Source organism: Ursus americanus, chromosome 34 (genome assembly GCF_024610735.1).
Source record: "Ursus americanus isolate L20-20 chromosome 34, mUrsAme1.1.p, whole genome shotgun sequence".
In the NCBI taxonomy this organism is placed as follows: Eukaryota; Metazoa; Chordata; class Mammalia; order Carnivora; family Ursidae; genus Ursus; species Ursus americanus.
The window spans coordinates 28,626,633-28,698,721 of NC_142160.1; the positions used below are offsets into that span (position 1 = coordinate 28,626,633).

Here is a 72,089-nt window from a genome sequence, read left to right on the forward strand (position 1 = left end):
CCAGGACCCAGGCAGTGTGCACTTGTTTTATAGGGACCTTAGGGATGTGGGCTTCTTGATTTTTCAGTCTGCCTTCTGGGGGAGGGGCCTGCAGTGCTGATACTCAGGCAACCCTTTTGGGTAGAGTTGCCCTGTCCCCTGTGAGGGGGGATGGAGATGGGCACAATGTGAACTGGTATTTCCAGGCTTTTGTTCTCTGGCGGCTTTCCCTGGCGGTTTTCTGTGACTTTTCTGAGAGTCAGAGCAGCAGTGGCTGTATCCTAGTCTCTGTCTCAGAACAGAGAGATCGCAGTCTGTTCTCCACTGAGCTCTCTTGGTCACTTTAACTCTATTTCTGTCGGTGCTGCTAAAAACCCTGCAGCATCCTGGGTTGTGCACCCCACAGCCACTATCCCAGCCCTCGCTTCCAGGGCCGGCTCGTCTCTGTCATTTTTGGTTCTAACACCGCCAGCCATCCCCAGTTCCCGCGTGCGCTCCTGAGCTCCGTTTCAGTGTGGTTTGCGTGCGCTCCAGAGCTCCGATTTTCAGTCCGGTCGCGTGCACGCTCCTGAGCTCTTGGTTTCAATCTAGTTCGAGGGATAAAAAAAGGTTATTATGCTAAGTGAAATAAGTCAATCAGAGAAAGACAATTATCATATGATTTCACTCATGTGGAATTTAAGGAACAAAACAGGATCATAGGGGGAGGGAGAGAAAAATAAAATAAGATGAAATCAGAGATGGAGAAAAACCATAAGACTCTGAACTATAGGGAACAAACTGAGGGTTGCTGGAAGGGAAGTGGGTGGGGGGATGGGGTAACTGGGTGATGGACATTAAGGAGGGCACAAGATATAATGAGCACTGGGTGTTATATGCAACGGATGAATCACTGAACTCTTCTCTGAAACTAATGATACACTATATGTTAATTAACTGAATTTAAATAAAATTCTATAAAAGGTTATTTAAAATTATATATTAATAAAAGGTTCAATACAGCAAGAAGCTATAACAATTATAAACAATTACACATATAATGAGATCAAAATAAGAAGCAAAAATAGGCAGAATTGAAGGAGAAACAGATATTTCTATAATAACAAGATTTCAATCTCACTGTCAGTAATGGGTAGTAGAACCAGACAGAAGATAAATAAGGAAACAGACTTGTACAGCAAAATAAACCAACTAGATTTAACAAAAATTTATAGAACACCGTACTAAATAACAGAATACACATTTGTGTCACATGCACATGGGGTATTCTTCAGGAGAGACCAAACATTAGGGCACAAATTAAGTCTCAATAGATTGAAAAAGAAAGGTATTATACAAAGTCTCTTCTGTGACCATAGTAGGATGACGTTAGAAATCAATAACAGTAGGAAAACTGGAAACTTCAAATTTGTGGAAATTAAACAGCACTCTTAACAAACAATAGATCAAAGAAGAAGTCACAAGGGAAATTAGAAAATACTTAGAGACAATGAAGAAGAAAATAAAATATATCTAAATCATTGGGTTTAAGAAAAACAGTGCTGGGGGGGAGGAATACATAGTTAAATAATATAAAACATTGGAAAAATATGCCAAAGAGCAGGCTAAGCTACACTTACTTAAAAAGATTGAATTTTTTTCCCACAGAGATACAGAAGAATATGAAAAAAATTAGCAATGTGTTTGATTGTTAGAAGCATCATTCAAGCACTCCTTTCCTTGGTAAACCTCTATTAAGCAGGATGCTGTGCCCAAGCTTAACAAAGTGTACACTTAAATGTGGTCCTGAGCTAAAGTCGTACCAAATGTATCTGTAGTTGCTTTGCCCTCTTTCAGGTGCAGAGGCCACTCTTGCTCTCAAAGACCACACAGAAAAGAAGGCAAATGTGTGGTAAGTGTTGCTCAGGAGTCTCAGTGGTGCAACAAGCCAACCATCACAGCTATTATGATCCCCAGGACCCTGAAAGTGCCCAGCACCATAGCAGGCAGCAAGAAAGAAATCTCTGCTGGTATCACATGGTTACCAATCCCAGACTGTCCCCCTTCCATGAGGTCAGGCAGTACCAGAAATCACAGACATCTGGATCCTCAACAGTTCTTTACAAACATGGTCTGAGAAGTTGCTCAAAACTTGCAGCCTGTACTTCCAGAGCAGGACCGTTAGGGCTTTACAGGAAGCCCCAAAGTCCACATGGTTGGCCTGTTTGAAGACACTAAGCTCTGTGCTATCTACTCCAGAAGGCATGGGTCCTGCCAGGTCCCACAGTTGCAGTGGTACTTCTATGGGACAAGTACCTGGTCTGTGGGCGCATGATAAGAGGTTTATTCTCTTACGGGGATACAGATTTTGTACTGTTAGCGGTTTTGTTTAGGTCTATATTTCATTTTGAATTAAGTATTTAATTATGTAAACATAAAGGTATATTTAAAAACCATGAATATCCAATTATTTTATCATCATTTTTGAAAATAGTTGTCCTTCCCCACCAAATTCCACTGGAACATTTATGAAAAATCCACTGAAAACTTTCAATTTTAGCTCAGATAAGTAGAGAACAGGAGAAAGCATTGCTCCCATCCATAAAACAAAACAGCTGGGCAGACTTTAAATTAACAAGTTTTCTTGAATGTACCAGATATCTGAGATTGCAGGGGAAAAAATGAACCCAGACTCTGGAGAGCTAGGTGGCTGCAGGGAGAAGCAAGGGCCCAAGCAGTTGCTTCACTGAGCCAGAGAATGTCAAACATCGTATAAAATGACTCTAATGGAAAAACTAGACAACATGCAAGATTAGATAGGTTATTTTAGCAGAGATGGAAAGTTTAATAAAATTTAAATGCCAGATATAAAAAACACAGTATCATAAATGAAGAATGCCTTCAAAGGGCTCCTCAGCATACTTGATACTGCTGAGAAAATAATCAGTGACACTGAAGATATGTGTATGTGTGTGTATGCTTAAAGGTATGTGTTTTTTTTTCATTTTATGTATTTTAATGTTCACAAGCTTAGTATTTACTGGAGTATTTACAAGTTTACAGTCTTAAAAACATCCTTCCACGAAATATCCCCCTACCTGATTAACTGTATAATCATGTACTATTTAAATTCAATTTAATTAACAAATCTGTATTATTAGTTTCAGAGGTAAAATTTAGTGATTCACTAGTCGCATACAACACTCAGTGCTCATTACTTCAAGTGCCCTCCTTAATGCCCATCACCCAATTGCCCCATTTCCCCACCCACCTCCCTTCCAGAAACCCTGTTTGTTCCTTATAGTTAAAAGTCTCTTATGGTTTACCTCCCTTTTTGTTTTCTTATTTTTCCTTCCCTTCCCCTACATTCATCTTTATTGTTTCTTAAATTCCATGAGTGAAATCATATAGTATTTGTCTTTCTCTGATTTATTTCGCTTAGCATAATATCCTCTAGTTCCATCCATATTGTTGCAAATGGCAAGATTTCATTCTTTTGATGGCTGAGTAATATTCCAGTGTGTGTGTGTGTGTGTGTGTGTGTGTGTGTGTGTGTGTGTACCACATCTTTATCCATTCATCTGTTTATGGACAGCTAGGCTCTTTCCATATTTTGGCATATGTTTTAAATGTACTGGTGACCCTGAGATAATACAAAAATACACAGAAAACATTGTCTGGCTTCTTTGAAAAGAAACTGTTTAGTAACAATAGCCTTTCCTATATGCACATGTCAGAAAGCAGCAGGAGAAATGAAATGTAGTATGGGATTCTGACTTTTTAGATACTTCCTTTTGTAAAGGGTTTATTTGTTATTAATCTACATGTGGTAAAATGTAGCTGATGTCAGAACAGTTACTGAGCAAGGGGTACATAATTCTATTATAACGATGTTGAGTTCCAGTACACATATAAATTCCAGGTAAGTGGTATGCATATATACAACCTCACACAGATAAGAAATAGAGAACTCAGAAAATATTCACACACATTCAATGCTGTTCAGTTTATGCAATTTATTTATTCTTTTAAAGCATCTTATTCTAGTGAATGTCTACATTATCAATATTGTTATGTTTAGCTGTTTTCATAATACGTATGAAACAATAGTCTTATAGAACAATTTCTACGTAGATGCTATTACTTACCTTTCTCAAATTGATAGGTTCTCCCCCTGTAACACATTCTGAGAAAGATTAAAGTTTGATAACTTGTTGAGAACTTTCATACATTTACAATTCAATTATCAGATATTTAATGAGATATTATTTTTTGGTAAAGGATTTCCTACATATGTTGAAATGTTGAATTTCTTCCACTGATATTTACCTGATGAGGAGGAGTCGTGGATAAAAACTATGGTCATTCAGGATATTGTCAGGGGTTTCTCCTGTGTCAGGTTTCTGATATATGTTGAGTTCACATATCCACAGAAATCATATTCATAGGCTTTATTAGTTGAGGGTTGGTGAATATATGTCAGTATAAAATATGCCCAAGCCTACAGAAACTCTGTAGAGAACAAGTTTATTTCCTCGCTGCAAAAAGACCGTATACATGGAGAAAACTCCATTCCAGTGACTCTTTACCCTGTTTCCTTGCATCTTGTACTCTCCCATCTTCAGTGCATGAGTCCCATGGTTTCACTGGGAGTAATCTCCACTCCATTCTGATAAGGGACAGAAGAAAACATTTGAGAATTCGAGGAATGTATTAAATGAGACTGGTCACTGACCCCCACATCCTACTAGCCAGAGGCTATTAATATGACCCCATTTGGATGACGCTGGTGAGAAATTTAGACGAGGTGTGGCAGGAGGGAAAAGAGGAAATGGTTATTGGTGAACAATTAATAGTCATTATATGGCATATGGGGATTACTTCTGTGTAAGTCAAATTGAGGGCTGATTTATAATAGATGAATTCCCCACATCGATTACCTCATTTTTTGGTCTGGTTTGTTGTGAGGTCTCTAACCTCCATGTATTTTCTGTTGTACTGAGAAAGCTGGCTTTTGGCTAAAGGGCATCAAACTCTTATTACATTCTCAGTTTTCTCATTGTATCATTTCTTTGAATGAGTAAATTTTGATAACGGACACAAAGTTTTCACATTTTTATTACATTCCCAGACCTTTTCTGCAGTGTGAGTTTTCTGAGGATTGAGTAGGAGTATTTCTCATGTTCATTATCTTTGTAATTTCTTTGCTGGGTGAGTTCTCTGATCCATAATGAGGATTGCACTCCGGATGGAAGACTGCCCATATAAAATATATTCCAAGAATTTCTCTCCTGTGTAAGTTCTCGGATGTTTGTGAAGGCCGGTATCTTGCAGAGGAACTTGGAATTGTTTATTCTATTCATAGGTTTCTCTTTCTCTTTCATACTGTAAGATTTGATTTCTGGCTCAAAGTTTTTCCACATTCTTTACATTCATATGTTTAACTCCCTGTGTGGGCTTTCTGATGTTCTCTAAGGCTTGATTTCTGGCTGAAAGTTTTCCCACACTTATCACATTTATAGGGTTTCTCCCCAGTGTGAGTTCTCTGATGTACTCTGAGGTTTGACTTCTGGCTGAAAGCTTCCCCACAGTGATTACAGTTATAGGGTTTTTCTCCTGTGTGAGTTCTCTGATGTTTTCTTAGGACTGACTTTTCACTGAAAGCTTTTCCACATTCATTACATTCATAGGGTTTCTCCCCCGTGTGAGTTCTCTGATGTCCTCTGAGATTTGATTTCTGCCTGAAAGTTTTTCCACACTCATCACATTTATAGGGTTTCTCCCCAGTATGAGTTCTGTGATGCACTCTGAGGTTTGATTTCTGGCTGAAAGCTTCCCCACAATGATTACATTTATAGGGTTTCTCCCCTGTGTGAATTCTATGATGTCCTCTGAGTTGTGATTTCTGACCGAAAGCTTTCCCACATTGATTGCATTTATAGGGCTTCTCCCCTGTGTGAGTTCTATGATGTTTTCTTAGACCTGACTTCAGTTTGAAAGCTTTCCCACATTCATCACATTTATATGGTCTTTCCCCTGTGTGAGTTCTCCGATGATTCCTTAGGCCTGACATGTGGCTGAAAGATTTTCCACATTCATTACATTCAAAGGGTTTCTCCCCTGTGTGAGTTCTCTGATGTACTATGAGGATTGACTTATAGTTGAAAGATTTCCCACATTCATGACATTCATAGGGTTTCTCTCCTGTGTGAGTTCTCTGATGTATTCTTAGACCTGACTTTGCACTGAAAGCCTTCTCACAACCATCACATTTATAGGGTTTCTCTCCTGTGTGAGTTCTCTGATGTTTCCTTAGGCGTGACTTCTCACTGAAAGTTTTCCCACATGCATGACATTCATAGGTTTTCTCCCCTGTGTGACTTTCAAGAGGCTGAATCAGGAATGAATTCACAGAACAGGATTTTCCACATTCATTACATTCATAGGGTTTCACTGTTACATGAGTTCTCTGATGTATGTTGAAAGCTGACTGGCAACCTAATATCTCTGTACATGTGTCATAATCAGAGGATTTGTCTGTTGTGTGAGTTCTCTGATGCACTGGGAGGGCTGGATTACGGCTGAAATTCTTTCCATATTCAAAGGGTTTCACTCCTATATGAATTTTCTGATGTTCTCTAATGTGTGATTTTTGGCTGAAAGGTTTCCCTTCCGTGTCAGTTCTTTGAGTGATCCTACTGAAACTATTTCTGTTTTCAGTACATTCATATTCATTAAATTCATGACTCTTCTCCTCTGGATTATTGCTATGAGAGACTAAAAGAGTTGATTTATCACATTGTTTTCCCCCAAATTTACTGAATTTATAAGATTTCACTTTTGGGTGGGTACTCTCAGATATAATGAGGGCAGACTTTTCAAGGAAAGCTTTTCCACATTTATTGTACTCAGAAGCTTGCTGCAAAGTCTGAATTGCCTGATGCTGAATGACTTTCTCTTTATGACTGAAGGATTTCACATTTTTACTATAAACAAATGATTTCTCTCCAGTATCAGTTCTGCCCTCCTTAATACTGAGAAGCCATTTCTTACATACAGTAAGCTCATGAGCCTTCTTTCCTGAATGTTGACAGTGTGGAGCCAATGAGCTGAGACGCAGGTAAGCAGGTCCTGTAGTGTCAAACTTATAGGGCATTGTTCTTGCAGGTAAAATGTTTATGTCCATATTACATGGCTTTCCTGAAATCTCTTCCTCTGTAGTCAATGATTTGTTGGTGAATAAAACTTGCCACAAATATTTGCCTTGGTTTCCTAGGCTCTTCTCTGAGAGTTGATTAGGTTGGGAGTCTTCTAAAAGTGAGAAAATTAAAAATACTTTAAGATATTTAACACACTTCTTATGGAATGGGACTTATAGATATATGCCCTCTTATGTATTTGATGCCTCAGTTTCTGGCTCAGTTTCCCAACAATAAAGTAATTCCAAGTGTATATTCTCTTTTTGTTAAAAAAAACAAAAACAAAAAACCTTTTTGGAGTAGAAAGAGAAGAAACTAGAAATAAATATACATATGTATTTGGCACCTTAAAGTATAGTTTTCAAAATTGGTTGAAGAAGAAGAAATAAAGGAAAGGAACAATTGAGAATGGAGAATATATTCAAGAGAGTTGGATCTTGGGAACAGAAAAGACAGGAAAAAAGTAATAAATGGGATGAATTCAACAAAGATTATGGAACTAAGTAGATTAAAAGGCTTTCAATGGATTTATCGGAGATAGAATTTGCAGTAGGGAAAAATATGAGTCTAGAGTCTTGGTCAAATCTAGATTAAAATGGTAGCATAATCAGTTGGAGCTCCATTTTTTCCAGTCTACATAACGACACTAAAATTAATTTATAATAGCACCAGCTTCCTCATGGTGAAAGAAAAAAATTGTATTTGCTGTGCTTGAATTCTCTCTGTGGTATCATTCACAGAAATATAAACGTATCAGTAGAAGTAAAAAAAAAAAAATGACAGGAGTTAAAGTAATTTTCCACCTCTACAGGAGTCAGTGCTCTATCCTGGTTCTGGTACCTTGGTATTATATCAGGATTGTTCAATAGTGAATATATCTTGGTCATCAAACTTAACTTTTCTCTTTTCACCTTGCTCATCATTTCCCCCAAACTAGTTTTGTTTGTCCAATCTTTGATTCTGATTTCCGACATACCTAGGTGTTTTGTTTTGTCTGACTGTGAGAACCTTAAGGATCATGTTTCAAACTGGCCCTAAAAATGAGTATCCTTTATATTTATTTACCATGAGTTTCTTATGCATATTTGACTGTTGTTGCCCTGCTACTACCCACACTCTTAGCAAACACGTCAGGCCTATTCCAAAAAATATTTGAAAGCCTTTAATACACTGCCCAAGGCACCAAGAGATGAAAGATTTAAGTGATTCAGGGCAAATTTCACACTAACTGCATGTTCATTGTGTGTTCTTGCTACCATTCCACCAGTCCATAGTATTTTCTGCTCTAATCTTGCTATCAGTCCCCAGTGGTTATCTTCCAGCAGGAAATGTATACTCATACTCTTTCCCTAAACTGCCCTCCATTCTAGCTTTGGACTACATAGAATCCAGATGCCCTTCAGGTGCAGCAAAGCTATCTTCACCAAACTTAACAACAGAAACGCTTCTAATATCGTCTCACAAATTTAAGCGACATTTATTTTAAAATCTGAAAGAAGTATCATTCTGCCTGTATCATTCATCTTAACAAGGGAAATATAGAGAGTGCCCATATTTGTGACTCATGATTTTTAAAGCAAATTACCATAACCCAAATCAGGAGGCATCTTAAAACTGATGGCAAGTCCATAGTTAAATGGGCAGCATTTTCTCTTTCTTGGATGTACTTAAAATACTGGTTCATCTTTTAATCAACAGAACTTTACATGATATGAAATATATGATATGAAATGCAACTTTGCTCACTCTTCCAAAACGAAACACTCACTGTGATATTCTTTGCATCCTTCTGTAACATAAGTCAGTGGTCCCAGTGTGCCTCAGAATTACCTAGAGAGCTCTGCACATACAAGGGCTCAGATCGATTGCTGACCTACACCTGAGGATTCAAAAATCCTAGAAATTTGACTTGGGCATTGTATTTATGAATAGTGTCTTCTGAATGAATCAATATGAAATAGTTATCTCCACCTAGTTTTGGAATCAATCCACAATATTATTAAAAATATTTATCATATAATACATACCAAAGAAGAAGAATGAAACAGACCATTCTTTTGGGGGGATCATAATCCAGGTGAGTTAAAGCCTACGTTATTTGTGTAGTTCAAACCAATGTTACTCACCTCTGCCCTGTAGTGTGAATACATAAACAGATGGACATGGCTATGTGTTCCAATAAACGTTTCTTTACCAAAAAAGCAGCAGGCAGGATTTGACCTAGGGATAGTTTCCTGAGCCTTATTCTAGACTCCACTGAGTCTGGTATGAAATCAGAGGGGCATATTAAGGTCTACTCTCTCTAATGTATACCTACTTCTCCTTATAACTCTTGACCGTTTTTGTCCTATAAATCTTGGTAATTTATTTGGTACATTAATATTTAAAACTTTTATATGTCCTTTAAAAACTCTTTCAGCTTTATCAAAATGTCCTTTTTCTTACCTGCTTTTGACACGAACTGATTCTTAAGTATTAGTTAGATAAATCAATACTGAGTTTTATGCCTTTGGCTTAACAATTCACGACTCTATTTCAAACTTTATATATTACTTTTTAGGGATATCTCTTTGATACAATCTGATAGCATGTTATCTTAATAGGTGAATTTAATTCATTTACATTAGTTGATATGGCAGGTATGTTTACTTTACTTATGTGGTGTGTTTGCATAGCTTTTGTGCAAAACATTTAACACAGCAGGCCTGAGGCTGTTACACTTAGATGGTGGGCTTGCAAGAAGATTAGCCCTCAGCTTGCATGTGAACTTAGATTTTGAGATGGTTCCCAAGAACCTAGTCTCTAGGTAGACAACATTTCACATGTGTTGGCACATTCATTGCTGGGGGTCTTGGAAGCTTGCACCTCATTTCCTCTGGACTTTGTCCCCTTTCTCTTTGCTGATTTTGCTTTGTACCAATCATTCCACATTATAAATCTTAGCTATGAGTATGACTATATGCTGAGTAACAAAGAATCAGTGAGCGTGGTATGTGGTAGTTGTCCTGGGGACTTGCTCTCTCTTTTTTTATTTGAAGTATAGTTGACACACAATATTATTGGCAACTCTATAGAGCTTTATAAGAAACTTTTCTAGTAACAGGTCTGTTATCTTTGCTCTATCAAACATATTTAACTTCTAATAATTAGGAAGGCTGCAGTTTTCTCCAGTTATCCTTTCCAATTACATTATGTAAGTCCTTAATCATTTATATATTTAGATGACCCTAGTAACTATTAAATAATGAAAAAATTATGGTTTCTTTCTCTTTTCTAATCTGCTGATTCTCAATTTTAGTAGCTTTGTTATAATTTTTCTTAGTTTTTATCTTTTTACTGGTAAGAACATGGAATTCATTATTTAACTTTTCAGCTTCAAATGGAACACTTAGTTCTCATCTTTTAAAGCTGAGGATATCAACACGCTTACAACCCACTCCTTGTGTTAGCTGGCCCCTTCCACATTTTATTAGATCTATTATTTTTGTAATTTAAAATGTAAAGCCTCTAAAAGGACAGCGCTGAAAAACATTTTAAACGGCTTACTTCCAGCTGATAGCTTTGTTTTTGTTTTGTTTTTGTTTTTTTTTAGCTGATCACTTTGGATCTAATTTTCTTGGATGCCTTCTGCCAGCATTCAATAACTCACCTGGGGAGCTCTTTCTTAGAAATTCTTTCTTTAATAACCATGGATCTTCTCCTTGTTCCAATGTGAAGATCAGTTCTGGTTTTGTAAAGCAGTACCCTGTAAATGGGAAATAATTTAGCACTTGAGTTAGCTCCATAAGTTACACTGTTGCTGAATGTGAAGGAAAGTATAGTTTCAAAAGTGGCACATTCAAGGTGCTCACTACAACTTTTCTGGGAGAGGAGTGATCACAAAAAAATATTTTCTAATATTTTTTATTTTATATTTTATTTTTTCTAATTTTTTATAAAGGATCAATCTTTTTAAACCCCTGAATCATAAGACTAAGTAATGTTAAATTCTAAAATGCTCAATGTCTGTGTTTTAAACAAGAGATTTCAGAAGGACTTTCCAAACTGGCCATAACAGAGTAAAAAGAACTGATTTACCTCTCCATATCACACATCTAAAAGAGTGTACAGACTATATAAAATGGTTTTTAGACTTCAGACACCAGGCAGCGCAGACAGGCATACCTGACAATAGGAAAACAAATGAGGTGAGTCCTACGATCATCACATGCTGATACAAAATGAACATAAACTTTTAAAAATTTAAAAATTTTAAAGAGAAAGGAAGAGTTTTATTTGAGTTCAAGTTAGGACAACTGCCAGGGATACACCATCTTCACAAGCAAGAGAGCGCTCCAGGGAAGGAACATTTAGTGCAGGGTTTATGTAAGTTCTTTACATAAAGAGTTACAAATCATCAAGATGAAAGACATTCCAGAAAGTTACAGACTTTATCTTACATTTTTATTATATGCAAGGCTGTATAACTTTAATCTTATGGGAACCAGGGAGGGTTCTTCTGTTTTGTTTTTCTTATCTTTATGTTTGGAATGCTCCTCCCCCCCCCTTTTTTTTAATTGAAGCAGATGTACAGTGTGTGCTCAGGGCAGAAATAGAGACCATGCTTTGAGGTTTTGCCGATTCATTTTGGTCTTAGTAAATGTTAAAGTATAGCTTCTCTGGGAGCCCAGGAGCACGGCCCACAAACATTAAAAATTGAAAATTTCCCTTATCACACAGCTTACTGCCGAGAAGAGATTAAACTACAGAACAAAAGAACCAAAAAAGCCTAGCTGACTCAGTAGGTTGAAATAACATAATTGAATTTTAAGGAAGCCATGACGACTAGAATTGTTAAAGATGAAATACTAGAGAAGATAAAGCTGTACTGATACAGAGTCTTAGAGATTTGCAGAAGAGGCTCTCAAGTACTAACTTGTGCAAGTATGTAAGAAAAATACTCAGGACGCCTGAGTGGCTCAGTCGGTTAAGCGTCTGCCTTTGGCTCAGGTCATGATCCCAGGGCCTGGGATGGAGTCCCATATCTGGGCTCCTTGCTCAGCAGGGAGCCTGCTTTCCCTCTACTTGCTGCTCCCCTGCCTGCAGGTCTCCCTGCCTACGCTTGCTCTCTCTCTGATAAATCGATCAATCTTAAAAAAAAAAGAGAGAAAACAAAAGGAAAATACTCAAGGATGGGGAAAGACAAGTGAAAAAGAGTAGGCTGAAAAAATTATCAAAGCATACACAGACGCAGGAAGTTTCCATTGCCACCAGCCAGGGTAGAAAAATCTACTTCATGGCCAACTGGGAAGAAAACCAGAAAGATGTTTACTGCTTAACAGAGGAGCCAAATTAGTCCTAAAGCAAGCTCTGAATCTGACAATACAGTTTAAAGCAATCCTTGAAATAATCAAATTAATTCCAAGGAACTTAACTACATACCAGAAAAGGCCTCAAAAGATTTAAAATAATACAACAAAACTAGTAGCTAACAATATTTGTCAGAATTATCGGTACTCAATAAGATAAATGCACTTTTGATTCCCTTTATCAACTTCATCCTTCTCCTCACCCACCTCCCCTCTGGTAATCACTAGTTTGTTCTCTGCATTTAAGAGTTTGTTCTTTTTGTTTGCTCTTTTTTTTTTTTTTTTGGTCTGTTCATTTGTTTTGTTTCTTAAATTCCAATACGAGTGAAATCATATGGTATTTGTCTTTTTCTGATTGACTTATTTCACTTAACATTATACCCTAGCTCCATCCACGTAATTGCAAATGGCAAGATCTCATTCAATGAAGAGAAAATCTTAAGGAGGTAGAGAAAGGTATAATATGTATAGAGGAATAAAGAATGCCTGCTTCTTCTCAGAAATTATATAAGCCACAAGAAAATGAAGTGACAATTTTAAAGTACTGAAAGAAAAAAGTCAACCTATAGTTCTATAGTTAGCAAATACAGAATATTTTCAGACAAACAAAAGCTGAATTTATCACCAATTGGCATATATTACAGAAGAAGCTAAAAAAAATTTCTTCAGACAGGAGGAAAAATGCCATCAGGTGGAAATTTGGATTTAAGAAACACAGAGCACCACAACCTGGAAATTTGATATAAATATAAAATATACTTTTCTCATTTTTAGAAGTTTTAAAAAATGGTAAATTATCTTTAAAAATAACAGCAACAATATACTGTAAGTTTTATAACATACATGTCATATATATATACACACACATATATGTGTGTGTATGTAAAATATATGATGACAACAGTATAAAAGATGGAAGATAAAAAATGGACAATCACAAAATTCTTGTAAATGTAGTAAAATAACAATTTGAAGGTAGATTGTGTTAAGTTAAAGACGTATGCTGCAAATGCTAAGGCAACCACATTTCCACAGAAGAGAGGCACAGCCAATAAACCACTTATATAGATGTAACAAAATCATTAAAAATACACAGTTAATTCAAAGAAAGCAGCAAAGTAGAAAAATGGGGAAAAAAACAGATTGCAAAAATAGTAAACAGCCACATATAGTTCATTTAAGATTAAACATAAATGGTCTGATCATTGCAATTGAAAAGCCAGAGACTGACAGATTGGATATAAAAGCCAGATCCAAATATATGATGTCTACAAGAAATCCACATTAAAGACACAGGTAAGTTGTAAGTAAAAAGAACAAAAAAGATACCAAGCAAACACAATAAAAAGAAAGTCTGAGTGACTAATAGTAATATCAAAGTAAAATTCAAAAGAAAGGAATATTATCTGGGATAAAGAGAAATACTGCACAATGATGGAAGGGAATAATTCATCAAGAGAACAAAACAATGCTAAATATTTTTTCATCTTATGAAACTACTTCAAAATATATAAAGCACATCCTGATAAAACTGAAAGAATAACCAAATCCACAATTACAGCTGGGCAGTAACGGCACTGTCTCAATAACTGATAAAACAAGTAGATGAAAAGTAAGTAAAGACAAAGCAAAACTGAACAATATTATCAACATGACCTAATTCCCATCTATAGAAGACTGATCCATGGTTAAAAAAATATGACCCAACTATATCCTGTCCACAGTAAGTTTATTTCATAAATATTATTTAAATGGTTTTCCCTTATAAAAAGGTAAAGTTTTTCTCTTGTTGCTTTTAAGATCTTTTGTCATTAGCTTTCCATAAGTTTGAAAGTCATGGGGCGGGGGCACCTGGGTGGCTCAGTCAGTTAAACATCTGACTTGATTTCAGCTCAGGTCAGGATCTCAGAGTTGTGGGATCGAATTCCATGTTGGGATCCATGCTCAGAGTGGAGTCTGCTTGTCCCTCTCCTTCTGCCTCTCTCCCCTGTGCTCCCAACACTCTCTTCTTCTCTCTCAAATAAAATCTTAAAAAAAGAAAGAAAAAGTTCGGAGTTCATGGCAAGGATTCTTTAGGTTTTATTCTGTATGGAGTTTGCCCAGCTTCTTCAATGTAGGCTTATACCTTTTGCCAAATTTGGGAAATTTTCAGTCATTATTTCTTTAAATACTTTTCCACCTTTCCTTATGGGACTCCAAAGACAAAAATGTTAAGAGATTTTGTTGTAGATGCATAGTCCCCCGAGACTGTTCATTTTTATTATCTATTTTCTTTTCTTTTTTTATTATCTATTTTCTGTAACAATCGGCCCATTATTATTGTTCTATCATAAAGTTCGATGATTTTTTTTTTCTCTGTCCTCTCCATTTTGCCGCTGTGCATGTGGAAACCACATTACATTAAGTTATCACGTCTCCTTAGACTCCTCTAGATTATGAATGACTTGCCTTGGTTTTGATAACCTTGACATTTAGAAGGCATTGCAGAAAGTCCTTTAGTACAGCCTACTTGTCTGATGTGTTTTGGGGATAAAAATGGAGTTTGTGTTCTGGGGATAAAGACTACAGAGGCAAACAGACTGCTATTCTTATCCCATCTTATGCTATCAACATGACATCATTTTCTTTTAATTTTTTATTTAAATTCTAGTTAGTTAACATACAGTGCAATATGGTTTCAGGAGTAGAATTCAGTGGTTCATCACTTACGTACAACACCCAGTGCTCATCATAACAAGTGCCCAGCTTAATACCCATCACCCATTTAGCTCATCCTCCACACACCTCCCTCCCTCTGCTCTCAGTTTGATCTCTATCATTGAGTCTCTTATAGTTTGCTTCCCTCGTCCCCCCATACGTTCATCTGTTTTCTCAAAATTCCACATGAGTGAAATCATATGTTATTTTGTCTTTCTCTGACTGACTTATTTCACCTAGCATAATGCACTTCAGCTCCATCCACATCACCGCAAATAGGAAGATTTCTTTTCTTTTTTTTTAGTGCTGAGTAACATTCCAATGTACATATATCTCACACCTTCTTTATCCACTCATCAGTTGATAGACATCTGGACTCTCTCCATAGTTTGGTTACTGTTGGTAATGCTGCTATAAACATCAGGGTGCATGTACCCTGGTGAATCACTATTTTTTTATCCTTTGGGTAAATACATAGTAGTGCAATTGCTGAATGGTAAGTAGTTCCATTTTTAACTTAAAAAAAAAGCTTTTATTTATTTTGAGAGAGAGAGCATGAGAGAGAGGGGCAGGGGCAAAGGGAGAGAGAGAGAAGCAGATATCCTGCTAGGCAGGGATCCTGACATGGGGCTCAATCCCAGGGCTCTGAGATCATGACCTGAGCTGAAGGCAGAGGCTTAACCAAGTCACCCAGGTGCCCCTATTTTTAACTTTTTGAGGAACCGCCATACTGTTTTCCAGAGCGACTGCACCAGCTTGCATTCCCACTAACAGTGCAAGAGAGCTCCCCTTTCTCTGCATCCTCACCAACACCGGTTGTTTCTGGTGGTGTTAATTTCAGCCATTCTGACTGGTGTGAGGTGGCATCTCATCCTGGTTTTGATCTGTATTTCCCTGATGGTGAGTGATGTTGAGCATCTTTTCATGTGTCTGTTAGCCATATAGAAAACTGCCTATTCATCTCTTCTGTCCATTTCTTTTTTTTTTTTTTAAGACTTTATTTATTTGACAGAGAGAGCAAGCGAGAGCACAAGCAGGGGAGCAGCAGAGGAGCAGGCTCCCGATCCCAGGACCTGGGGATCATGACCCCAGCTGAAGGCAGACACTCAACCAACTGAACCACCCACGTGCCCTCTTCTGCCCATTTCTTAACTGGATTATTTGTTTTTTGGGTGCTAAATTTGATAAGCTCTTTATAGGCTTTGGATACCAACCCTTTATCAAATATGTTGTTTGCAAATATCTCCTCCCATTCTGTAGGCTGCCTTTTAGTTTGTTTCCTTTGCTGTGCAGAAGCTTTTTATCTTGATGAAATACCAATATTTCATTTTTGCTTTTGGTTCCCTTGGGTTTAGCAACATGTTCAGTAAGAAGTTGCTCCAGCTGAGGTCAAAGTGGTAGCTGCCTTGTGCTCTCCTCTAAGATTTTGATGGTTTCCTGTCTCACATTTAGGTCCTTCATCCATCTTGAATTTTTGAGTATGGTGTAAGAAAGTGGTCCAGGTTCATTCTTCTCCATCAACATGACTTATTAATAATAACCTGGATGACTTGGCTGAGGCAGTATATGCCAGGGCTCTCCACTGTAAAGTTACCCCTCCCCCATGCATATTGTACTCTTTAGAAGGAAGTCACTAGGCACAGCCTGCTAAAGGGATAGGGAATTATGTTCCACCTCCCTGAAGGTGGAGTAACCACATCGTTTATTAGGAATTCTTCTGCTTGAAGATTTTTCTATTCTCTCTCATTTATTTACTTATTCAATCGCTTATTCATATCAGGATGGACTCATGGGTATTTTATACTTTGGGTTATACATTAAGTTATATTATTGCTTAAACTGTGGCTGTTTTGGCTACAGGGAGTTTTTTTTTTTTTTTTTGCTCCTCTGTTTGTTGATATACCCCCATCATATGGCTTTTTGAGCATTTCCTTATGCTCCTCTGCACTTACCTTGTATGTTTCATGCCTCATCCTTAGAATCAGCCATTTCTCCAAGGAACTTTGGTTCCTTTTATTGGAGAATGGTATTAAAAACTACTAACACATCTATTTCAATCTCCAATTTCCGTATAATTTAGTTTTGGAAGATTATGTGTTTCTATGAATTTGTCCCTTTCATCAATTTGTTGGCATACAACTGTTCATAGTGTTCTCTTATAATTATTTTTATTTCTGTAAAATTGGTAGTACTGTCTCCATTTTCATTTCTAATTCTGTAATTTGAGTCCTTTTTTTTTTTTAAAGATTTTATTTATTTATTTGATGGAAAGAGAGACAGCCAGCGAGAGAGGGAACACAAGCAGGGGGAGTGGGAGAGGAAGAAGCAGGCTCCCAGCAGAGGAGACTGATGTGGGGCTCGATCCCAGGACCTGGGCTCACACCCTGAGCTTAGTTAGTTAAGCTTAATGGCTTAACTACTGAGCCACCCAGGCACCCAATCCTCTCTTTTTTTCTGAATCTAGCTGTGGCTTGGAATTCTGTTGATCTTTTCAAAGAGTCAATTTTGGTTTCATTGATTTTCTCTTCTGTTTTTCTATTCTTTATCATTTTCTGAATTTCTATTGTCTCATTCCTTCAGTTAGCTTTTAGTTTGCTCTCTTTTTCTGTAGCTCCTTATGGTGTAAAGTGAGGTTCTACTGATGTGAGCTTTTTTTCTTTTAAAGATTTTATTTATTTATTTATTTATTTATTTATTTATTTGAGAGCATGCGAGAGTACGAGCAGGGGAAGGGGCATGGGAGAGGGAGAAGCAGTCTCCGCTGAGCAGGGAGCCCAATGCAGGGCTAGATCCCAGGATCCTGAGATGAAGGCAGATGCTTAACTGACAGAGCCACACAGGTGCCCCTCTTTCTTCTTAAGGTGTATGTTCACAGCTACAAATTTCCATCTTAGTGTTACTATTACCACATCTTGTAAGTTTTCGTGTACTCTGTTTTCATGCTCATTCTGTCAAGGTATTTTCTAATTTCCCTTGTGATTTTTTTCTTTGACTCATTGGTTGTTTAAGGTACGATGTTTATTTTCCATTTACTCATGACATTCATTTTCCTTCTGTTATTGATTCTTTAGTTTCATTGTGATTGGAACAGATACTGCATATGATTTCAATCTTCTAAAATGTATTAAGATTTGTTTTAGTCTAATCTGGAGAATGAACCATGTGCATATGAAAAACATGTAGTGTACTATAGTTCACTGGAGTCTTTTATATATCTGTTAGGTTCAGTTGGCTTATGGTGTTGTTCAAGGCCCTTTTTTCCTTGGTTGTTCAATCCATTATTGGAAACGGAGTATTATTGCCATGTAACTGTGTGTTTCTCCCTTCAATTATATAATCTGGGGCTCTGATGTTAGGTGCATATATGTTCTCAGCTGTTATGCCTTCTTGGTGAATTGACACTTTTAGCAATATCTAATGTTCTTTTTCATCTCTTTTAACAGTTTCTTACTTAAAGTCTATTTTGTGTCCTATTAGTATGAACTCACCTCTTTTGGTGACTATTTGCATAGTATATCTTTTTCCGTATTTTATTTTCAATTTATTTATATCTTTAGCTCTAAACTGTCTCTTGTAGAGAGCACAGTTTGAACATTTGTAAAAAAAATTCATTCTGCCAATCTCTTACTTGTTTTTCATCTAAATACAGGTTGATGCCCATGTCCTATAGGATTTTGATGGATTCCTGTTTTGCATTTAGGTCTTTCATCCACTTTGAATTTATTTTTGTGTATGGTGTAAGAAAGTGGTCCGTTTCATTCTGCATGTATTTGTCCAGTTTTCCCAATACCATTTGTTGAAAAGACTGTCTTTTTCCCACTGGATATTCTTGCCTCCATTGTTGAACATTAACATTGTTTGACCACATAGTTACAGACTCATTTCTGGGTTCTCTGTTCTGTTCTATTGATCTATGTGTCTATTTTTTTTCTGCCTGTACCATACTGTTTTGATTACTACAGCTCTGTGTAATATAACATGAAATCCAGAATTGGATCTGTAAGGTACCCATTAGTTAAGTACACACTAATGTGGTATATCACATTAATTGATTTGTGGATGTTGAACCAATCTTGTAGCCCAGGCATAAATCCCACTTGGGCTTGGTGAATAATCCTACCGTTGGATCCCATTGGCTGGTATCTTGTGGAGAATTTTGGCATCCATGTTCATCAGGGATATTGGTCTATAATTCTTTTAGTGAGCTCTTTGGTTTGGGGATCAGGGTAATGCTGGCCTCATAGAATGAGTTTGGAAGTTTTCCTTTCATTTCTATTTTTTGGAACAGTTTCAGAAGAATAGGTATTAATTCTTCTTTAAAGGTTTGGCAGAATTCCCTGGGAAGCCATCTGGCTCTGGACACGTTTGTTGGGAGATTTTTGATTACTGCTTTAATTTCCTTGCTGGTTATGTGTCTGTTCAGGTTTTCTATTTCTTCCTGTTTCGGTTTTGGTAGTTTATAGATTTCTGGGAAACATTTCTTCCAGATTGCCTAATTTGTTGGCATATAATTGCTCATAATATTCTCCTATAATCATATTTCTCTGGTGTTGGTTGTGATCTCTCCTCTTTCATTCATGATTTCATCTATTTGGGTTCTCTCTTTTTTCTTTTTGATAAATCTGGCTAGGGGTTTATCACTTTTTATTAATTCTTTCAAAGAACCAGCTCATTTCATTAATCTGTTCTGCTTGGTTTTTTTTTTTGTTTGTTTTTTGTTTTGTTTTTTTTTACTTCTGTATCATTGATTTCTGCTCTAATCTTTATTATTTCCCTTCTCCTGCTGGATTTAGGCTTTATTTGCTGTTATTTTTCCAGCACCTTTAGGTGTAAGGTTAGGTCATGTATTTGAGACTTTTCTTGGTTTTTGAGGAAGGCCTGTATTTTTATATACTTCCCTCTTCAGACTGCTTTTGATACAACCCAGAGTTTGGACTATTGTGTTTTCATTTTCATTTGCTTCCATGTATTTTTTTAAATTCTCCTTTAATTTCCTGGTTGATCCATTCATTCTTTAGTAGGATGTTCTTTAACCTCTGTGTATTTGTGTTTTTTCCACGTTTTTTCTTGTGGTTGACCTCAAGTTTCACAGCATTGTGGTCCAAAAATATGTATGGCATGCTCTGTCTTTTTGTACCAGTTGACTCCTGACTTGGCACCCAGTATGTGATCTATTCTGGAGAATGTTCCATGTGCACTGGAAAAGAATGTGTATTCTGTTGCTTTAGGATGAAATGCTCTGAATATATCTGTTAAGTCCATCTGGTCCAGAATGTCATTTAAAGCCCTTGTTTCCCTGTTGATCTTCTGCTTAGATGATCTGTCCCTGGCTATGAGTGTACAGATTACGTTATCATCAATGAGTTTGTTTAGTTTTGTTATTAATTGATTTATATGTTTGCTCCCATATTCTGGGCACAAATATTTACAATTGTTAGATCTTGTTCAATAGACTCCTTTATTATGATACAGCGTCCTTCTTCATCCCTTATTATAGTCTTTGGTTTAAAATCTAGTGTGTCTGATATAAGGATGGCTACTCCAGCATTGTTTCCATGTCTATTAGCATGATAAATGATTCTCCAACCCCTCACTTTCAATCTGGAGGTGTCTTTCTGTCTAAAATGCTGTCTCTTGTAGACAGCATAATCAATGGGTCTTGTTTTTTCAATCCATTCTGATACCCCATGTCTCCTTTGTCTTTTGTTTGGAGCATTTAGTCCATTTACGTTCAGAGTAATTATTGAAAGATATGAATTTAGTGCCATTGGCATATAATTGCTTTCCTGTAGATTGTTTCTGTTCCTTTCTAGTCTTTGTTACTTTGGTCTCTCTGCTTAAAGAGTCCCCTTTAATATTTCTTGCAGGGCTGGTTTAGTGCTGATGAACTCCTTTAGTTTTTGTTTGTGGAAACTCTTCCTCTCTCCTTCTAGTCGTGATGACAGAACTTGCTGGATAAAGTACTCTCGGCTGCATACTTTCCCCATTTATCTGCTCAAAACTTTATTATTTCCTTCCTTCTGGGCTCAGGTCTTGTTTTTCTAGTTCCTTGAGACATAAAGTTGTTTATTTGATATTTTTTATTTTCTAACATAGGCATTATTGGATAAACTTCCCTCTTAGTACTGCTTTTGCTGCATCTTGTAACTTTCAGCATGTTGTGTTTTTACTTTTGCTTGATTCAAGATAGTTTTTATATTCCTTTTTCATTTCTTTTCTGACCCAATGTTTATTCAACTCTGTGTTGTTTAGTTTCCACATTTTGTGAACTTCTATTTTCTTGATGTTGTTGATTTATAGTTCAGAATGATTTCAGTCTTCTAAAATTTGTTAAGATTTGGTTTGCTACCCAACGTGATTTATCCTGGAGAATAATGTGTGTGCTTGAGAAAATTATGTTTGCTTCTGATGGACGGAAGGTTCTATGTCTGTTATATCCAACTGGTCTACCGTGTTATTTAAATCAGCTGTTTATTAATTTTTATGTCTAAATTTTCTTTCCATTATTTTAAGTTATTATTGAAGTCACCTACTTTTTATTGCTGTTAGTTTCTCTGTTTAGATCTATTTAGGTATAGCTCAGAGATACTGCAAATTCAGCTCTAGGCCATCACAACAAAATGAATACTGCATTAAAGCAAGACAAATCAATGTTTGGGGGGTTTCACAATGCATATCAGTTATGCTTACACTATACTGTAGTCTATTAAGTGTGAAATAGCAGTATGCTAAAAAATACAATGTACATGCTTACTTATAAAAGAACTTAGCAGCTAAAAATTTCTAACCATCACCTGAGCTTTCAGGAAGTTGTAATCACTGATAACAGATTACCTTTAACAAATACTATAATAATGAAAAAGTTTTACATCTTTTTATTCCTGTATAGTTAATACAATGTTATATTAGTTTCAGGAGTACAATTTAATGATTCATCAATCTGTCCATTGCTCAATGCTCATCAAGACGAGTGTACTCTTAATCCCCTTCACCTATTTCACCCATACCCCCACCCACCACCCCTCTCCTAACCATCAGTTTGTTCTCTATAGCTGAGAGTCTGTTCTTTAGTTTGTCTCTTATTTTGTTGTTCATTTATTTTTTTATTCAATTCCACATATTAGTGAAATCTGTATTTGTCCTTTTCTGACTTATTTCAATTAGCATTATACTCTAGTTTTATCTGTGTGTTGCAAATGGCAAGATTTCATTCTTTTTCACGGCCAAGTAGTATTCCACTGTATGTATTTACCACAACTTCTTCTATTTATGGACACTTAGGGTACTTCTATATCTTGGATTTTGTAAATAATGCTTCACTAAACATAGGGGTGCATGTATCCCTTTGAATTAGTGTTTTTGTATTTGGTGGGTAAATACCCAGTAGTTTGATTACTGGATCATAGGGTGGTTCTATTTTTAACTTTGTAAGGACCTTCCATACTATTTTCCACAGTGGTTGTACCAGTTTGCATTCCTACCAATAGCGCACAAGTATTTCTTTTTCTCCATATCCTTGCCAACACTTGTTGTATCTTGTGCTTTGGATTTTAGCCATTCTGACATCTCATTGTGGTTTTGATTTACATTCCCCTGATGATCAATCATGTTGAGCATCTTTTCATGAGTCTCTTGGGCATCGGGATGTCTTCTTTGGAGAAATGTCTGTTCATGTCTTCTGTCCATTTTTTAATTAGATTATGTGTTTTTGGGTGCTGAGTTTTATAAGTTCTTTACAGATTTTGGAGACTAACCCTTTATCAGATCTATCTTTGCAAATACCTTCTCCCATTCAGTAGGTTGCCTTTTAGTTTTGACTGTTTCCTTTGCTCTGCAGAAGCTTTTTATTTTGATGTAGTCCCAACAGTTTATTTCTGCTTTTGTTTCCCTTGTCTCAGGAGACCTATCTGGAAAGATGTTGCTACGGCCGATGTCAAAGAAATTACTGCCTATGTTCTCTTCTAGGAATGTTATGGTTTCAGGTCTCACATTTAGGTCCTTAATCCGTCTTGAGTATTATTGTGTATGGCAAAAGAAAGTGGTCCAGTTTCATTCCTTTGCACACTGCTGTCTAGTTTTCCCAGCACGATTTGTTGAAGAGACTGTCTTTTTCCCATTGCATGTTCTTGCCTTTGTTGAACATTAATTGACCATGTAGTTGTGGATTTCTGGGCCCAGTGTTCTCTTTTATTGATCTATGTGTCTATTTTTGTACCTGTACCATACTGTTTGATTACTACAGCACTGTGTAATATAACTTGAAATCTGGAATTGTGGTATCTCCAGTTTTGTTCTACTGAGTTCTCAACACTCCTTCGTCTATTTGGGGTCTTTTATGGTTCTATACAAACTTTAGGATCATTCTAGTTCTGTGAAAAATGCTAGGTGTTTTGGTTGGGGTAACATTAAATCTGTAGATTGTTTTGGGTAGTATGTATATTTAAAATTTTTCCTTTCAATCTATGAACATGGACTATCTTTGCATTTGTTTGTGTCATCATCAATTTCCTTCATAAATATTTTATAGTTTTCATAGTACAGGTCTTTCACATCCATGGTTAAGTTTATTCCTAGGTATTTTATTCTTTTTGGTGCAATTGTAAATAGGATTTTTTTCTTAATTTCTCTTTCTGCTACTTCATTATTAGGGTATAGAAATGCAATGGATTTCTGTATATTGATTTAGTATCCTACCACTTTACTGTATTCGTTTATCAGTTCTGATAGTTTTTTGGTGGAGTCTTTTGGGTTTTCTGTATATAGTCATGTAATCTGCAAATAGTGGAAGTTTTACTTCTTCCTTACCAATTTGGATGCCTCTTATTCCTTTTTCTTGCTTGATTGCTATGGCTAGGAGTTCCAGTAGTATGTTGAATAAAAGTGGTGAGAGAGGACATCCTTGTCTTGTTCCTAACCTTGGGAGAAAAGCTCTTAGTTTTTCCCCATTGAGAATGATGTTAGCTGTGGGAGTTTCATATATGGCCTTTATTATTTTGAGGTATGTTCCCTCTAAATCTACTTTGTTAAGGGTTTTTACCACAAATGGATGTCGTACTTTGTCAAATGCTTTTTCTGCATCTATTGAAATGATCCTATAGTTTTTGTCCTTTCTCTTACTGATGTGATGTATCACATTGATTGATTCATGAGTATTGAACCACCCTTGAAACCCAGGAATAAATCCCACTTGATCGTGGTGGATGAATTTTTTAATGTATTGTTTGATTTGGTTTGCTGTTTTGTTGAGGTTTTTTGCATCTATATCCTTCAGATCTTAATTTCTCCTTTTTTGTGGAGTTTTTATCTGGTTTTGGTATCAGGGCAATGCTGGCCTCTTGGAATGAACTTGGAAGTTTTCCTTCCACTTTTTTTTCTTTTTTGGATAGTTTGAGAAGAATAGGTATTAACTCTTCGTTAAATGTTTGGTAGAATTCACCTGTGAAGCCATCTGGTCCTGGAGTTTTGTTTGTTGGGAGTTTTTGATTACTGATTCAATTTCATTGCTGGTAATAGATCTGCCCAAATTTTGTGTTTCTTCCTGCTTAAGTTTTGGAGATTATATGTTTCTAGGAATTTATCCATTTCTTCTATGTTGTGTAATTTGTTGTCATATAAATTTTTTCATAATCTCTATAATCTTTTGTATTTCTGTGGTGTTGGGTGTATTTCTCCTCTTTCATGCCTGATTTTATTTGAGTTCTCTCTCTCGCTCTCTTTTGATGAGTCTGTCTAAAGATACCCCAGTCTTTAGTTCTGAAATAAGTTTTTTGTAGGCAGCATATAGATGGGTCTTGCTTTTTATGCATTCTGTCAACCTATGTCTTTGATTGGAGCATTTAGTCCATTTACATTCAGTGTAATTATTGAGAGGTATGTAGTTATTGACATTTTGTTGCTTGTTCTATGGTTGTTTTTGCTGTTCTCTGTTCCTCCTTCTCTTGCTCTCTTCTCTCACTGCTTGTCAGCTTTCTTTAGTGATATATTGGGATTCCTTGCTCTTAATTTTTTGCATATGTTATTGGTTTCTGATTTATGGTTACTATCGAGTTTGTATATAACATCCTTTGTATACAGCGGTCTATATTAAGTGATGTTTACTTACGTTTGAACCCATTCTTTACTCCCCCCCATTTTATTAATATTAATGTCTCCCTACTTGTTGTGGGCAGGGTTACTTCCTGTATATGGTGTCATACTTTACCTCTTATTTTGTGAGTTCCTTGACTGATTTTTATAGATACTCTTATTTTTACTGCTCTTGTGTTTCCTACTTTTCTTACTCCTGCTTATGGTCTTTTTTTTTTTTTTCCCACTCAAAGAGTCTCCTTTAATATCTCTTGCAGCACTGGTTATTCATCATGAATTCCTTTAACTTTTGTTTGTTTTAGAAATTCTCTATTTCTTCTACTCTGACTGATAGCCTTACTGACAGATACTCTTGGCTGCAGGTTTTTTCTTTTCAGCACTTTGAATATATCATGCCACTCCCCGTGCCCTGCAAAATTTCTGCTGAAATCCTAGTTAATAGCCTTATGGGGTTTCCTTTGTATGTAACTGTTTTCTTTACTCTTGCTGCTTTTAAAATTCTCTCTTTATTATTACTTTTTGCCATTTTAAATATTGTGTATCTTGGTGTGGACCTCCTCGGATTGCTTTTGTTCAAGGCTCTCTGTGCTTCCGAGATCTGGATTTCTATTTCCTTCCCAGATGTGGGAAGTTTTTAGCTATTATTTCTTCAAAATTTCTGCCTCCTTCTCTCTCTCTTCTTCTGGGATCCACATAATGAGAGCGTTATTAATGCTTCAAGGTGTTGCTGAATTCCCCAAATCTATTTTCATTTTGTATTTGTTTTTTTCTCTCATCTGTTCAGATTGATTGCTTTCCTCCAGGTCGCTGATCCATTCTTCTGCCTCCTCTAGTCTACTATTCATCCCATCTAGTGATTTTTAATTTCACTCATTGAGTTCTTCTTTGACTGGTTCTTTTGTATGTTTTCTATTTCTTTGTTAAGGTTGCCCTTAGGTCCTCCACTCTTTTATCAAATCCTTTGAGTAATTTTATGACCGTTACTTTAATTTCTCTATCAGGCATATTAATTGTCTTCATTTTGCTTATGTCTCTTGCTGTGATTTTGTCCTGTTCTCTCATTTAGGACATATGCCTCTGTGTCCTCATTTTGCCTAATTTTTTGTGTCTGTTTCTATGTGTTAGGAAAGTCAGCTCATTTCCTGCCCTTAAAAGTAGTTGCCTTATGAAGAAGAGATTCTGTAGTGCCCTGCAGTCAAGTGTCCCCTGGTCACCAGAACCTAGTTCTCCAGAGGTGTCTCCTATGTGTGTTGCTTGTGCTTTCTTTTGTGGCCGAGGCACTTTTTCCTTCAGTACAGTTGTCTGCAATGTCTCTTTACTTGTTGTGGGCAGGGTTTAGTTCCTATAGTGACAGTGTTCACTCTGGGCTGCCTTGGGCTTGATGAGAGTCAGACCAGGTATCTGCCAGAGATGCAGCAGTGCTGAAGTGCAGGGCACTTTCCAAAAAGTTTTCCTTGGTGGGTGGGACCTGCAGTCAGACCAGGTGTCTGCCTCCAGCCCACTGCTGGGGCCATAGTCTGACTGTAGTATGTGGTTATCTTTCCCTCTCCCTGTTGCTATCCCTTGTTGTGGCTGCTTGCACTCTGCCAGCCTTGTCACAGTGCTTTGGATGGGTTCTGGCCAAGACTGTATTGGAGGGGGTGGATCCACAGAAGCACAGAGGGTGGAGGTTGAAGGTGGGATGCACAGTGTTAGCAAGGTTTGGGCGGATCCTCTGTGGGAAGTGAGGTGGCACTGAGGCCTTGCTGGAAGGGGCATGTCCCTAGGGGAACAGGAATGAGGTGGGCACTGTTAGCAAGTTAGGTAGTGAGTATTGGCACTCTGCTGGTTCCCATAGGTAGCTATGCTGGGGGGGGGGGTGGGAGGGAAAGAAATGGTGCCTGCCAACTCCTTTATTCCTGGAGAAGTCTCCAAAGGCTCCCTGTCCTTGTAGCACGGCTCCGAGATTAGCAAACAAATCTCCATTCAATATACCCGAGGCTATTTTCAAACCGCTACTCCTATGCTATATCACTGCAGGGGTGTTTGGGTGGGGACTGTTTCCTCTTATCCCCCTGCTCTCCCAGAGGTTAGGCCACTGATTTTTAATGTTTCAGGTGTTAAGTCCCACTGATTGTAAGAACTCGGGAAATTTGGCCCCTCTGGTTTTCAAGCCAAATGTTACGGGGATTTATTTTTCCTGTGTGGCCTCCCCAGTGTGAGAGTCTGTTTCTCTCCACACCCTTGGAGAGGGCATCCTTCCCTTCCCATAGGCAGTCCCATGGGCCATTTAGCTCCCGACTGTATCTTTGGCTTTCCTACCCTCTTCGATGTGACCTCTTCTCTACCTTTAGTTGTGGAGTTTGTTCAGCCAGTCTTCAGCTTGTTTTCTGGGTTATTTACATTGATGTGAGCATTATCTCATTGTATCCATGGGATGGGGTGAGCTTAGGGTGTAGCGGTTAATGTAGAGTATGAAATCATCCATAATACCTTTCTTAGCCCAAACAGCTGCCCTGTGATCTAAGAGATGTATGCATTGTCCCCTAAAGCTATGTTAGCAGAACTTGTAGAACAAGCTGATCAGCACATTGTATCTTTCCTTTAATCAGACTCTTCTATTTTCTGTACGACCCCTTGCCACAGATCACTTGCTTGAGAAACAGAGTGATAAATATTTATGATTACCCTGAAGCACGAATAAAGGTGAGAGCAAAGAAGAGCACAGGGTCTTCGTCTCTGAGTGTTGACCCCCTTGCCTTCTCCCCTCTTTCACAGCGAAGTCTGGAGTAATCTCTCATCCATTGGTACAGAGATTGCTGGCCATTCCTGGCATTAGGGTCCCCACACTCTGCCATCCTCCCAGGGAGTCCTAACGAAAATGGTTGAAATATTTTGAGAATTACCAAAATGTGATACAGACAGAAAGTGAGCAAATGCGGCACCAAGAGACTTGCTCAGTGCGGGGTTGCCACCAGTCTTCAATTTATGCAAGAAGCAGTATCTGTAAAGTGCAATAAACCAAAGCACAATAAAATGAGATATGTCTGTACATGTGTATGTGTGTATGTATATACACACACTCTGATGTTAGGTGTGCATATAACTGTTATATTTTTCTGCAGAATTGATCCTTTTTTCATTGTATGATGACCATTGTTTCTATAGAGTTTTTTACTTAATGTCTATTTTGTTGGTGTTAAGTATAGCCACTGTGCTTTCTTTTGGTTACTACTTACACTAAATATCTTTTTCCATCCATTCACTTTCAGTCTATATGTGTCCTTATTTATTTATTTTTTAAGATTTTATTCATCTGAGAGAGAGAGCGTGTGCACAAGCAAGGGGAATAGGACAGGGAGAAGCAGGACTCAATCCCAGGACCCCGAGATCATGACCTGAGCTGAAGGCAGACACTTAACCAACTGAGCCACCCAGGCGCACAGTCTATATGTGTCTTTAAATCTAAAATAAGCTGCTTGTACACAACATATCTCTAGATCCTGTTTTTTATTTCATTCAGGTATCCTATGCTTTTTAAGTTTAATCTGCTTACATTTATTTATTTGCAGGTAAGGACTTATGCCATGCTATTAATCATTTTGTTTTGTAGTTTTTTTGTCCTTTTCTTCCTATCTTACCATCTTTATTATTTAAAGATTTTTTTGTGTTGATTTGTTTTGATTCTATCTTTGATCTATTAGTGTTTTCTTTGAAGTTACCTTGACTATTGCAGAAAATGTCTTATAGTTACAACCATCTATTTTAAGTTAATAACAGCTTAACCTTAGTTATACATAAAAATTCTATAGTTTTACTCTTTTCCTCATTATTTTATATTCTTGTAGTTCTTTTTATATTATGTTTCTATTAACAAATTATTATATTAGTTAAAAGTAATTTACATACCATTATTACAGTGTTACATTATTCTATGTTTGCCTATTTATTTTATTAATGAGATTTATGCTGTCATATACTTTTGTGTTTTCGTTTTGATTTGAAGAACTCCTCTGGTTAAGCATTTCTTGTAAGGCAGGTCTAGTGGTAATATACTCCCTTGGTTTTTGTTTGTGTGGGAAAAACTTCACCTCTTCTTCACTTGTAAAGGATAATTTTGCCAGGTATAATATTCTTGGTTGGAAGGCCTTTTCTTTTAGTGTTTTGAGTATATCATCCCACTGTCTCCTAACCTGCAAGGTCCTGCTGAGAAATCTAATAGTCTAATGTGGGTTACCTTCTAGCTGATGAGTCACTTTTTGCTTGGTGCTTTCAAAATTCTGTGACTTTTGATAATTTGATAATAATGTGCCTTGGTGTGCTCTTATTTAAGTTGATCTTATTTAAGTCCTTGGAGCTTCATGAATCTGGATGTCCATTTCCCTCCCTAGATTTAAGAATTTTTTAGCCGTGATTTCTTTAAATAAACTTTATGTTCTTTTCTCTCTTTCCCTGAGACTCTGAGAATGTGTGTGCTGGTTCTTTTGGTAGTGTCCCATAACTCCTGAGGTGTTCTTCATTCTTTATCATTGCTTTTTCTCCTCTGACTAGATAATTTCAAATGACCTACCTTCAGATTTACAGATTATTTCTTCTCGATGAAGTCTGCTGTTGACACTCTCTATTACATCCATGGTGTTCTTCAGCCCCAGAATTTGTTTTTGTTTTAGTTTTTTTTTTAATTATTTCTATCTCTTTGTTGAACTTATTTTGTTCATGAAATGTTTTCCAGGTTTCACTGAGCTGTCTGGGTTCTTTTGTAGCTTACTGATCTTCCTTAAAACAACTATTTTTAGTTCCTTACCAGCTGATTTGTAGCTCTCCATATCTTTGAGGTCAGTTACTGTAAATTTATTCCTTTCCTTTGGTAATGTCATGTTTTCACATGACATTCACTTCACATGAGCATTCACTTCTTTTAAACTTTACAGACTGGATTCAGTAAAGAAAGACCTTCACCCACCAGGTTGGGTAAGAGGGGGCTAGTTGGGTCAGGTGTGACAGCTCCAATTCTGCAGGGGGAGCATGGTGTGGACTTCAGGCAGCTCCAACAGCTGAAGTCAGCACTGGGGGTTGTTGGCAGTGAAGGCTGCAGGTGTCTATAGCAGCAGCAAAGGCTGCGGGGGTCCTTGGCAGCAAAGGCTGCTGGACTTCCCCTGGTCTCCTTTTCCCAGAGATGGATGTCAGGGCCAAGAGGTTCTCTTTTGGTGCCAGGATGAAGGCACACAGAATGGCAGCACTGAAGTCCAGGACTCAAGCATGTTCACGGTGTTGCCAGGGTGCCATGGCTCCAGCCCCAAAGGGAACACAGTAGTATCTCCTGCTCCAGTGGCCTCCAGGCAGCTCTATCAGCTAGGGTAACCATAGGCAAAGACTACAGGTGTCCTCATTAGAGAAAGTTGTAAGGTGTCTTGTGATAGTGAGGACTGTTAGATTCCTTGGTAACAAAGGCTGCAGGGGTCCTTCTGCTCTTCTTTTCCCCCAACAAAGGAATATAGCTGAGGGAATTCCTCTTAGCACCAAAGGATGCCCGGGTAAGACATGGGGTGGTACATATAAAATGTTTTAAATGTTTTCTATGCTTTTCTATGCCACCGTCCTTGGTTTTTGCAGTACGTTAGGTGGCCACAATGTATTATTTGTACTCTAGAGAGATGACCCAGGTCTACTTTCATCAGTGGATAGTTGTTAGATCATTATTGGGGAACAAGAGCTGGGACCTCCTAGTCCACCATCTTACAATGGACTCTCCTTCACTTTTTTCTATGATTACATTCTCATGACTTATTTATTTTATAAATGGAAGTTTGTACCTTTTAACTCCCATCACATTCAAGCTCCCATACCTCCTACTGGTGGCAACCACCAAATCTGTTCTCTGTATCTATGAGCTTGGTTTTTGTTTTTTAGATCCCACATATGAGTGAGATCATATGCTGTTTGTCTTTCTCTGTCTGAATTATTTTACTTAGCATAATGCCCTCAAGGTCATGTTATCACAGATGACAAGATTTCATTCTTTTTTAGGGATGAATAATACTCCATGGTACACAAGTAAATAAATACAAATAAATAAATAAATAAATAAGCATCTGGCTTCGGCTCAGGTCGCGATCCCAGGGTCCTGGGTTTGAGCCCTGCATCGGGCTCCCTGCTCGGCGGAAAGCCTGCTTCTCCCTCTCCCACTCCCCTTGCTTGTGTTCCCTCTCTCGCTGTCTCTCTCTGTCAAATAAGTAAATAAAATCTTTAAAAATAAATAAATAAATTTCCTCGACGATTAATGATGTTGAGCACCTTTTCGTGTACTTGTTGGCCATCCAAATGTCCTCTTTAGATGTTCTGCCCATATTTTAAATGAATTGTTTGGTTTTTGCTATTGAGTTATAGGGGTACTTTGTAGATATATGGTTTTCAAGTATTTTCTCCCATTCAGTAGGTTGCTTTTTGTCATTTTGTCAGTGGTTTCTTTATTGTTCAGAAGCTGATGTTTTACATAATCGTACTTGATTTTTGCTTTTGTTGCTTGTGCTTTCGATGTAGAATCCAAAAAAATCCTTACCAAGACCAATGTCAAAGAGCTTAATGCCTTTGTGTTCTACTAGGAGTTTTATGGTTTCAGATCTTACGTTGACACTTTTAATCCATGAGTTAATTTTTGTGTATGGTATAAGATAATTGTCATTTCATTCTTTTGCATGTGGCTGTCTAGTTTTTCCAACACCTATTTAAGAGACTGTCTTTTCCCTATTGTATTCTTGGCTCCTCTGTCATAAGTTAATCGACCATATATGCATGGGTTTATATCTGGATTCTGTATTTCATTGATCTGTGTGTCTGTTTTTATGCCAATACCATATTATAGTGATTACTACAGCTTTGTAACACAGTTTCAAATCAGGGAGTGTGATGCCTCCAGCTTTGTTATTTCTCAAGACTGCTTTGGCTATTTGGGGTCTTTTGTGGTTCCATACAAATTTTAGAATTGTTTCTTCTAGTTCTGTGAAATAGGTCATTGGAATTTTGATAGTGATTGCACTGAATCTGCAGACTGCTTTGGGTAGTATGGGCTATTTAACAATATTAATTCTTCCACTCCATGAGCACAGAATATCTTTCCATTTATTTCTCTTCACTTTCTTCATCAATGTCTTATTGTTGTCAGTGTACAATGTCTTTTTGTTGTCAGTATACAGTGTGTCTTTCACCTCCTTGGTTAAATTTATTCCTAGGTATTTTATTCTTGTATTATTATTATTATTATTATTTTATTGTAACTGGGATTTCTTTTTCTTCTGATATGATTTGTGTATAGAAACACAACAGATTTCTACATAGTGATTTTTATATTCTGCAGCTTTATTGAACTGATATACTAGTTTTTCCATAGAGTCTTTAGGCTTTTCTATGTGTAGTTTCATGTCATCTGCAAATAGTGACAGTTTTACTTCTTCCTTACCAATCTGGATGCCTTTTATTTCTTCTTGTTGTTGCTTAATTGCTGTGGCTAGGACTTCCAATAGGATATTAAATAAAAATGATGAGAATGGGCATCCTTGTTCCTGATCTTAGAGGAAAAACTTTCAGCTTTTCACCATTCAGTATGATGTTAGCTGTGGACTTGTCAGATGTGGCTTTCATTATGTTCAGATACACTCCCTCCATACCCATTTTGTTGAGAATTTTTATCATAAGCGGATGTTAAATTTTGTCAGATGCTTTTTCTGCATACTAATATAATCACATGCTTTTTATCCTTCATTTTGTTAATGTGGTATATCTTATTGATTGATTTGCAGATCTTGAAACATCCCCATCCTTGCATCTCTGGAATCAAGTGGAATTCACTTGATCATGCTATGTGATTTCTCAGTGTATTGTTGAATTCAGTTTGCTAACATTTTGTTGAGGACTTAGCATATATTTCAGCAAGGATATTGGCTTCTAATTTCCCTTCTCGTGGTGTTCTTGTCTGGTTTTGGCATTAGAGTAATGCTGGTCTCATAAAATGAGTTTGGAAGTGCTCCCCCCCCGCCCACCGCCGTTTCCTTCATACTGTTTATTTGCTTTTTTTTTTTTTTTTACCATTGAATTCTGTGAGTTTATAATGAGTTTGTCAAATACATGATTTGCACATTTGCATACTAATCTGTGACTTGTCTTCTCATTCTCTGCAGAGTCTAAATTTTTAATTTTGATGAAGTCCAATTTATCAGTGTTTTTGTTGTTATATCTAAGAATGCTTCATCAAGTTTTTGGTCCAAAGGTTTTCTCCAAATTTAAAAAATTATGTTATTTGACATTTACATTTAAATTAATGGTACATTTTGAGTTAATTTCTGTATAGTGAAGTTTAAGTTGAGATTTATTTATTTATTTATTGCCTGTGGATATCCATTTGCTCTGTACCATTATCTTTCTTCCATTGAATTGTCTTTTCCTTTGTCAAAAATCAGTTGGCTGTATTTTCATGGGTCAATTTCTGGGTTCTTTAATTCAGGTAGTGATGCTTCCCACATTATACCTCTAACTGTTCAACATTGTTTTATCTGTTCTAGCTACTTTGGCTTCACATAAAATTTGGAATAATGCTGTTGTGTTTTTTTAAATCTTGGTCTAACATCTACATTTAATGTATCAGTTGCCAATTTTGTTAAGAGTTAATATCTTTACTGTGTTGCAATCTATAAACTATATACACTTATTTAGAACTTTGATTTTTTTCATCAGGGTTTTGTAGTTTTCTGCATAAAAGTCCTGCCCATGTTTTGTTCAATTTATACCTTAGTATTTGATTATTTTGAGTGATGGTAAATGGCATTGTATTTTACTTTGTTTTCTCATCAGTTGCTAGTTAATAGAATATTTTCATATATTCTTTTATGCTGGGACCTTGGTGAACTTTCTTGGGAGTGGTGAGAGCAGGCGTATTTGCCTTGTTTCCAATCTTAGAGAGAAAGCATCCAGTCTTTCACCAGATATTATTTAGCAGGAGGTCTCTTATAGACATTCTTCAACAGCTTGAGGAAGCTCTCCTCTATTTCTAGTTTTCAGAGAGTACTTATGAATGGATGTTGGATTTTGTCAAAAACATTTTTTTGTATCTACTGCTGTAATTCTGTGGTTCTTCCCATTTACTCATTAATGTGGTGGACAACACTGACTGATTTTTGAACACTGAATCAGCCTTGCATACTTGGAATAAACCTTATTTGGTCATGTCACATAATCCTTTTTATTTATAGCTAAATTCCATTTGCTAATATTTTTAAAGTAGTTTTGCATCTCTATTCATTAGAGAAATTGGTCTGTAGTTTTGCGCTGTCTTTGTCTTAGTATTCACACCAGGATAATGCTGACCTCATAAAATTAGTTTGAAATTGTTCTCACCTTTTCTATTTTCTGGAAGAGATTGTGTGGAAATCATTTTTCTTTAAAATTTGGTAGAATTCTCTGGCAAAAACATCTGGTCCTGGAGATTTCTTTTTTGTGTGTTTCAATTACAAAATCAATTTCTTTAATGGTTATAGGACTATTTAAATTATCATTCTTGGGTTCATTGTGGTATTTTTGCTTTCCTAGCAATTAGTCCATCTTATCTAACTTGTCAGATTTATGTGTATAGAGTTCTCTACAATATTCTGTTATTATTATTTTGGTGTCTGTGGGCGCTGTATTTTTTATATCCTTGTTTTATTTGTCATATTGATCACTTGTCTTCTTTTCCTCATTCACTGTTACAAGAGGTTTGTCAGTTTTATTGTGCTTTTCATCCAGCCTCTTCTATCACTGGTTTTTCTTTATTGTTTTTCTATTTCCAATTTCACTGATTTCTGCTGAGTTTTCCTTCTGCTGGAGTTGGGTTTACCGTGCTCTTTTACACTTTCTTAATGTGGGATTATATACACTACTTATTTGAGAACTTTTCTCTTTTCTAATGTAAACATTTAGTGTTATAAATTTCTCTTAGCACTCCTTCAGCTGCATTGTACAAACTGTGTATCAAGTCCCTAAAACAAATCCTTAATTTATATCTTCTAGTGTATCTCCTTCTTTGATAGATTATAGTATGTGATCTTGAAGAAATATAATTAAAACATAACTATTTACTTAATATTATGTGGTAGACACCTGTGCAATTCTCCAACTATTTAATAGCTTAGCCTTTAATTTTCTTAGGATAGTTTGAACACTCAGCCAAGTACGTGACTAAGTACTAGAAAAGTAATTATGAACAAAACACAGAATGTCTGCTTTCACAAAGCTCAGCATTCTTGGGGCAAATTAAAATTAAATTACATACATAAATGTAGCTCTGCAAATTTGATAAGCACCAGGAAGCAAAAACATACAATGCAGCTTTTCTAATAGCTCACTTGACTTCTGGGAGCTCAATAAAACCCTTCCAGAAAAAATGTGTGCTATTTGTTGAAGGTGGGTGGGGAGGGGTTCACTGAAGTATTTACTATTTTTATGAAAGTTTTCAAAGTCAAAGAAAAAGAAATGTGAAGATAAATGAGCCTTGAGCAAATCTTTAAGGAAAGTGTAGGAATAACTGAAATAAGGAAATATGAGCATTCCAAACACAGAAAAGAACAAGTACCAAGATCCTTGTAAGAAAAGAAGACAGTGAGCACCAGGTCCTAAAAACAGATCAGTAAGTCTGCAACAAAAAAAACAAGAGGGCACATGGTACAAGATGTGGAAGAGAATCAGGAGAATATATTTTCTTGAAGTCATATTCTGAAGTTTTTAAGCAATCAATAGTCAGTGAGTGTTCTAAGTAAATTAGTAATACAATCACATCTATTTTTAAGAAATATAAATTTGGGGCACTAAAATATTTTCAGATGCATTAGCTTTTACCCAACAATCTCAACTCTAGGAATTTATCTTAAAGCTATACCTGCACAAGTAGAAAATAACATATGCATAAGTTTATTCATTACAGCATTGCTGTTAATAACAGTAAAATATAAAAACCGAAATATTCATCATTGACTAGTTAATAAACTTAGGTTGCATCTACCCACAAGTGAAGACCATGCGTCCATAATATAGATAAGAGCTTACGCATAGGTAATGATTAATATTCAGTATAAAGTCAAAAAGAGAGAAGCAGAATAGTGTGTATAGAAAGCTCTCTTTTGAATAAGAAAGGAAGAGAGACAGAAATTATGTAATTACTTCTATTTGCAAAAAGGAAACACTGGAAGAAAAATCAGAAAGCAATAAAAGTAGGACAGGAGGGACGTGAACGGAGGGGACAAGAATGGAAAAGAGACTTTGAATATAACTTTTAATACAGTTTGGGTTTTGAACTACATAAATATTTTCCATATTTAAAAATCACACTAAATTTAAAGGCAATTCTTAACTGTGAAAATTTCAGAGGCTGATGGTTCCAGATAAGATTAGACATACTTCACTCTGTCCCTCCCTTTAAGTCCATCTAAAATCCTAGGCATCATATATAAAGCAAACATACAAAGACTTTGGACAGTAGAACAAAAGAAAGAGATTGGCTAGTGATCTCAGAACCCAAGAAAGAATACGCAGTTTCCTGAGTTTTATTTTTGTCTAATACATTTAAATTCAATACTGGATAAAACCAATGTACGTATTGCATGGTGCACTGGGTGTTATACGCAACTAATGAATCATCGAACTTTACATCAAAAACCAGGGATGTACTGTATGGTGACTAACATACTAAAAAAATATGATTATAAAAAAATAAAAAATAAAAAAAGATAAAAATAAAAATAAACACTGATTAGACACCAAAAAAAACCCAAACAAAACCCAACTCAGAAAACCCAATCTGTGTAAGCAATGTCCACAGGAAAAAAAAAAAAATCACAGTAAAGACTGCTTTCTCTAGACAAGTAACAGGAAAGGGGCAACCTAGAGAGAAAATTTTAGACAACTGCTTCCTGTCAGCTGTATCCATGGACAAAAAATTGAGGTCTGCCTCTATCAGTAAAGACTGACTTCTGTCACCATTCTGCAGTAACAAAGTACCCCTCCACCTTTCCAATGGGGTGATGTCAGAGGAGGACTAGCAGAAAGTCAAGACTTTCACCACTGACCAGCAGCAAAAACTGGCCCCAATCCCTAACTCATGATGTCAACAGAGGCTACGTGGAGAGCCTGGACCCCAAACCTCGCCTGGCAGTAAGAAACGTACACTTTCTTCTCTCTCTCCAGCTGCCATAGTGTCAGAGGAAGTGTACTAAAACTGAAGGCGAAAAATATCCAGAATCTCCTAATGCCTAGGATGTCCAGGATACAATTAAAATAATAACAACAATGATCTTTGAGGCTACTATAGCACATGAATAAGTAATGACGGCATTAGCAGAAGGGATGGCAGGAGCCACAGGAATACTCTAAGATATGTGCACTATATGTTAAGTGGTACGGTTATGGTGTTGTAGAATGGACAGAGATTACTTAAAAATGTGTAATGTCAATAGCAAGCAACCACTAAAGAGATCTTAAAAGAAGTATAAATGATACATCAAGAGAAGGAATAAAATGGATTCATATAAAATGTTCTTAGAAGCAAAGAAGGCAAAAAGAAAAAAGGAATTGGTAGGGAAACCAAAGAACAAATTCAATGAATAGAAAAGTTACAAAATTTAATCTAACTACATCAATTAGTCACCACAAATGTGAATGGTCTAAAAACACCAAATAAAAGAGATTGTCAGATAGGATTAAAAAAAAAAGGTAGGAGGGAACAGGATGCCGACTATAAGAAACACACCTAAGATGCAAAGACTCAGAAAGGTAAAAAAGTAAGAGATATAGAAAAATATACCATGCCAACACTTATCAAAGAAAGAAAATTGAACTTCAGAGAAAGTATACTTCAAAACATGGAAGATTACCAAACATCACACGCATTACCAGGACATTACCTACTGATAAAGGGTTCTATTCTCTAAGAGGACAACATAACAACTTTAAGTATTTATTCGCCTAAAAACAGAGCTTGAAAATGTATGAGGCAAAAAACTGATAAAACTGAGAAAAGAAATAGACAAAACTCGCTGTTAGATTTGGAGCCTTAAACTCTACTGTCAGCATTGATAGATCAGGAAGGCAGGTAATTACTAAGGATACAGATGGCTTGGACATCGCTAGCAACCAACTTGGATCTATTCACATATATTAAGGCTATTCCAACAAAAGAAGAATACACACTTGCCTGAAGTAGACATGAAACATTCACCAAAACAGAACACATTCTAAGTCAAAAACCACATTTTAACAAATTTAAATGTATAGAAATTAAAACATATGTTCTCACATTTATACCAGAAGGAGATAAGAAATTAAGTACAGTAAAAAGTCAGAGTATTCCTAAATATTTGGAAATTAACCAACATACTTCTAAATAATACATCAAATAAGTCACAAAAGAAATTCTGAAAATATTTCTAAATGAAACTAAATTTGTGTAATGCAGTTAAGTAGTACTCCGAGAACGGTTTATAGCATTAAGCGTACGTAACAGAAAAGAAGAAAGATATTATTAGTAACCTAAGATTTCTTTCTTCTTTTTTTTTGGATCAGGCTTCCTTTTCTCTTTTTTAGGATCAGGCTTTTTTTCTCTCTCTTCTTTTTTTTTCTTCTTTCTTTCTTTCTTTCTTTCTTTCTTTCTTTCTTCTTTCTTTTCTTTTCTTTCTCTCTCTCTCTCTCGTTCTTTTTTTTCAGGTATTTTTCAGCAAATAAATCAAAGCACACCTAGATGAAGGTCCAAACACTCCCCATGGCAAGCAGGAGGAACTCTGCAGGGGATGGGCCAGTGGGAAAGAACAGCCAAAACACAACAGCAGAGTGCACACAGCATACACCAGAAACATTTCCTGAAGTGCCAGGCCCTGGACAGTGTATGATCTTTTCTTAATATAGCATTACTCTGAGACGCAGGAAACATAACAAGCTTTTGTAATATGCAAAAGATAGAAACTTTTCCAAAATGACAAGATGGAGGAATTCTCCCCAAAAGAAAGGTCAGGAAGACATCACAGTCAGGGACTTGCTCAAAGCAGATATAAGCAATATATCTGAACAAGTATTTAGATCAACAGTCATAAGACTACTAGTGGGACTTAAAAAAGCATAGAAGACACCACAGAAACCCTAACTGCGAGATAAAAGATCCAAAAACTAGTCAAGCAGAAATAAAAGATACCATATAGCTGAGATGCAAAACAGACTGGATAAAATCGCTACAAGGACTAAAGTAGCAGAGGCTGGGCCACCTCAACTGCTCAAGAAAGGATGCAGGACTTCAGGTGGTTGTAGTCTTCCCTCTTTTGCAAATGTCAGGAAATACAGACTCAAGAGCAAAGTTGTTCAAGGTTGTGGGCTGGAGGAGGTGTTGTGGCTGATGTAGGAACAGAAGCTTTCAAAGCAATATGCTGCAATATCTATGGGACAATATACCAGCTTCCTTCACTGAAAGGTTTTCCGGAAATTAAGAATTTTGTGGCATTTTGAGCCCCGCAAGAATGAATACCAGTTTTGAGCCTGTACATTTTTAAAGGCGTGGCTGTCTCATCTTTCCCACGTGCCAGTCACCAAAGAAAATGGCAGAATTCAGCGAGAGAGCTACCAAACCATTCTGAATACCTATGAACGCAATTGGAGAATGAAGAAAAGAGTAGCAGAAACTCTATGAACAGAAAAGCGACCACTTTCTCCAAGGAGGAGAAAAGATGGCGGAGGAGTAGGTGACCCTTTCTCAGCTGGTCCCGAGTCGAGCTGGATATCTACCAGACCATCCTGAAAACCCACAGAATCAGCCTGAGACTCAGGAAGATACATCTGGATCTCTACAAACAAACATCTCCAGCACTGAGTACTGAGGTACGAAACGGGGAACTGTGAATCTGTGCACAGATGTAGGAAGATAAACGGAAGGGGGAGGGAGCCTCCACACTAGGGCACCGAGAAGCAGTAGCCACTTGTGCGGACCGGACTCGCAGACCGCCACCCGTCAGAGAGCAGACTGAGCCCGGGAATGCGCACAACCAGACTGAAAACTGGAGCTCCGGAGCACTCACTGGAACTGGATTAAATCCGGGAATCGGGATGGCACGCGTGTGCAAACTGAAAAATGGAGCTCCACAGCGTACACTCGAACCATACTGAAACAGGGAGCTTGGGAGTGCGCTTGGGAACCAGGGGCGGCTGGCGGTGTTAGAAGCACAAAGGACAGAGACGCGCCGGCCCTGGAAGTGAGGGTTGGGACACAGGCTGTGGGACGCACATCCCGGGTCGCTGCAGGGTTTTTAGCAGCACCGATAGAAACAGAGTTAAAGTGGCGAAGAGAGCTCAGTGGAGAACGGACAGCGATCTCTCTGTTCTGAGACAGAGGCTAGGATATGGCCACTGCTGCTCTGACTCTCAGAGGAGGCACAGAAAACCACCAGGGAAAGCCGCCAGAGAACAAAAGCCCGGAAATACCAGCTCACAGTGTGCCCGGCCCCATACCCCCTCACAGGGGATGGGGCAACTCTACCCAAACAAGGTTCCTGATACCAGCACAGCAGCACCCTCACCCAGAACGCAGCCTGAAAAACCAGGAAGCCGACATCCCAAAGGTCCCTATACAACAAGTGACACTGCCTGTGTCCTGGTCAATAACTTGGGCTCTGGGCATCCCCACAACCTCTCCTCATCAGAATGACAAGAAGTAAAAATCCCCCTCAGCAAAGAAAAGATAATGAATGTGTGGCCTCTACCACAGAACTGATGGATATGGATATAACCAATTATCAGAAATGGAGGTCAGAGTAACAATGGTCAAGATGATGTGTAGACTTGAAAAAAAATATTAATGAAAATATTAACGAGAATATAGACTCTCTAAGGGCATAATGAGAGCAAGTCTGGCATGAAATTAAAAATGCTATTAATCAAATGCAGCCTAAACTAGACGCTCTGACAGCCAGGGTAAATGAGGCAGAAGAACGAATTAGTGAATTGGAGGATGGGATGGTAGAAGAGAAAGTTAAAACAGAAACTTGCCTCGAAAAAATCCAATCTCAAGAATGTAGATTACGGGAGATTACTGACTCAATGAAACGCTCCAATGTCAGAATCATCGGCATCCCTGAGGGGTTGGAGAAAGAGAGAGGTCTAGAAGAGATATCTGAACACATTGTAGCTGAGAACTTCCCTAATCTGGCAAAGGAAATAAGCATTCATGTCCAGGAAGCAGAGAGGACCCCTCCCAAGGTCAATGAGAACAGACCCACACCACATCACGTCATAGTGAAATTCGCAAATATTAGATCCAAGGATACAGTACTGAAAGTGGCCAGGGAGAAGAAAATCCTTACGTACAGAAGGAAAAATATCAGAATAACGTCAGACCTGTCTACAGAGACCTGGCAGGCCAGAAAGGGTTGGCAGGGTATTTTCAAAGCTCTATCTGAGAAAAACATGCAGCCAAGGATCCTTTATCCAGCAAGGCTGTCATTCAGAATTGATGGAGAGATAAGGACCTTCCAGGATCGGCAGAAACTGACTGAATTCGTAACCACCAAACCAGCCCTACAGGAGATATTAAGGGGGTTTCTATAAAAGTAAAAAGGCCCTAAGAGTGATACAGAATAGAAATTTACAATCTATAGAAACAAAGACTTCACAGGCAACATGACATCATTAAAATCATATCTCTCAATAATCACTCTCAGTGGGAATGGCCTAAATGCTCCCATAAAATGTTACAGGGTTGCCGATTGGATAAATAGACATGATCCATCCATTTGCTGTCTGCAAGAGACTCATTTTGAACCTTAAGATACATCCAGACTGAAAGTGAAGGGATGGAAAACAATTTTTCATGCCAATGGACCCCAAAAGAAAGCTGGGGTAGCAATTCTCATATCAGACAGATTAGATTTTAAACTAAAGACCGTAGTGAGAGATACAGAAGGACACTATATTATTCTTAAAGGATGTATCCAGCAAGTGGATATGACAATTATAAATATCTATGCACCCAACAGGGGAGCAGCTAGATACATAAGCCAACTCTTAACCAGAACAAAGAGACATATAGATAATAATACATTAATAGTAGGGGACCTCAACGCTCCACTCTCAGCAACAGACAGATCACCTAAGCAGAAAATCAACAAAGAAACAAGAGCTTTGAATGACACACTGGACCAGATGGACCTCATAGATATATATAGAACACTACACCGCAGAATACTCATTCTTTTCGAATGCACATGGAACTTTTTCCAGAATAGACCATATACTGGGTCACAAAACAGGTCTTAACTGATACGAAAAGACTGAGATTACTCCCTGCATATTCACAGACCACAATGCTTTGAAACTGGAAGTCAATCACAAGGAAAAATTTGGAAGAAACTCAAACACCTGGAAGCTAAGAACCATCCTGCTCAAAAATGATTGGGTAAACCAGGAAATTAAAAATGAGATTAAACAGGGGCGCCTGGGTGGCACAGCGGTTAAGCGTCTGCCTTCGGCTCAGGGCGTGATCCTGGCATTATGGGATCGAGCCCCACATCAGGCTCCTCTGCTATGAGCCTGCTTCTTCCTCTCCCACTCCCCCTGCTTGTGTTCCCTCTCTCTCTGGCTGTCTCTATCTCTGTCAAATAAATAAATAAAATCTTTAAAAAATAAATAAATAAAAATAAAAATGAGATTAAACAATTTCTGGAGACCAATAAGAATGAAAACACATTGGTCCAAAACCTGTGGGACCCTGCAAAGGCAGTCCTAAGGGGAAAATACATAACCATCCAAGTCTCACTCAAGAGAACAGAACAATCTAAAATGCAGTTTTTATATTCTCACCTCACGAAGCTGGAGCTGGAACAGAAGAACAAGCCTAACCCACGCACGACAAGGCAGGTGATCAAGATTAGAGCAGAGATCAATGGATTAGGAGCACAGTAGAGCAGATCAACAGAACTAGAAGCTGCTTCTTTGAAAGAATAAATAAGATCGATAAGCCACTGGCCAGACTTATTCAAAAGAATAGAGAAAGGAACCAAATTAATAAAATTATGAATGAAAGGGGAGAGATCACAACCAACACCAATGAATAGGAAGGATCATTAGAAACTTTTATCAACAGCTATATGCCAATAAATTAAACAACCTGGAAGAAATGGATGCCTTTCTGGAAACCTATAAACTACAAGACTGAAACAGGAAGAAATTGATGATTTAAACACACCGATTAATTATGAAGAGATTGAAGCAGTTAACAAAAACCTCCCCAAAAACAAGAGTCCAGGGCCTGACAGATTCCCTGGGGAATTCTACCAAACATTCAAAGAAGAAATAATACCTATTCTCCTGAAGCTGTTTCAAAGAATAGAAACAGAAGGAAAACTACCAAACTCATTCTATGAGGCCAATATTACCTTGATCCCCAAGCGAGGCAAAGACCCCATCAAAAAGAATTACAGACTGATTTCCCTAATGAATATGGATGCCAAAATTCTCAACAACATCCTAGCTAATAGGATCCAAAAGTATATTAAAAGGATTATCCATCAAGACCAAGTGGGATTCATCCCTGGGATGCAAGGGTGGTTCAACATTCGCAAATCGATCAGTGTGATAGATCATATCAACAAGAAAAGAGTCAAGAACCATATGATCCTCTCAATTGATGCAGAAAAAGCATTTGACAAAATACAGCATCCTTTCCTGATTAAAACCTTTCGGAGTGTAGGGATAGAGGGCACATTCCTCAATTTCATAAAAACCATCTAAGGAAAGCCTACAGTGAATATCATTCTCAATGGGGAAAAGCTGGAAGCCTTTCCCTTAAGATCAGGAACATGACAAGGATGCCCACACTCGCCATTATTATTCAACATAGTACTACAAGTCCTTGCAACAGCAATCAGACAACAAAAAAGGATAAAAGGTACCCAAATCGGCAAAGAAGTCAAACTGTCTCTCTTCACAGATGACATGATACTCTATATGGAAAACACAAAAGAATCCACCCCAAAACTACTAGAACTCATAAACAATTCAGTAATGTGGCGGGATACAAAATCAATGCTCAGAAATCAGTTGCATTTCTGTACACGAACAATGAGACTGAAGAAAGAGAAATTAGGGAATCCATCCCATTTACAATAGCACCAAAAAATCATACGTTATCTTGGAATTAACTTAACCCAAGACATAAAGGATCTATATTCTAGAAACTACAAATCACTCTTGAAAGACATTGAAGAAGACACAAAAAGATGGAAAAATATTCCATGCTCATGGATCAGAAAAATAAACATAGTACAAATGTCTATGCTACCCAGAGCAATCTACACTTTCAATGCCATCCCGATCAAAATACCAATGACATTTTTCAAAGAGCTGGAACAAACAGCCCTTAAATTTGTGCGGAACCAGAAAAGACCCCGAATCTCCAAGGAATTGTTGAAAAGGAAAAACAAAGCTGGGGGCATCACGTTGCCGGACTTCAAGCTATACTACAAAGCTGTGATCACAAAGACAGCATGGTAATGGCACAAAAACAGACACACAGACCAATGGAACAGAATAGAGAACCCAGAAATGGACCCTCGGCTCTTTGGGTAACTAATCTTTGACAAAGCAGGAAAAAACATCCAGTGGAAAAAAGATAGTCTGTTCAGTAAATGGTGCTGGGAAAATTGGAGAGCTATATTGAAAAGAATGAAACTTGACCACTCTCTCACACCATACGCAAAGATAAACTCCAAATGGTTGAAAGACCTCGATGTGAGACAGGAATCCATCAAAATCCTAGAGCAGAACATAGGCTGCAACCTCTTTGACATCGGCCACAGCAACTTTTTTCATGACACATCTCCAAAGGCAAGAGAAACAAAAGATAAAATGAACTTGTGGGACTTCATCCAGATAAAAAGCTTCTGCACAGCCAAGGAAACAGTCAAAAAAACTAAGAGGCAGCCCACGGAATGGGAGAATATATTTGCAAATGATGCTACAAAGACTGGTATCCAAGATCTACAAAGAACTTCTCAAACTCAATACGTGAGAAACAAATAAACAAATCATAAAATGGGCAGAAGATATGAACAGACACTTTTCCAGTGAAGACATACAAATGGCTAACAGACACATGAAAAAATGTTCAAAACCACTAGCCATCAGGGAAATTCAAATCAAAACCACCTTGAGATACCATCTTACACCAGTTAGAATGGCAAAAATGGACAAGGCAGGAAACAACAAATGTTGGAGAGGATGTGGAGAAAGGGGATCCCTTTTACACTGTTGGTGGGAATGCAAGTTGGTACAGCCACTTTGGAAAACAGTGTGGAGGTCCCTTAAAAAGTTAAAAATTGAGCTACCCTCTGACCCAGCCATTGCACTACTGGATATCTACCCCAAAGATACAGACGTAATGAAGAGAAGGGCCATATGCACCCCAATGTTCATAGCAGCATTGTCCACAATAGCTAAATCGTGGAAGGAGCCAAGATGCCCTTCAACAGATGACTGGATTAAGAAGATGTGGTCCATATATACAATGGAATATTACTCAGCCATCAAAAAGAATGATTTTCAACATTTGCTGCAACTTGGATGGCACTGGAGGAGATAATGATAAATGAAATAAGTCAAGCAGAGAAACACAATTATCATATGGTTTCTCTCATCTATGGAACATAAGAACTAGGAAGATCAGGGGCGCCTGGGTGGCACAGAGGTTAAGCGTCTGCCTTTGGCTCAGGGCGTGATCCCGGCGTTGTGGGATCGAGCCCCACATCAGGCTCTTCCGCTATGAGCCTGCTTCTTCCTCTCCCACCCCCTCTGCTTGTGTTCCCTCTCTCGCTGGCTGTCTCTGTCAAATAAATAAATAAAAAATCTTAAAAAAAAAAAAAGAACTAGGAAGATTGGTAGGAGAAGAAAGGGATAAAGAAAGGGGGGGTAATCAGAAGAGGGAATGAAGCATGAGAGACTATGGACTCTGAGAAACAAACTGAGGGCTTCAGAGGGGAGGGGGTGGGGGAATGGGATAGGCTGGTGATGGGTAGTAAGGAGGGCACGTATTGCATGGTGCACTGGGTGTTATACGCAACTAATGAATCATCGAACTTTACATCAAAAACCAGAGATGTACTGTATGGTGACTAACATAATATAATAAAAAAATATTATAAAAAAAAATGAGGTCGCCATTGCCTTGATTCTAAAATCAGACGAAGACATCACAAGAAAACTGTTAAGCTAATATCCCTGATGAACATAGATTCAAAAATTCTCAAGACTAGCAAACTGAATTTAACAGTACATTTAAAAGGATCATATATCATGAACAAGCAGAATTTATCCCTGAATGCAAGGTTGTTTACATGCAAATCAATCTAAGTGATACACCTCATAAAGAAGTGAAAGAAATAAAAACACATGATCATATCAAAAGACAGAGAAAAATCATTTCACAAAGCTCAGCATTCATTCATGATTAAAATTCTCAAAAAAAATAGTTCTAGAAGTACATTTCCTCAATACAATAAAGGCCACATTAATATCATAATCAATGGGGCAATACTGAAGGCTATCCCTCTAAGATCCAGTACAAGGCAAGGATGTCCACTCTCACCAATTCTATTCAACATAGTATTGGAAAGCCTATCCAATGCAATTAGATAAGAAAAAGAAATAAAATGCATCTAAATCTAAAGGGAAGAAGTAAAATTATCTGTTTGCAGATGACATGATTCTCTATGTAGAAAACCCTAAAGACAATAAAAAATCTGTTAAAATTAATAAAGTTGGAGGATACAAAATCAACATGGCTTCTACATATGAACAATGAATTATCTGGAAAAAAAATTTTAAACCACTTAGGAATAAACTTAAGGAGCTGAAAGATTTGTATACTAAAGATTACAAAAAATCGACAAAAAAAAATTAATGAAGATACAGATAAACGAAAAGACATTCCATGTTCATGGTCTGAAGAATTAATACTGTTAAAATGTCCATACTACCCAAAGTGATCTACAGATTCAATTCAATTCCTATCCAAATCCCAATGGTATTCTTTACAGAAATAGAAAAAAAAAATCCTTAAAATTCATATGTCACCACAAAAGACCCTGGATAGCCAAAGCAATCTTGAGAAAGAACAATGTTAGAGGTATCACATTTCTGGACTTCAAAATATATATTACACAAAGCTCTAGTAATGAAAACAGTATGGTACTGGCATAAAGACAGGCATATAGACCAATGGATTAATACAGAGGCCCAGAAATATATCCATACATCTATAGTTAACTGAACTTAAACAATGGTGCCAAGAAAACACAATGGATAATAAACAGTGTTGGGAAAACTGGATATCCACATGCAGAAGAATGAAATTGGACTGTTATCTCAAACTACATACAAAAATAAACTCAAAATGGATTAAAGACTTAAACATGAGATCTGAAAATCATAAAACTCCTAGAAGAAAACATAGAGAGAAAGCTCCTTGACGTCAGTGTTGACAATGGTTTATTGGATATGATACCAAAAGCACAAGCAACAAAAGCAAAATTAGACAACTGAGACTACATCAAACTAAAAAGCCTCTGGACAGCAAAAGAAACAAAAGAGTGCAAAGGCAACCTATGGAATGGGGGAAAATATTCAAAAATTATAATAAGGAGTAAATACCTAAAATATATAAAAAGTCATACTGCTCAACAGCAAAAAAGCAAAAATCAGATTAAAATAATGGGCAAAGGACCTGAACTGACATATCTCAAAAGAAGCTATACACATAAACAAATACATGAAGATGTGCTCCACATCACTAAACATTAGGGAAATGCAAGTCAAAACCAATGAGGTATCACTGCACACCTGACAGAAAATGAGGTATCACTTAAACCTGTTAGGAAATGGTGATTATCAAAAAGACTAAAGTTAACACATGTTGGATGTGGAGAAAACGTAACCCTTGGGCACTATTGGTGGGGATGTAAATTGGGGCAGCCATTATGGAAAACAGCATGGTGGTTCCTCAAAAAGCTAAAAATAGAACTACCCTGGGACACCTGGCTGGCTCAGTTGGTAGAGCATGTGACTCTTGATCTTGTAAGTTCAAGCCCCATGTTGACTGTACAGATTACTTAAAAATAAAATCTTAAAAAAAAAAATTGAACTACCCTATAATTCAGCAATTCCATTTCTGGGTATATGTTCAATTAGGTATATGCAGTCCCATGTTCTTTGCCGCTTTATTCACAATAGCCAAGACACAATCTAACTGTCTGTTGATGGATAAATGATTAAAGATGTCTACACACACACACACACACACACACACACACACAGGAACATTATTCAGCCAAAAAAGGGGAAGGAAATCCTGACATCTGCCCCAACATGGATAAACCTTGAAGGCATTACGCTAAATGAAATAAACCAGACATAGAAAGACTGTGATCTTGGTGGATCTAAAACAGTCAAACTCAGAAAAAAAATAGAATGGTGGTTGCCAGGGGCTGGGGAGATGGGGAATGGGGAGATGTTGGTTAAGGGGTACAAAGTTCAGTTATGCAAGATGAGTAAGTTATGAAGATCTAACATACAGCAATCTGAGTATAGTTAATAATACTGTACTGTTTATTAGAAATTTGCCAAGAGGGCAGATTTTAAGTGTTCTCATCACAAAGAAAACAAAGGTAACTAGGTCAGGTCATGGATATGTTAATTAGCTTGATTGTGGCACTGACTCACAATGTGTACATATACCAAAACATCAAGTTGTACAGAAGAAATATGTAATTTTTATTTGTCATTATATATCATAAAGATGGAAAAAATGCACAGAAGCCATAAACAGACACTTTCCTAAGGATACACAGATGGCACAGGAGCATTAGAAATATTTAACATCACTGGCCATTAAGGAAATGCAGATTAAGACCATGATGAGCTTCCACTATTTACCCATTAAAGCCACTAGTACAAAAAATAGTTATGATACCAAATACTAGGAAAAATAAGGAGTAACTGGATTTCTCATACGCTGTTGGTGGACATGCAAATGGTGCAGCCATTCTGAAACACAGTTCGGCAGTTTCTTAAAGAGTGAAACATATACTTACCACACAACCCCAATCATACTCCTAGGCATTTATCCCAGAGAATAATAATTTATGCTCATATAAAACTTGAACATGAATGTACATAATGACTTTATTTATAATAGCCCCTGATGAGAAACAACCAAAATGTCTTCCAACAGGTGAATGGCTAAATAAATTTTATAACCATACAGTGGAATACTAGGTAGATGAAGAGCGGATTAGTAGTTGGAATAGATTACGGTTAGTGTGGGAGAGGGGATGGGTCTGATTATAAAGACGCAGCATGAAAGAAATCTTTGGGGTGATAAGACAGTTCTATATCTTGATGGTGTTTACACAAATCTCCACATAAGATAAAATGGCACAGAGCTATTCATACACACTGTACTAATGTCTATTTACTGGCATCGATACATTACAGTTATGTAAGGTATAAGCATTGGGGGAAACTTTTGAAGAATAAAATTGTGCCAATTACTGTCATTAAAAAGTTTCTTCAAAAGCATATGTAAAACAATAATGATTAGAAAACATTTTCTTCGTAAAAAGGCAAGAGAAAGATAGAGGAAAACAGTTTGTAGAACATATACTAGACAAAGGTCTGAACTTCTGAGAAGATGAAAAAACCCAAAAAACTAAACAAGAAATGGAGCTGAAAATGTGATCACTCCATTAAAGGAGATTACTGGTGAAAAAAAAAAAAAAGCACATGAAAAGAGGTTCCATATTGTTAATCATCAGGGAAATACAAATTAAAACACCGTAACATATAACTAGATACTAACTAGAATGGTTAAAAATAGTAAGACTCACCAAACCAAATGTTGGTAACCAAAGAGCAATGAGAACCCTCAGACATTGCTCATGGGCATGAAAAACAATAGAGCCAACTTGGAAACATCTGGCAGTTTCTTACGGAGTTACATGTAAACTTAACCAGAAGACCCAGCAAACCCACTCCTAGGTATTTACGCAAGGGAAATGAAAACATGTTGATACAAAGACTGTATAAATGTTCATAGCAGCTTTACTCATAATAGCTCCAAACTGGAAGAAAGCCCATGGATCTATCAACTGAAAGGATGACACACACATCCATGAGTCTCGAGAGCACTTATGCTAAGTGAAAGAAGCCAGACAAAATAGAGTATATACTTTATGATTCCATTTATACAAAATGTGAGAAAGGGCAAAGTGCTTGCATTAGAAAGCACATCGGTGAGATAGAGAGTTAGGGATGGAGGTACGGGACTCACTGCAAAGGGGTACAGAATCTTTAGGGGTGATGGCAACGTTGCAAATTATGAGTTTGATGATGAAAGTCTACTATATAATTTTTCAATTTATACTGAAAAGTCCTGAGTTTTATTTTCTGTTAAATACACCTCAACAAAAGTGATCAACATTTTTACAAGAAAAAAGGAAAACCAGAGTATGCAGTCAAGAGGGGGTCTCGTGGTAAGGTCTGCTCACCCACTGAGACGAGGTGGCTGTAGTTCTCCAGCATCACGTCTCTGTAGAGAGTCCGCTGAGCAGAGTCCATCTGCCGCCACTCCTCCCGCGTGAACTCCACAGTCACGTCCTTGAATGACACTGATGCCTGCAACAGCGCAATTCTGGTCAATCTGAAGGCCAGAACCAGGGACGTGGAAAAACATTTTTGGAAACTAAGTCTTACTATGTTCACTATTTAGAGTTTAAAACAAAAAGCTATAAAAGATGACTACCGCAGCCCTTATTCTGTCTTACACTTTGGGGATATGCACACGATTAGTGAAAAAAAAAATCTCATGCACTGATTTAAATTTAATTTATACACATAATGTCATTTGATATAATGAGAAAACTTAGTGCCTTATTTTTTAAGGTAAACTTATTATAAATAGGATTCTTGTATACATTTCCCATACACCAACATTTTATGCTGAGGACTTGGTACAGTATACACATACCAATCTGGAGATGTCTGCTGGGGTAATAAAGAACTAATGAAAAGATACACGTAAGACTAGGGAAGTATGTACACACCACCAGATTCATACTTCAGGAGGAATGCTTTAGAACACGATTTCTTCAACTTGGCACTATTAACACTGTGGACCAGACAATGCTATTTTTGTGGAAAACTGTCCTGTAAATTTTAGGATATTTATCAATATCCCTGTCTTCTACTGATTAGATGCCAGCAACATCCCAGTCATGACAATAAAAAATATTTCCAAACATTGTCAGATGTCTCCTGGGGAGCAAAATCATCTCCTGTTAGGAACCACTGCTCTATATGAAAGGTGGACAATGTCTTAAGCAGCAAAAACAAAATACCCAATTTAAGAGATGACTTATATTAAGGCAAAGATAAAGAATGGAAAATTACTCCGTACAGGAAACAAAATCTGCTCATTATTCTCCTGTGCGCCTATATACAGAGATGCCGCACAAGCAACGGGGTAAATACGGATGCCGTATGCAGAGACTGGAAGAATTAAGTCCGAGTCAGAGGCTGGGTCATTGTGAGGCAGGTGTTCTTCGTTTGCACTCAAAACACCTGCAGAAAATATAGATGGAATTATCTATTTCATTGCTGGTTGCATGATTCTGGAACAGACAGAGGTCTAAAATGAAAACAAGGAATTACGAGATATCAGTCATTCAGATGGCTAACTGAAGTCATCAGCAAAAACGGGATGGCTCAAAGAGGACAGAGAAACGGGAGAGAAAAGGAGCAAGTAGCGAATCCAAGGGAATAGCAAAATTTAAGAGGCAGGTAGAAGAAGAAAGGCCATGAAGGCTGAGATAGAATTCTGAAATGGTAGAAAGAAAAACTGGAAAGATTAGAGTACTGGAAATTAGAGAAGAAAGAATTCAAAGCCTGATTCCTCTAGTTCAAGGGAACAGACTGAACATACACAGTTACCTCCCTGCCCCTCAAACCACACTCAGGTAAAATACAAAACCTACCCTCGATGTGTGACAAAAGAGGAATACAGAGAAACGTCCCAGCAGAAGGACCCAAAATTTGAACACATTCTGGAAGATAGAGAGTAAGGTAGTATTAGATAAGCAACATAGGAGAATGTCGGCCACAATTTAATACAAACACAGGAGTGGGCAGAAAGAGCAGGGAAGTGAGGAGAACCTAAAAGGACGTCCAAGCTTAAACTGAACGGGACCTAGAATAAAGTGTGTAATAGGAAGAATGATTAACAGAGTACATTTCCTATCTGAACACAAGTGACATCATTCAAACGCATGACAAAAATGTCACCAGGTAACTAGATGGCCATCCAGGAGAAGACGATACCTTATACCACAGAGCAGGATAAAAATTAAAATGTGGGGCGCCTGGATGGCTCGGTTGTTAAGCATCTGCCTTCGGCTCAGGGCGTAATCCCAGGGTCCTGGGATCGAGCCCCGCATCGGGCTCCCTGCTCTGCTGGGAGCCTGCTTCTTCCTCTCCCACTCCCCCTGCTTGTGTTCCCTCTCTCGCTGTCTCTCTGTCAAATAAATAAGTTAAAAAAAAAATTAAAATGTATTCAAGATCTAAAAGTAAAAAATAAAATCAAATTCCAGAAGACCACATAGAACAATTATTTTACATCAGAGTGGGAAATGCCCAATTATGACTGAAAATCCAGGAACATGAATGAAAAAACTCCTAGATTTGACATAAAAATCAAATGCCTTGGGGCACCTGGGTGGCTCAGTTGGTTAAGTGTCTGCCTTTGGCTCAGGTCATGATCCCAGGACCCTGGGATCGAGCCCCACATCGAGCCCCACATCGGGCTCCCCGCTCAGTGGGGAGCCTGCTTCTACCTCTCCCTCTGCCCCTCCCCCCTGCTGGTGAGCACTTGCTCTCTCACTCTCTCTTGCACGTGCTCTCTCTCTCTCAAATAAAGTCTTTAAAAAAAACCAAATGCCTTTATGACAAAAAAAATCATGAGCGAGGCAAAATTACAAAAAACTTTAGGGAAATTGTGCAATTTATATAAATCACAGAAAAAGGGCCATAATGATATAGTGGATACAGTAATTAAAATCAGTACATCAACAGGAAAACAGGTAAGGTATAAACAGTTCAACAACAACAACAAAGAAATATAAATTACAAACAAAAAGAGATGTTCCACACCTCACTCATGAGACAAGCTTATAAAACTAAACAGATTATTTTAATCACATGGGTAAAAATTCAAACTTTGACAGCATGCTCTACTTGCAACATTGTAGAAAAGAAACACACACTCTCAGATTGTTGACTCTACCTTAAATTACATCCAGAGTCTGACCACTTCAAAGTCCTAACACCGTTATGATCATTAGTTCTCGCTAGGATTACGGAGACAGGCCCCTATATTGTTCCTGCTTCTAGTCTAGAGTCTATCTTTATACAATAGACAGTGTTATTCTTGAAAACTGTAGTCAAGTCTATCCTCTGTGTCAAACCCCAAACCCTCAAAACCCTCCCTATCACCTAAGTGAATGGAGAGAGATACTGTATTCATGAATTGGAAGACTCATTATGTTAATTCTTCCCAAGTTGATCTCTACACTGCACATGCTATGGATTCACTTCAATCAAAATCAAAATCTCAGCAGGCTTTTTTGAGACAGACAAGAGGATTTTCAAAACTTTCTATAAAGAAGCAAAGGACCTAGCATATCCAAAATAATTTAAAAAAAAGAACAAAGTTGCAAGACTCCCATTATCTGATTTCAAGAGTTACTGTAAAGAGACATTCATCAAGATAGTCTGGTATTAGCAAACGGATTAATACTGATCATCAGAAGTGAACAGAGTCCAGAAACAGACCCTACATGCATTACTAATTGGTTTCCCACAGAGATGCCAAGGCAATTCAATGGACAAAGCGTATTTTTGTCAACAAATGGCGCTGACAGGTGGGTAGGCAAAGGTAGAGAGCACAAATATGACAAGCATACGTCCCTCAATTCCCAATATTTAGAGTCTGCTGCCTGCACAGAATATTAAGACTCTCAGACCCTGAAATTCTAGGTTTCAGACTGAGCCAATTAGAACATATTTTGTCCCTTTTCTGATTAGCAGCCTTTATGCTAAAATAAAATTTAAAAGCTGATCAAATAAGGAATTACTGACCTAACAGATAAAGACTTCGAAATCCTAAGAGAACGCTATTAACAAGCTCATGAAAATACATTTAAAAATGTAAATAAGGGGCACCTGGGTGGCACAGCGGTTAAGCGTCTGCCTTCGGCTCAGGGCGTGATCCCGGCGTTATGGGATCGAACCCCAGGTCAGACTCCTCCGCTATGAGCCTGCTTCTTCCTCTCCCACTCCCCCTGCTTGTGTTCCCTCTCTCGCTGGCTGTCTCTATCTCTTTCAAATAAATAAATAAAATCTTAAAAAAAAAAATAAAAAAAAATAAAAAATGTAAATAAAATGAACAATTTTCTGTGAAAATGTAATATCAAAAGTTATATTAAGAAAAAATACAGGGGGGGCGCCTGGGTGGCATAGCGGTTAGGCGTCTGCCTTCGGCTCAGGGCGTGATCCCGGCATTGTGGGATCGAGCCCCACATCAGGCTCCTCCGCTATGAGCCTGCTTCTTCCTCTCCCACTCCCCCTGCTTGTGTTCCCTCTCTCACTGGCTGTCTCTATCTCTGTCGAATAAATAAATTAAAAAAATCTTAAAAAAAAAAAATACAGGGGTGCCTGCCTGGGTGGCTCGGTCAGTTAAGCATCCGACTCTTGATTTCGGCTCAGGTTGTGATCTCAGTGTCATGAGATCAAGCCCCTTGTCAGGCTCTGTGCTCAGCAGGCAGTCTGCTTGCAATTCTCTCTCCATCTCCCTTTGCCCCTCCCCCCGTGCTCGCTCGCTCTCTCTCTCAAATAAACACATCTGAAAATAAATGAAAAAATTACAAATTCAATATAGGCTTATGACTAATAAGTTAACAACCACAGTCTTTGTGCTAACTAAAGGTCTAAATCTGTATGTAAATTCCACAAACATCCTTATGTAACACAATTTTCTCATCTAAATTGCCAGAGAAGAAAAAGAACAGAAAAGTTCTCCATTTACTTTCATAAGACTATGACCATGATACCATAGTTGGACAGAGAAACAAGAAAGTATAGTCTAATACAACTTGTGGATACAGAAATAAAAACACTGAATACAGTATTAGCAAAAGGCCTGAGGAAAATATGTAAGAAGCAATTTACCACACTTATTAGCAAGTAGGGTCTACACAGGAATTCAAGATAATATTAGAAAATATGTTACACTGTTTACAGTATTCACAGATGCAAGGAAGTAAGTTCTAGTTTTATTCCAATCCATACACAAGAGACAATCAATAATGCAAAGCACATTCACGACTAATATGAAATCTTAGCAACCTGGTACATGGAGGGAACCTAATCGTACTCTAACAAAGGTTACCTACCAAAAGCTGAAAGAAAACATCACAGCTCATAGTCAAACAGTGTATATTTTTGCTCAAGATTGATGTTTCTAGTTCTCCTTTTCCATTTAATGCATGGATCCCTCTAAACCTCATAAATCCATTATGACACTAAGCGGGGAATAAATGAAGAGCTCACCTGAGCTGTGTTCATTTTCTGTTGCTCTTGGGAGACTGTAGAGAACTGTGGTTCACCTGAGAGGACAGAAAGAAGACGGGGTCACGAGATCTGGCCTGTCTTACAGCACCTACATTCACCTCCCCAAATCTTAGCACCCCAGTGGAGGACCGTCCTTCCCATAGGTGTGGGGCCCTCTGGACTTTGAAAAGGAATGAGAAGGAGCATGTGCAGCCAGCACCACCTGTCTTTGTGCGACTCTGAAATGATCATGGGCTTAAATCTGCAGTTTTTTACTGAGTGAACATAAAATTTTCTTGACTGATTTAACGATAATGCATGTGTCCTTATGACTAACACAAAACAACAGAAGATTAGTTCAATTACATATGCCAAATGATGAGACACCATTCTTTCAGTAAAATTAACTTAGGAGATAAACACTCAGCATGCATCATTTACATATTTTTCTCAATAATATTATTCACCCCCGGTATAAAAATCCATGGCAAGCCTAGTAAAAGAGAAGGGATGCTTCAAGACAGGAATTTTTAATTGTTTGAGCTGTGATGTATTTTTCAAAAGCCCCCTTTGATAAGATGCTTTCAGTGACTTGCCTGGGAGAGAGTAGGCTGCATGCTTCCTTCTGACTCTCTCACAAACTGAGTTTTCCCAAACAAGTCATTGAACCTTTCAGGTTCAACATCTTAAAGCTTTCAAAAGAGAAGTAGATGACCTTGGAAAACACTTCCCTTATCAGCATTCTGGGATCCTGTGAGGTCGGGATAATGTCACTAGTGTCACTTGTGGAGATGGACAGGTGGGACAGCAGTGCAACATCTATAGAGTGGGGGCCATATAAGGGGAGTGGAGACAGAATTTCCTCCCTCTGGCTGGTTATCCCTCACCTCCAGACCTTGCCCTCACAAGCTCTCCAAGAAGTGGCCTTTCCTGAGCAGCCTGCCCCTGGACCACCCCAGCTCACTTCAGTCTTCTCAAGGCTGGCCCCAACCCCTCATCATACAGTGTGGTGGCTTCTGAAGGTGATTTATCACTAAGTCTAGCTTATTCTGGGCAAGAGGATCAGGAACTGCTTCTGACCTTGCAAATCTAGGATCTGCTCCTTTCTGGACCCATCTGTCTCTTCTCTAAAGCTCCGAGGAGAGGTCTAAGGTCAGAGGGGTGCTCTCTTCCAGGTAAGACCCTATTCACAGAGGTCCCCTGCTTCCTACGTCACAGGGGTTTGCTTTGTTTCCAGGCAATTGGGACATGGACCTGAGAACTCATTTTAGGGGCAAAAGCAGGAGTCTTGGAATTCATTATAATATCAGACTTAAAAGACAGCCTGACAATACATAAGGGGCCAGGAACCTCTGTCTGACCCATGGGACCTGAAGAGACACTAAAAATACCAGGATATATTTGACATATGGTCGGATTCCACCTACATTCACCTTCCCTTATATCCTTGGGTATTTGGGGAAAGACCACTTTGCTAAGTGCTGTGAAAGACGCAAGGCTGGTTTCAGGCAGGTGTGATATTTAGACAATGCTTGAGATTGGAAGTAAAGCACACCCGCCCTTGAATCCAAACTCCCTCACTGCTAGCTTGTGACCTGGGCACATCGTTCCACCAAGCTCAGTCTGGGTTGTTTTTTTTATTTCTGTTTGTTTGTTTGAAGTGGTTGTGAGGTTATGTTAAACCATCCAATGAAAACAACAGTGTCTTCTAACTGTAAGAGCAGCTGTCATTTACTCAGTGCATCCTGCCCGGCACTTGTCTAAATACAAGCGATGACTTAGATCTAAGTTCCAAAACAACCCCATGGAACAGTCACATTAACGCAATTTTGAGATGAGGAACCCGACTCTTACCCAGGTTCCTTCTACCGCCTCTGCTGGAATTTACCCGGGCCTTTGTGGCTCCTGAGCTCAGGCTCTCACCGCACTCACGGTCACCATCAGCTTTAGAAACGCACCCTGCCTCCCGCCGCCACTAAGACGGGCTGCAGGCATGTCCCTACACACCCAGGACCGCGTCGAGCACCTGCTCCGCACGGGGCTCAGCCCCACCTGCGCGCCCGGGGCCCGAGGGCCGGGGTTCTCCCCCTACCCCCCCCCCCCACCCCCACCGGCCCTCTGTCGGTCGAGGGCTGGCCGCGGCGCCTACCAGAGGTATTCCAAAGACTTCCCGCTCCCATCCCTAGACACAAGCGCGCCCCTCCCATACAGAGCTCCCCTGCACTCTCACCCCAGGGGTGCATCCTTTACTTTCCGAGTAGATGGGGGCTCTGAAACTGCTTCCTGCAGTCCAGAGAAGACGAGTGAGGAGGCGGACCTACGGCTGTCCTTGCGCAGAAGGAGCTCCGAATTCTCTTCCCAGAGTGCCACGCGGTGAAGCGAAGGATTCGGGACTACATTTCCCATAGACCTCCCGCCTAAGTCACTCTTTTGACATTTCCGCGTTTTAGAAAGCTAGGGGCTGCTACTCCCCCCCGCCCCCCATTACTAGAGAGAGAGAGGCAGAACGTAAGCAGAGGGAGCTGCCGGCAGAGGGAGAAGCAGGCTCCCCACGAAGAAAGGAGCCTGATGTGGGACTCGATTACAGAAAACTGGGATCATGACCTGAGCCTAAGGCAGATAGATGCTTAACCAACTGAGCCACCCAGGCGTCCCCAGGCTGCTGTTCTTAAAAATCTCCCGCCCACGTTCTCTCCAAGCCCAAAGAGATTAAGGGTGAAACTTGAACTCTTCTGCCAAATGCAAAGGGTGCTCCTCTATTGGCTCCCGATTCAAATAGCATTTCCCCTCTTAGGTTATTTGGAGACAATGGGAAAACTTGAATATGGATCGGATATTGAAAATAGTAAAATTACGGTTGCTTAGGTGAATTATGAGAAAAATCTTGAAGTTATGTAGGAAAAATGATTTTGTAAAAAAAAAAATGGCATGAGGACTGAGGTATTTAGGATTGAAATGATAAAGCTGTAAAATTATAATCTTATAATTTTTCAACCTGGGACTTCCACCCTGTCCCTTTACAGCCACTGGAACCACCGACCCCTGAGCTTTGACCTGGTGCCCTTGGAGCCCAGTGTGGAGCTTCTACTGGGGGTCAAGACAGGTGCTATAGCCATAGATGTATATAGGATGTTCTTGACGAATTCTCTTTTTCAACAAATTTTTGTTAGTTATCTTCGATTTCCATGTGCATAACAACAGGTTTGCTTGTTTTTTTCCGGACATTTATAATTCTTTGTCATTCTTTAAGGAATTACAAATAAAAGCACAAAAAATACTGGTCAAACTATATTAAATCAATCATAATTGACTTTAACATAAACATCACTAATGGAGGGAAAGTAGTCACATATGTTCATTTAAGAAACATTTATTGAAAACTTGTTAGGCAAGAGACAGTCTAGATGCTGGGATAGCAACACCAGATAAAAGATTTAATTCCCTATCCTCATGGACTTTACGATCAGAGTTGTTTTGGGGACCTATTAGGGTCCCCTCAAGAAACAGGTGTCAATTGTCAAGAAACAATAGGACCTTGAGGAGAGTCTAATAAACAGGGCTCTAAAAACATGGGAAAGGTTGGTAAATCATCCTGTAACTAGTGACGATTAAGGAGGCGTTATCATCACCAGGCTCATAGTGAATATAGGTAATGTCACCAGAACCTGGCAGAAAAGGCTACCCTTATGAGAGCAGTGGCCTTAGGAAGAAAAACATCATAATGGCCATTAATTACATGGCTCAGCACAAAGACCCAAAGGAATAAATACCCAAACCTCACTTGTACTCTCCCCTCTAATGTCCTATCCTCAGTTAAGAATTTATAAACCTCATTCAATACTTATTCTTAGAATTCCATCCACATATATCTCCTCCAGACCTTTTTGTCATAGAATTTCCAGTCTTATTCTTGTCTAGCCCCTTACTACTCAACAACTCCTTGAGCTATTGGACATGAGTCAGTATAAAACTCAAGATATGTCTCTTTTTCACAAAGTGAGCATCTAAATATAGCTCCTCAAAACTCTGCCCACCGGGAAGATTTCTTTTCCACACATTTCAGAACCACCCCTAAGTGAGACTGCAATTGCAGCAGCCATAACGTCCCATGATGACACTATACGCTGTAGACTCAAGTTGAAGGAGATCAGACTGGCTTCCTTGGGGACTTTTGGGGAATGATTAATTGTATATACTTTTGACTAAGTTGTGAGGAATTTTGCCAAAGGGACTCAGTCTGCCCTTCAGTCAAAGCCTCCTGTCTTTAAAGTAGGATATATCAAGGACTGGAAAGAGGATCTGAAGCCCTGTTACAATGACTTGGGTTAATTTTCTGCCCATGAGACCCAGAATTTCATATATAGATATATATCTTCAGAAATATTGTAAGAGGGTGTCCACCTACTTCATTTCGATGGACTTCACTATAAAAGAGCCACCACGGCAGGTCCCTTTAGGTCACTAAAAAAGATGACTGATGTGAAAATGACTGAGAGTCTTAAAAAAGTATTTGTCAAGATCCCATTAAAGAAACACAAACATATCTCAGATATATAGTGGGTTGGGTTTCAGACGACCACAATAAAGTGACTATCGCAATGAAGTGAATCAAATGAAATTTTTTGGTTTCCCAATGCATGTAATAGTTATGTTATGCTTATACTATATTGTTGTTTATCAAGTGTGCAATAGCATCATGTCTTAAAAATAATGTACATATCTTAATTAAAAATACTTTATTGATAAAAGATTTGTCCTCTGAGCTTTCAGCAACTCATAATCACTGATCACAGATCATCATAACAAATATAATAATCAAGTTTGAAATGTCGTGAGAATTACCAAAATGTGACCCAGAAACATGAAGTGAGCAGGTGATGCTGGAAAAATGGTGTTAATAGACTTGCTTGATTGCGCTTTGCAGATATTGCACTTTTTACAATTTGAAGCCTTCAATTTGTAAACTGATTTATGATAAATTAAAACATTCAATTTGTGGGAAAAAAAAAAGAAAAAACACAACACAATATCTGCAAACCAAAATAAAATTAAGTGCAACACAGTACAATGAGTTCTGTCTATACATATTTCATTGGTGTGAAATGCACCATGAGCTGCTCCTGAGCCCACAGTGAATATACTTGTATTGATAAATTTGGCCTTGTCCAAACATAATTCATCCTTCTTGGCTTAATATCCTAAGGATCTACCCTCATATATGCTATCCAGTGTTTGCTTGTACTATTGACCAAGATCTTGAGTTCTGTGTGTGTGTGTTTGTCTGTCTGTCTGTCTGTCTGTCTGTGTGTTTTAATTTCTGGATTAGCTCTTGCAATTTCTCTTCTGAGTGTAGCTGGTTTTTGATTCCCATATGGGCCCAGAGTCAGCAGAGGAAGCTGTACAGGGAAAGCCTGAGGACAGTGTGCGTTCTTTTTGAGGGATACATTTTATTAGGATCATCCCTTAGGATTTAGAGAGAAATAGAGTACAGCCACTGTCAGAAGTAAGTTAACCATCACTTCTTTTTCTCAGCTCCTCACAAGCAGTGGTTTTTAAATGTCTTACAGTTGTGGAGAGTGTGCCAAATACAATGAAACCTGAACTGCCTTGTAAAGCTCAAAGGCCTAATATACTTGTAATGCCTAGTTGTACACCAAAGGCAAAGTGCACAGAATAGAGAATAGCTATTCTGACCAATGGCTAGTAGATGTTTGACCATATCCCTCTTCTCTGATGATAATTTTGGGCTTCTTGGATGCTTGGTAAATCCACCTAAGTGAAGGAATATAATTTCTTCACCTTGATCTTGACCTCGCTCAAAGTCCATCTAGCAAGGATTGGAGGAGAGGTGTACTTACCTGATATCCATCCTCATATGGGTGGTGATAATTTTATAAAAGATTTAGGACCATACTGTCTCTCTTGAAGGTATTCTTATATTCAAACCTTTTCTGAATGAGTACTTGACATAAATTCCATCTATCGAGAGCCCAAATATATTAGATCACTTTTTAAACTGTTCAGACACCTCCATCTGGGAACTCTCCCTCTTGATTTCTGTAACTGTAGATTTGTTTTGTCTTCTCTAGAGTTTCATGCAAAAGGAATCACATAGTGATACTCTTCTGTGGTGGCTTTTTTAAAATTTGGGGTAATTATTTAGAAATTCATCTTAAAATTGAAGTCTAGCAATGCAGAAACAGAGACATACAGGGAGAAACAACTGTTTATGAGATCAAGGGGTACTCAATGTACCCAAAGATTCAGGCTATATCTGAATCCAAGCACATGTACTCATTCCAATTTTCTGGCTCCTAGACTTCCCAATAAATGTCTCACATTTCATCTAATATACTTCCTCAAATTGTGAGTCCAATTGTTATCATAATTTTTTGAAGAAATAGTGACCCCAAACTCCCCAAATTTGTTAAAAATATTAATTTACACATTCAAGAAGCTTAATGAACCATAAGTAGGATAAATTCAAAGAGATTTATACCTAGACACATTATAGTCAAAGTGTTAAAAACCACACAAAGAGAAAATCTTAAAAGAAGCAAGAGAAAACCAATTTTTAAAAAAGATTTCATTTATTTATTTGAGAGAGAAAGAGAGAGAGCATGAGCAGGGGGAAGGGCAAAGGGAGAGGGAGAAACATGCTCCCCACTGAGTGGGGAGCCAGACACAAGGCTCAATCCCAGGACCCTGAAATCATGACCTGAGCTGAAGGCAGACCTTAACTGACTGAGTGACCCAGGCTCCCTGAGAAAAACAATTTAATATGTATAAGAGAACATAAATAATGTCTAACTTCCCATCAGAGAAAACAGACCCTAGAAGGCAGTGGAATGATATATTCAAAATACTGAAAGAAAAAACTGCTAATGAAGAATTTTTTACCCAGTGAAACTATCTACCAGTTATAAAGGTAAAATAATGACATTCCAAAATTTAAAAAGATTGAGAGGACTTCTTGATATCAGAACTGATTTATCACAAATACTAAAAATTCTTTGAAATCTCGAAGGGAATGACACCAGATGGTAGCTCAAATTAATTGGGAGAACTGTAGAGTGTAATGGATATCCATGTTAAAAATAAAAGAATCTAAATATATTTTCATGTTTCTTCTGTTAAATTCTTTAGCAAACATAACTTTGTGTAAAGAAATAATTATAACACTGTAATGTTGGTTTTGTAAGATATAGATATAATATATATGAAAATAATAGCCCAAGAGGGGAAAAGAAAGGAGTTATGTTAGAGAAAGCATTTTATATTTCATGGGAATCAAGTTAACATTAATTTGAAATAACTGTGATGAGTTAAGATGCATATTGGAATTCCTAGAGCAGACGCCAGGAAAATAGTTTACAAATATAGTAAAAAATAATCAAAAGAGGAATTAAAATGATATGCTAAAATATTTATTTAACACAAAAGAAGTTAGTAAAGGAAGAGCAGAGGAACAAAGTCAGCTAAAGACATAGAAAACAAATAGCAAAATGGCAACTGTAACTCTGAGCCTGTTAATAATTGCACTAATTATGTATGGCCCAGAAAACCCAATTAGAAAGTAGAGAATGGCAAAATATATAATAAAGCAAGATCCAAATATAACAATCTACAGAGGACACACCTTAGATTCAAAGACAAATAGGTTGAAATTAGAAGAATGAAAAGGAGGAGAGAAGGGAAGATGAGAGAAGAGTAGGAGACCCTCATTTCACCTGGTCTCTTGAATTCAGCAAGATATCTATCAAGTCAGCCTGAATACCTACGAATTCAATCCTAGACCTAAGAAAAGGATTGCTGCAATTCTACAAATAGAAAAGCGACCACTTTGTGTAAAGGGCACAGAAAACCTTCAGGGAACAAGAGCCACATAGAGAAACCCCAAGAAGTTTACACTGAGCCTGCCCCCCTGGCAAGGAGTGGTGCAACTCCACCTGGGCAAAGACACCTGAGAATCAGTGCAACAAGCCCTTCCCCCAGAAAACCAGCAGGAGTATCAGGCTACTACCAAATTTATGGATCACACAGAACTGAAGAACTCCTGCACTAGGGGAAAATAGTATATAGAATTCGATCAAGGTTTTTTCTCATGATTCTTTAGTCTTTCAGTTTAAAATTTTTTTCTTTTTTTTTCTTCCTTTTCAACTAGTTTCTTATTTTATCAACTCCTTTTTTTAAAGTCTTTTTTTAATTTTCATTTTTACATTTATATTTTATAGATATATTCTTCATTTTTGGCTTCCTTTCACTGTATTCAAATTTAGTTTTTGTATATCTATAAGTTCTTTCTTTACAATTTTGGGATTTAGCCTTCTAACAAACAGACCAAAATATACTCAGAACCAAGTTGATCACCCTGTTTTGTCCACCTGCAAGATTATATTCTCTCCCCCTGCCTATTTTTCCTTTTCTTTTTTGGTTTCTGATCTCTTCAGATTATTCTAGTGTGTATTTCACTGGAGTCATGGTTGATATTTTTGATTTTGTTCTCTTATTCATCTATTCTTCTCTGGACAAAATTACTAGAAGGAGAAATTCACAACAGAACCATAGGTAATACTTTCTGCCATAGATTTAATTGATATGCATATAAGTAAAATGTCGGACCTAGAATTCAGAATAATGATTATAGAGATACTAGCTGGGCTTGAAAAAAGCATAAAAGAAACTAAAGAATGCTTTAGTGCAGAAATGAAATCTAATCAGGCCAAAATTAAAAATGCTCTGAGATGTAGTCTAAATTGGATGCTCTAAGAGCTAGGGTAAATGAGGCAGAAGAGAACGTAAGTGACACAGAAGACAAGTTGATGGAAAGGAAGGAAGCTGAGGAAAAGAGAAAAAAAACAACTAATTGACCATGATGGGAGGCTTTGAGAAATCAGTAATACCAGAAAGCAAAACAATGTTAGAATAACTGGGGTCCCAGAGAAAGAAGAAAGAGGGAGGGACAGAAGGTATATTTACACAAATCATAGCTGAGAAGTTCTCTAATCTGGGGAAGGAAACAGGCATTCAACTCCAGGAGGCACAGAGAACCCCCCTCAAAAATATATCACCACCTGGCATATAATAGTGAGACTTGCAAATTTCAGAGATAAAGAGAAAATCCCGAAAGTAGCTTGACATAAGAGGTCCTTAACCTACAAGAGTAGGAACATTAGGGTGGCAGCTGACCTATCCACAGAGACTTGGCAGGCCAGAAGGGCTGACATGATATATTCAGGGTTCTAAATGAGAAATGAATGCAGCTAAGAATATTTCATCCAGCAGGGCTGTCACTCAGAATAGAAGGAAAGATAAAGAGCTTCCAGGACAAACAGAAACTAAAAGAATCTGTGATCACAAAACCAGCCCTGCAAGACATATTAAGGGGGATACTGCAAGCAAAAAGAGAGCCCCAAAGTAACAGACCAGAAAGACACAGAGACAATCTACAGAAACAGGGACGGTACAGGCAATACAATGGCAATAAATTCATATCATTCAATAGTTACTCTGAATGTAAATGGGCCAAATGCTACAGTCAAAAGACACAGGGTATCAGATTGGATAAAAAAACAGGACCCATCCATATGCTGTGTACAAGAGACTCATTTTTTGTTTGTTTGTTTGTTTGTTTTAAGATTTTATTTATTTATTTGATGGAGAGAGAGACAGCCAGTGAGAGAGGGAACACAAGCAGGGGGAGTGGGAGAGGAAGAAGTAGGCTCCCAGCAGAGGAGCCTGATGTGGGGCTCGATCCCAGAACGCCAGGATCATGCCCTGAGCTGAAGGCAGACACTTAACGACTGAGCCACCCAGGCGACCCAAGAGACTCATTTTGAACCTAAAGACAACTCCAGATTGAAAGTGAGGTGATGGAGAACCATTTACCATACTACTGTATCTCAAGAAAAGCTGGGGTAGCAATCCTCATATCAGACAAATTCGATTTTAAAGCAAAGACTGTAGTAAGAGATGTAGAGGAATATTATATCATACTTAAACAGTCTACCCAACAAGAAGATCTAAAAATTGTAAATACCTATGCCCCCAACGTGGGGGCAGCTGATTATATAAACCAGCCAATAACCAAAATAAAGAAATATATTGTTAATAATACACTAATGGTAGGAGACTTCAACACTCCACTCACACCAATGGCCAGATCATTTAAGCAGAAGATCAACAAAGAAACAAGAGCTTTGAATGACACATTGGACCAGATGGACTTTGTAGATATATACAGAATATTCTATCCTAAAACAACAGAATATCCATTCTTCTCAAGTGCACATGAAACTTTCTTGAGAATAGATCACATACTGGGTCACAAATCAGGTCTCAACTGATACCAAAGGATTGAGATTATTGCCTGCATATTTTCAGACCACAAAGCTTTGAAACTGTAACTCAATCACAAGAAGAAATTTGGAAGGAATGCAAACACTTGGAGGTTAAAGAGCATCCTGCCGGGGCGCCTGGGTGGCACAGCGGTTAAGCGTCTGCCTTTGGCTCAGGGCGTGATCCCGGCGTTATGGGATCGAGCCCCACATCAGGCTCCTCCGCTATGAGCCTGCTTCTTCCTCTCCCGCTCCCCCTGCTTGTGTTCCCTCTCTCGCTGGCTGTCTCTATCTCTGTTAAATAAATAAATAAAATCTTAAAAAAAAAAAAAAAGAGCATCCTGCCAAAGAATGAATGAGGCAACCAGGAAATTAAAGAAGAACTTAAATGATTCATGAACCAATGAAAGTGAAAACACATTGGTTCAAAACATATGGGATACTGAAAAGGCAGTCCTAAGAGGGAAGTGCATAGCCATCCAAGCCTCTTTCAAAAAATTAGAAAATTCCCAAATACACAAGCTAACCTTATACCTAAAGGACCTGGAGAAAGAACAGCAATAAGGCCTAAACCAAGCAGGAGAAGAGAAATAATAAAGATTAGAGCAGAAATCAATGAGATAGAAACCAGAAAAATGGTAGAACAGATCAATGAAACTAGAAGCTGTTTCTTTGAAAGAATTAATAAGATTGATAAACCTCTGGGCAGACTTATCCAAAAGAAAAGAGAAAGGACCAAAATTAATAAAATCATGAATGAAAGAGGAGAGCTCATGATCAACACTAAAGAAATACAGTGAATTTGAAGCACATATTGTGAGCAACCATATGCCAACAAATTAAGCAATCTAGAAGAAATGGATGCATTCCTGAAAACTTAGAAACTACCAAGACTGAAACAGGAAAAGGTAGAAAATCTGAACAAATGAATAATCAGGAAGGAAATTGAAGCAGTAATCAAAAACCTCCCAAAAAACCAAGAATCCAGGGCCTTGATAGCTTCCCAGGGGAATTCTATCAAACATTTAAAGAATAAATCATACTTATTCTACTGAAACTGTTTTGAAAAATATAAATGGAAGGAAAACTTCCAAACTCATTCTATGAGGCCAGCATTATCCTGATCCCAAAACCAGACAGAGACCCCATCAAAAAGGAGAATTACAGACCAATAACCCTGATGAATATGGATGCCAAAATACTCACCAAGATCCTAGCCAATACTATCCAACAGTACATTAAAAGGATTATTCACCATGACCAGGTGGGATTTATTCCTGGAATGCAAGGGTGGTTCAACATTTGCAAATCAATCAACATGACAGAGCACATTAATATAAGAAGAGACAAGAACCATATGGTCCTCTCAATTGATGCAGAAAAAGCATTTGACAAAATGCAGCATCCTTTCTTGATTAAAACTCTGCAAAGTATAAGGATAGAGGGAACATACCTCAATATCATAAAAACCATCTATGAAAAGCCCACAGTGAATATCATTCTCAATGGAGAAAAACTGAGAGCTTTTCCCTTAAGGTCAGGAACATGACAGGGATGCCCACCTTCACTACTATTGTTCAACATAGTACTAGAAGTCCTAGCAACAGTAATCAGACAACAAAATAAATAAAAGGCATTCAAATTGGCAAAGAAGTCAAACTCTCTCTCTTCACAGGTGACATGATACTTTACATGGAAAACCTAAAAGACTGCACCCCAAAATTACTAGAACTCATACAGCAATTGAGCAATGTGGCAGGATAGAAAATTAACACACAGTGGGGCGCCTGGGTGGCACAGCGGTTAAGCGTCTGCCTTCGGCTCAGGGCGTGATCCCGGCGTTACGGGATCGAGTCCCACATCAGGCTCTTCCGCTATGAGCCTGCTTCTTCCTCTCCCACTCCCCCTGCTTGTGTTCCCTCTCTCGCTGTCTCTCTCTGTCGAATAAATAAATAAAATCTTTAAAAAAAAAAAGAAAATTAACACACAGAAATCTGTTGCATTTCTATACACTAACAATGTGACTGTAGAAAGAGAAATTAAGGAATCGATGCCATTTACAATTGCACCAAAACCCCTAAGGTACCTAGGAATAAACCTAACCAAAGAGGTAAAGGACCTGTACTATAGAAACTACAGAACACTTATGAAAGAAATTGAGGAAGACACAAAGAGGTGGAAAAACATTCCATGCTCATGGACTGGAACAATAAACATTGTGAAAATGTCTATGCTGCCCAGAGCAATCTACATATTCAATGCAATCCCTATTAAAATACCATTGACATTTATCACAGAGCTGGAACAAACAATCCTAAAATTTGTATGGAACCAGAAAATATCCCAAATCACCAGGAGATTGTTGAAAAAGAAAACCAAAGCTGGGGCATCACAATACCTGACTTCAAGCTATATTACAAAGCTGTGATCATCAAGACAGCATGGTATTGACACATAGATCAGTGAAACAGAAGAGAGACCCCAGAAATGGACCCTCAACTCTATGGTCAATTAATCTTCAACAAAGCAGGAAAGAATAGGCAATAGAAAAAAGATAGTCTCTTCAACAAATGGTGTTGGGAAAATTGGACAGCCACATGCAGAAGAATGAAACTGGACCATTCTCTTACACCATACACAAGATAAACTCAAAATGGATGAAAGACCTAAGCGTGAGACAGGAATCCATCAAAATCCTGGAGAAAAACACAGGCGGCAACCTCTTCGACCGTGGCCTCAGCAACTTCTTGCTAGACACATCTCCAAAAGTAAGGAAAACAAAAGCAAAAATGAACTATTGGGGTTTCATCAAGATAAAAAGCTTTTGCACAGCAACGAAAACAGCAGATAAACCTAAAAGACAACCTACAGAAAGGGAGAAGATACAAATGTCTTATCAGATAAAGGGCTAGTATCCAAGAACTATAATGAGCTTTTCAGACTCCACACCCAAAAACCAAATAATCCATTCAAGAAATGGGCAGAAGACATGAACAGAAATTTCTCCAAAGGAGACATACAAAGGCCAACAGACACATGAAAAACGCTCCACATCACTTGAAATTAGGGAACTACAAATCAAAACTACAATTAGATACCACCTCACACTAGTCAGAATGACTAAAATTAATAAGACAGGAAACAACAAATGGTGGCAAGGATGCAGAGAAAGGGGATCGTTCTTTCACTGTTGGTGAGAATGCAAGCTGGTACAGCCACTCTGGAAAACAGTATGGAGATTCCTCAAGAAGTTAAAAATAGAGCTATTCTATGACCCAGCAACTGCACTACTAGGTATTTACCCCAAAGATACAAATGTAATCTTCCAAGGTGTTGGGGTTAGCCTAGAGCATGGAATCAGCCATAATACCTTGTTCGTTAAAATGTAACACAGAGACTGCTGAGGGCGAGGGAAGGTTTCAGGGAAAGGTGTAGGCCTTTGGAATGCCAAGGTCTGCGTGACCACTCTGCCATTGGAATGCTGTGCGCAGTTGTCTACCCAAAACTTTTATCTAAGAGAGGTATGCATTGTCCCTCAGGCTATGTTTAGCAGAACTCATAGATTAGTATATCGTATCTTTCCTGTAAACAGATCCTCTTAGTTTCAGTAAGACCCCTTGTCGCACAGCACGTGCTTGAGAAACAGTGATAAGGATTTGTGATTATCCTGAAGGACCAATAAAAGTGGGAGCAAAGAAGAGCAAAGGGCCTTTGTCTCTGAAGGTTGATTCCCTTGCCTTCTCCTCTCTTTCACAGCAAAGTTTGGAGTAATTGTTCATCCATGGGTACAGGGATTGATTATTTGTTTTGTTTCTTAAGTTCCACCTATGAGTGAAATCATGGTATTTGTCTTTCTCTGACTGATGTATTTCATTTAGCATAATGCTGTCTAGCTACATTCATGTCATTGCAAATGGCAAGATTTCATTCTTTTTATGGTTGAGAAATAATCCATTGTGTGTGTGTGTGTATTGCATTATATATACATTATATATATTACAGCCTCTTTATCCATTCATTAGTTGATGGACATTTGGGCTGTCTCCATAGCTTGGCTATTGTAGATTTTGCTGTTCAAAACATGGGGATGCATGTATCCCTGTGAATTAGTATTTTTGTAATTCTTTGGGTAAATACTTAGTAGTGCAATTGCTGGATCATAGGGTAGTTCTATTTTTAACTTTTTGAGGAATCTCCAAACTGTTTTCCAGAGTGACTGCATTAATTTGCATTCCCACCAACAGTGCAAGAGGGTTCTTTTTTCTCCACATCCTTGCCAACACCTGTTGTCTCTTGTGGTTTTGATATTAGCCATTCTGACAGGTATGTGATATCTCATTGTAGTTTTGATTTTTATTTCTCTGATGATGAGTGATGTTGAGTATCTTTTCACATGTGTGTTGGCCATCTGTACATCTTCTTTGGAGAAATGTCTGTTCATGTCTTCTGTCCATTTTTTAACTGAATTATTTGCTTTTTGGGTGTAAGAACTGTATAAGTTCTTTATATAGTTTGGATGCTAACCTTTTTTGGATATGTCATTTGCAAATATCTTCTCCCATTCCATAAGCTGCCTTTTAGTTTTGTTGGTTGTTTCCTTTGCTGTGCAGAAGATTTTTATTTTTATTTATTTATTTTTCTTTTTAATTTTTTATTTGAATTCTAGTTAGTTAACATATAGTGTAATATTTGTTTCAGGAGTAAAATTTAGTGATTCATCACTTACATATAACACCCAGTGCTCATCATAAAAAGTGCCCTCTTTAATACCCATCACCCATATAGCCCATCCCCCTGCCCACCTCCCTCCATCAACCCTCAGTTTGTTCTCTATCATTCAGAGTCTCGTATGGTTTCTCTCTCTCTCTCTCTCTTCCCCTTTCCCATATGTTCATCTTTTTTGTTTCATAAATTCCATGAGTGAAATCATATGGTATTTGTCTTTCTCTGATTGGCTTATTTTGTTTAGCATACTACACTCTACCTCCATCCATGTTATTGCAAATAGCAAGATTTCTGTTCTTTTTGATGGCTAAGTAATATCCATTGTATATTTATACCACATCTATTGATGGCCATCTGGGTTCTTTCTGTACTTTGGGTATAGTTGATAATGCTGCTATAAACATCAGGTACGTGCTTCCCCTTGAATCCATATTTTTGTATTGTTTGGGCAAACACCTAGTAGTACAATTGCTGGGTCACAGGGTAGTTCTATTTTTAACTTTTTGTAGAAACTTCATACTGTTTTCCAGAGTGGCTGCACTAGTTTGCATTTCCACCAATAGTGTAAGAGTGTTGCCTTTTCTCTGCATGTTCACCGACACGCGTTGTTTCTTGTGTGGTTGATTTAGCCATTCTGACAGGTGTGAGGTGGTATCTCATTATACTTTTGATTTGTATTTTTCTGATCCTGAGGAATGTTGAGCATCTATTTCATGTATCTGTTAGCCAGTTAGATGTCTTCCTTGGAAAACTGTCTATTCAAGCCCATTTCTTAACTGGAAAATTAGTTTTACGGGTGTTGAGTTTGATAAGTTCTTTATAGATTTTGGATATTGATCCTTTATCAGATCTGCCATTTACAAATATCTTCTTCCATTCAATAGGCTGCCTTTTAGTTTTGTTGATTGTTTTCTTCACTGTGCAGAAGGTTTTTATCTTGATGAAGTCCCAATAGTTCGTTTTTCTTTTGTTTCCATTGCCTCTGGTGATGTGTTTACTAAAAAGTTTGGGTAGTGGAGGTCAAAGAAGTCACTGCTTGTGTTCTCCTCTAGGAT

At 37.9% G+C, this 72,089-nt stretch overlaps 1 protein-coding gene across 2 annotated transcripts; it reads right to left on the minus strand.

The window, feature by feature from the left end:
- Positions 1-3,959: 3,959 nt before the first annotated feature.
- Positions 3,960-58,320, minus strand: ZNF782 (zinc finger protein 782). 2 transcript variants are annotated; one of them, XM_045780848.2, is made up of 6 exons: positions 58,203-58,320; positions 55,973-56,028; positions 52,345-52,413; positions 50,860-50,986; positions 10,807-10,902; positions 3,960-7,269 (listed from the first exon to the last, which is right to left on the minus strand). In XM_045780848.2, exons 1-6 carry the CDS (start codon positions 58,213-58,215, stop codon positions 5,399-5,401), a joined length of 2,232 nt encoding a protein of 743 aa, XP_045636804.2. In that variant the 5' UTR covers positions 58,216-58,320; the 3' UTR covers positions 3,960-5,398. The 2 variants fall into 2 exon arrangements, with proteins under 2 accessions (XP_045636804.2, XP_087714954.1); XM_087858828.1 differs by lacking the exon at positions 52,345-52,413.
- Between the last annotated feature and the right edge of the window lie 13,769 nt (positions 58,321-72,089).

Excerpts from the sequence above, each read along its gene's own strand:
- ZNF782 (XM_045780848.2), bottom strand. Across the intron at positions 52,414-55,972 it reads AGAAAATGAACACAGCTCAG|AATGTGTTCAAATTTTGGGT; the intron begins GTGAGCTCTTCA and ends TCTATCTTCCAG. Across the intron at positions 10,903-50,859 it reads CAGCCACCTCGTCTCAGTGG|GGTACTGCTTTACAAAACCA; the intron begins GTGAGCAGACCT and ends TCCCATTTACAG.